This window comes from Neopsephotus bourkii, unplaced genomic scaffold, assembly GCF_033783945.1.
Source record: "Neopsephotus bourkii isolate Nb327-2 ecotype Australia unplaced genomic scaffold, CSIRO-AGI_Nbou_v1 NB_1363, whole genome shotgun sequence".
Classification (NCBI taxonomy): domain Eukaryota; kingdom Metazoa; phylum Chordata; class Aves; order Psittaciformes; family Psittacidae; genus Neopsephotus; species Neopsephotus bourkii.
Genome location: NW_026901842.1, coordinates 553,027 through 605,002, shown reverse-complemented (window position 1 = coordinate 605,002; position 51,976 = coordinate 553,027). Strand labels below are relative to the sequence as shown.

The 51,976-nt window shown below is 50.7% G+C and overlaps 4 protein-coding genes across 5 annotated transcripts; all 4 read left to right on the top strand.

Moving 5' to 3' along the window:
- Positions 1-4,559: 4,559 nt before the first annotated feature.
- FBF1 (Fas binding factor 1) lies at positions 4,560-17,227 on the top strand. Its single transcript, XM_061366944.1, is given in 21 exon segments — positions 4,560-4,695; positions 6,480-6,593; positions 7,691-7,814; positions 8,046-8,119; positions 8,229-8,270; positions 8,273-8,293; positions 8,706-8,808; positions 8,899-9,294; positions 9,809-9,903; positions 10,607-10,665; positions 11,537-11,671; positions 11,868-11,968; positions 12,943-13,050; positions 13,359-13,489; positions 13,773-13,873; positions 14,005-14,127; positions 14,525-14,623; positions 15,303-15,479; positions 15,671-16,034; positions 16,353-16,468; positions 16,988-17,227. Coding segments are annotated over 21 exon segments (2,610 nt in total). The 5' UTR covers positions 4,560-4,637; the 3' UTR covers positions 17,057-17,227.
- Positions 17,228-17,618: 391 nt separating this feature from the next.
- Positions 17,619-22,330, top strand: MRPL38 (mitochondrial ribosomal protein L38). Its single transcript, XM_061366943.1, has 9 exons — positions 17,619-17,870; positions 18,086-18,265; positions 18,807-18,935; positions 19,019-19,227; positions 19,601-19,673; positions 20,222-20,267; positions 20,655-20,813; positions 21,422-21,558; positions 21,940-22,330. The coding sequence occupies exons 1-9, from the start codon at positions 17,813-17,815 to the stop codon at positions 22,074-22,076; spliced, it is 1,128 nt and encodes a 375-aa protein (XP_061222927.1). The 5' UTR covers positions 17,619-17,812; the 3' UTR covers positions 22,077-22,330.
- A 1,965-nt stretch (positions 22,331-24,295) lies between these two features.
- On the top strand, positions 24,296-40,680 carry TRIM47 (tripartite motif containing 47). Its single transcript, XM_061366947.1, has 12 exons — positions 24,296-24,853; positions 25,622-25,717; positions 25,792-26,025; positions 26,658-26,829; positions 27,167-27,247; positions 28,536-29,062; positions 30,900-31,793; positions 33,278-33,373; positions 33,845-34,075; positions 34,659-34,854; positions 35,549-35,623; positions 36,785-40,680. Exons 1-12 carry the CDS (start codon positions 24,407-24,409, stop codon positions 37,408-37,410), a joined length of 3,675 nt encoding a protein of 1,224 aa, XP_061222931.1. The 5' UTR covers positions 24,296-24,406; the 3' UTR covers positions 37,411-40,680.
- Positions 40,681-43,665: 2,985 nt separating this feature from the next.
- On the top strand, positions 43,666-51,602 carry WBP2 (WW domain binding protein 2). Of its 2 annotated transcripts, none has more exons than XM_061366935.1 (8): positions 43,666-43,825; positions 45,533-45,641; positions 46,201-46,336; positions 47,866-47,958; positions 48,272-48,388; positions 48,624-48,746; positions 49,835-49,911; positions 50,110-51,602. In XM_061366935.1, exons 1-8 carry the CDS (start codon positions 43,671-43,673, stop codon positions 50,161-50,163), a joined length of 864 nt encoding a protein of 287 aa, XP_061222919.1. In that variant the 5' UTR covers positions 43,666-43,670; the 3' UTR covers positions 50,164-51,602. The 2 variants fall into 2 exon arrangements, with proteins under 2 accessions (XP_061222919.1, XP_061222920.1); XM_061366936.1 differs by having other exon boundaries at positions 43,675-43,830.
- Positions 51,603-51,976: the final 374 nt, after the last annotated feature.

Here is a 51,976-nt window from a genome sequence, read left to right as displayed (position 1 = left end):
CCGAGGCCGCCGCGGCGTTGGTAGCGTTCCCGCAACCTGTTCGCAGGGCGGTGGGGAGTGCTGTTTACCGAGTTGATCTGTGCTATACTAACCTCCTGCTGTACGTACTGTAGTAGACATACCCATCCTGTGAAATCCTGGGGATTGTCCTCTACTGCTTTCCAGAACTTGTCAAAATCTGGAGGAAAGCCGGCCTCAGTATGTGTTGTCTGTAAACTTTTGATAGCAGGAATTTCACTCTCCTGCATGTTGTCTGCATTCAGGCCAGGGGAACTATCAGATGATTGTTCCATCTCAGTGACACCTATAAAAACCTGTCACAAGTTGCTATGGAGGTATAAAAGTGAACCAACACAGCTTTCCTATGCAAGTTGAACAGTTTATTCCATATAAAGAATTACATTCAAATTTATTCGATTATCCTACTTAATACAAATTAATAATTTCTTTGCAAAAGAAATGTATGTTTAACTGTTCTCTCAAAGCCAAGCTGAACCAGATTACATGGTAACTCTGCAAAGAAAACAATTCTTGCCCTCACTCAGTCCATATGTAAGATGCCTAGATAAGCTAACCAGCAGAGGGCTAACCTCACACAGCGTTCAGGGTAGCAGCCCCTGACACTAGCCACTCACCCCCATGCAACAGTCACTCATCAGGTGCTTCCTCCTGCCCCTCAGGACAGACTCCATCTTCCTCCCACTCTTTATTTTGATCTTCCTGCCAAACGCTGCTGCCCAGCCTTCCCCTCCTCCGCAAACACCAGTCCAGCCTCACTGCCCAAAGCCTGGCCACAAGGCACTCCACTGGACCTTCTCCACATTCGAGCCAGACCATAATGACCTATGGGTTAAAGGTAATGCAGCACCCACATAGAATACAGTAGCTTTGAGCTTTGAGCTGTGTGAATCTATTCTGGATGAAGAACAGCGTGAGACTATCAGCCTCAAACACACTGTAGCAACTGCCACTCCTATTTCCCTTCAGTTTCCAGAGCAGAAGCAGGTTAAGTTTGACATTTAAGAAAGTCCCCACCCCACTCTGCATTGCCAGAAATCTTTCTCACTGAAAGCCTAAAAAGAGAACAAAATGTTTGCTTTCACTTCAGCAAGTACAGTGATAGGTCATCAGTAATGTAACAGGAGCAAAATTCTTGACAGGAAGGAAAAATCTCTCTATCCTATCTTTAGCAGCTTCAGGGCATGAGATAAGAGTTCATGCTTCCCAGCCAAGCTACCTTGGTGTAGTGTTAAAAAGTCCACATGGTCCACTCTGGAAGTTTTCTAATAATTGTTTTTTTTTAAAGTAATTATTTCTGTTCTCCATGGTATGTGTCACCTGGTAATCCTAAACACGTAATTTCTTTCCTTTAACATAAACAGTTCATAAATTTGCAACTTTATGTGGTAACTGCAGATCTGCATCATTGAAAACAGCTGCTACCATTCAGAGCTCATCTGTAAAGATGATAAAATCAGGGTGTCAGAAGCATGTGCTATACAAACAGCAGCCCCAACTCCTGAAAAAATATAAAGGATGTTTACAGCTCTAAATTTTTGAGAAAAACACAATTGTTTTAAAATATGCAATGCTGCACAACCTAAAATTATTCTGGTATTTGACAGATGTTTTCTCCCTCTAGCTGATTCAGATGTAATCCAGCTTAAAAACCTACCCCCCCACACCCCCCACCCCCCAGTCCATCTTGTCTTCACATTAGGGGGAGGGTAAAAAAAAAAAGACAGGATGGTACTAGACTACCTCTGCATATGAGGCTTCAAACAAAGTGTTAACGTCTGCTTTGCAGTTTGCTTCCAGCTCAAGGTGCTCTAAACCCATACCCAGAAACCAAGACATCCCCCAAACTCACTAAGGGTTATAGCCGCCGTGAGCAACTTGTTCCTGGAACCAGACGAATGTCCTTGCTCCAGGCAGTTGCGAAGGCAGCAGGCACAAAGCCAACACACGCCAAACACAGACAACCATGGAGCAGAGTAACTCAATTCCAGTTTTTACATCACTCAGGCTAAATAACTAAATAGGTATATCAGATAACAACATACCTAATTTTAAATCTTTTATGCCAACATATATTATTTAGCCTGTTTCAATCAAACGTTTATTCTTTGCAATACTGGCGTTTATAAACATGAATTAATACAAAAACATCCCGGAAAGCCCACAAACTGGCAACCACAAGGAGTTTCCGGCCTCAGCTTACACCTCCGCCCAGACCAGTGCCACACCACTGATAAGGGAGCCGCCTGGAAGCTGCTGGCGCTGGGCTGCGCTGCACTGGCACTGCTGGCCCGGACCATTCTGCCCAACTGTTATAAAAATTCCATCTTGGCCATGATCTGATTTAATTAATTTTTTATTACAATTGATTAATATCGAGAGGCAATAAGCAAGCAGCGCCGGGTGCGCCGGGTAGTCTCCGCTCCACCCAAGATGCACACCGAGAGTTCTGGGGTACAGTCTCATACTCCTCAGTCTTGGGTTTCAGCCAATCCTGTCGTCTCATTCACCCAAATACCGATGTGGTTCTTTTTCATTGTTATCCTCCTGTTGCTGGGGTCTTATATTTGGGTGATGAAACTTCTTAAAAAGTTATTGAATTCCTTGGCAATATATTAACAGGGGATATCTGTCACAAGCTTAACCACCATCTTAGCCCCCTCAGTTCCATTTCTTATATAGTTACTTATTCAATACACAGGTTTCACCTCATCCCGTAACAGAATGTATCCCTTGATAACCTAACCCCCTTAAGGCATTCAAGCAGTTAAACAAAACACCCTCTGTAATTAGCAAAGCATTTGAGACATTCAAGTAGTTAAACAAAGTACCCCTTAAAGTAACAAAGACTTTGATTAGGAAGGATTATTCCTTTGTTCTTTCTTTTCTTTCATCATTGTATTGACAGGAACTTCTATCTTAATCTGATCATTCCTATACATTCTACAGGATTTTCGATTCCTCCAAAAGTGCAATGATGACAAGGACTCCTAAGTTTCTGACACGAATCATTCCTATATACCTCACACAACCACTAACGTTTCGGTGGCCAAAATCATAGTCACAGCATCACAGAACGGTTTGGGTTGGAAGGGACCTTAAACCTCATCCACTTCCAACCCTCTGCCACGGGCAGGGACACCTTCCACTAGACCTGGTAGCTCCAAGCCCAGTCCAACCTGGTCTTGAACACTGTCAGGGATGAACAAATTGAACAAATCCCCCTTTGTAGTGCCTGGCTCAGGAATATGCCTGTGGCCATCATCCTAATCTCTCCCTGTTGGTTTCTTTTTCCAGTGTCCTGCTTTCAGCTATGTGTCCTAGAGTAGAGGTAATTTTCTTCTTGGTAGCTGGTACAGTGCTGTGTTTTGGCTTTAGGCTGAGAATAATGCTGGTAACACACTGCTGGTTTAGTTGCTCAGTAGCACCCTGATCAAGGACTTTTCAGTCTCATGCTCTGCCAGTGAGAAAGGGCACAGGAAGCCAGAAGGAAGCAGAGACACCAGACCCAAACTAGCCAAAGAAATACTCCATACCACAGCACATCATGCCCAGTATATAAAGTGGGGGGAGTCACCTGGAAGGGCCGGATTGCTGCTTGGGTCAGACTGGGTATTGGTCAGCAGGTGCTAAGCAATTGTGCATCACTGCTGGTTAGTGTTTTTTTCCGTTTCCCCTTTTGTTTTTTTTTTTAACTCTCCCCTTCTTATTTCTCTTATTATTACTATTATTAGTAATATTAATAGTAGAATATCATACTTTAGCTATTGAACTGTTTTTATCTCAACCCATGGGTTTTTACATTGTTCTGATTCCCCTCCCCATCCCGCCCAGGGGTGAGCGAGCAGCTGCCTGGTGCCGAGTTACCAGCTCAGTTCAAACCACAACATTCAGACAGAATTCCTGGTAAATTTTCTGAAGCTTACCAGCCAGCTGATCTCCTGGGAATGCCAAAATCCAGTTCTGGGGCAGGGAAGACAACTGTGCAATGTCCCGGAAAATGTGACTCCTTGGGAGGAGGAGTAAAAATCACAGAAAAGCAGCTAACTCCTGAGAAAGGTAAAAAGGAGATTTTACTCTTCTTTTTGCAGCCTGATTGTAAACGAGCAGAGAATATTTTCATCTAGTATAGGGAACAAAAAAATTATTTGTTCCTGAAAATCCTTTTCCTGTTCCCTTTTTGGGGAAGTGTTTTTCTGGCTACCTGTTGTCCCATAGGTGATCCCTGGCCCCTCTTCAGGGTGTGATTACATTGCTAATAGCAGCAAGAGCAGCCATGCTGCTGCTTCCCACCAAACATCATTTATTTGGCTGTTCCCTCTACAAAGTGTGCCTACTGAGATCTGCTTAATATCTGTGTAAGGAGAACAAGAGTGGTTGCATTTAAGATATGCCGGTCCCCAAAGTGTCCTGCTCTTCCCCTGGCCCTTTTCTTCTCTGCTTGTAAGGAGGCCCTTCCAGAAAGATTCCCATTTGGTAGGGCTTTGGGTGAACCATGTGTCACATCTGATTTCAGGGGGCTGCCACCAGAAAACTGACTTACAGCCAGAGTGGAACAGGGATGTCTCTGCAGTACCTTGTCTTAACAGCTGTGGCCTCTCTTTCCAGAAAAGCCTGCTATGGAAAAGAAGGCACTCTCATCCCCTTCTGCTCGCCAGCTGCACAAGAACTTTGAAGGTAGGATCTCTCTTCACTTCAGCACATAGATACAGGGGGGCAGCTGAGGACTCTGCCCTTGCTCTTTGCCCTTATATCCTGGGTTCAGCAGTAGCAGTCAGTTTTCTCCTTAGTAGCTGGTGCAGTGCTGTGTTCTTGACTTTCAGCTGGGAACAGCGCTGATAACAGCGATGTTTTTAGTTTTGTTTGTACTGTTTACTGAGTAATGTTTACTCTGACCAAGGACTTCCTCAGTCTCATGCTCTGCCAGGGAGGAGGGGAAGCCAGGAGGAAGCAGAGAGAGGACACCTGACCCAAACTAGCCACAGGGGTATTCCATACCAAAGCACGTCATGCCCAGTATAGAAACTGGGGGAGGTTACCCAGAAGGGCTAGATCACTACTTGGATCAGGCTGGGTATCAGTCACAGTATCACAGTATGCTAGAGACTGGAAGGGACCTCAAAAGATCATCCAGTCCAATCCCCCTGCCGGAGCAGGATCACCTAGATAAGGTTACACGGAATGTGTCCAGGTGGGTTTTGAATGTCTCCAGAGAAGGAGACTCCACAGCCTCCCTGGGCAGCCTGTTCCAGTGTTCTGTCACCCTCACTGAGAAGAAGTTTCTTCTCAAGTTTTAGTGGAACCTCTTGTGTTCCAGTTTGTACCCATTACCCCTTGTCCTATCATTGTTTGCCACTGAGTAGAGCCTGGCTCCATCCTCATGACACTCCCCCTTTATATATTTATATACACTAATAAGGTCACCCCTCAGCCTCCTCCAAACTATAGAGACCCAGCTCCCTCAGTCTGTCCTCATAAGGGAGATGCTCCACTCCCTTAATCATCTTAGTTGCCCTGTGCTGGACTCTCTCCAGCAGGTCCCTGTCCTTCTTGAACTGAGGGGCCCAGAACTGGACACAGTATTCCAGATGCGGTCTCACCAGGGCAGAGTAGAGGGGAAGGAGGACCAGTCAGCAGGTGTTGAGCAGTTGTATTCTCTTCCCTTGTTATTTCCCTTATCATTATTAGTGGTAGCAGTAGTGGTTTGTGTTATACCTTAGTTACTGGACTGTTCTTATCTCAACCCGTGGGAGTTACATTCTTTTGATTCTCCTCCCTGTCTCTCTGGGAGCAGGGGGAGGAAGGGGAGGAGCGAGTGAGTGAGCAGCTCTGTGGTTCTGAGTTACTTAAACCGGGACACCATAGTTTGCCTAATGTGTTAACTAAAGGCTTGGCTGGTCAGTGAAATTTGGGTCCTTCACTCCTACGATGCTGATGCAATTCTAATCCTACAGAGGTGACCAAAGGAAAAAAAAACAAGATGCAGCCCTTGTGTCAGGAGGGATTCTGTCCAACTTCCAAACAGGGGCAATAGTTTTCTGGCACTGCTGATATCTGCTTGTCGAAGGCTGTGCTTTAACCAAGATTAGTATCTGTTCAAATTACAGATGGTTTCTAGGTGATTTAGGTGAGCTTTTTTTCTCCCCTTTTTCTTTGCCTAAACAATGTTCAAGCATTAAAGCACCCAAAGTTTGCAGTATTTTTTCCTAGGAGAAAGAAAACGTGGAAAAACTGAACATAAATGTAACTCTTGAGTGCATGAAGTGCAGGGAGACTCCAGGGTGTCCCAGGTCCCTGCAGAACCTCCTTTCATGGCTTTGAGCAGATATGATCTGCTGTCCCCATGCGCACATGGTAGGGGATAGAGCTTGGCTTAGCACAGACCTGTTCTTCTAGGTAACATTGGGTTTATTTGTTTTTCTTCTTATTCTCCTTTCCGATGGGATAATTTCCAAATTTAGATGATCCTTTGGCGGGGCTTTCATCTGATGAGGAGCAGGATGCTCCCAAAAAGCCATCTTCAACTGGCACTAAAAGCAGCTCTGAAAAGATCGCAGAACAGAGCAAAGAAAAAGGTAAGCAGGGTTGCTTGATGCATTTTCTTTGTATTAAGTGAATCAGCAGCTGGCTGAGTTTGCGTGAGGTGCAAACTGATTGAATTGAATTGAAAGCCACCTAGTCCATCTCTTATTAACCATTTATAGAACAACTTGGTAACAGGGTTAACCGTGACCCACCTCATGGAGTGCTTGATATTTTCAGTTTGCCACAGGTTTCAGAAATAACCTTTCCTTTCTGGGAATGGAGGTTCAGATCTCACATTTGACCTCATCCAGCCTTTTCTGCATGTTGCCAGATGAGAACAAGTTCGCTGGGTCAGAATTTGGGTTGCTGAGAGCATCACCTGTCCATGCCGAACCACAGCTGGTGCACCTCTCGGTGGGATCCATCCACATTGTGGCTGTGTTACTGGCACTCATCCCTCTTGTTCCTGCAACAGGGACACTAATCATAAAACAGTTTCAGTTAGGAGGGACCTTAAAACTCATCCAGCTCCAACCCCCTGCCACGCGCAGGGACACCTTCCACTACAGCAGGTTGCTCCAAGCCCTGTCCAACCTGGATGGGGCAGCCACAGCTTCCCAGGGCACCCTGTGCCAGTGCCTCACCGCTCTCATAATGAAGACTTTTTTTTCTAATACTGAAGTTGAATATCCCTTCTTTCAGCTTAAATAGTCTGATAGTCCTCTAAAAATCACCTTTCACCCTGATAAATCCACCCCCTGATAAATCCACCCCCTACACAAGTAGCAGCTAGTAGGTTAGGACAAGGACTAAGGTGCCTTGGTGGAGCAGGACTTTGGGTGATGAGGGACAGGAATTATTTGATTGGAAACTTGCAAAGGTAAAGGAGCTCCTGGTGTTAGCCAGAGCACAAAACTCAGTGATACCCAGCAATGTACCACCAGTGGATGCATGGCCACAAACCAGGCAGTAGCACATTGCCACTTTGTCACAATGAGATGGGGTTACTTGGTAGAGTTATTTAAAAATTACCTTTTAAATGGTCCTGTGTGATAAGAGCAGTCAGGATGCTTTGATCTCTTGTTAAACAAACAAACAAACAAAAAGCTCTGATCAAATCTCCTTCCTTGCGTGATCCCATCCACAGAGCCACCTCAGACGCCCCTGCAGACCATGGCACCGGTCCGGAGGAGGGAGCTCACATTTAAAGATGATGATGATGACTTGATGGACGCACTGGGATTTGGGAGTGGCCCAAAAGGAGGTGAGAAGTAAGGAGAGAAGGCACAAGAGTAAGGGAAATGAAGAGGCAGTGGTAAAGTAGGGGATGTCTTGTGTGTTGAGATGGTGTAGGGGGCGCTGGAGCTTCTGGCTGTGGCTCCCAGCAAGGGACAAGAGCAGCCTTGTCTGGCAGAGGAGAGCCAGAGACCCCTGGCAAGGCTGTGTGCTGAGAATGAGCCCTGCCCCTCAGAGAAACCAATCTGCCACTGTGTCCCTAACAGGGAGGAGCTCTGGCCAGCTCACTCCATGATAGATGAATTGCTGGGACAAGGCTCACCTAAATCACCTAAAACCCATCTGTAATCTCTTGCTGCTATTAGCAATGTAATCACACCCTGAAGAGGGGCCAGGGATCACCTATGGGACAAGAGGTAGCCAGAAAAACACTTCCCCAAAAAGGGAACTGAAACAGCCAGGCAAGGGAGAGCACAGGGAGTTCAAACTGGATAAAAATACCAAAACCAGCCAGGTGAGCACAGCCAGGGATGCTGGGAAGGTCTGCAGAGGTGATAGCATTGGCCTGGGAGAGCGAGATTGATTCCTGATGCCCTTGCAGGGGACATACCCTTTCTTTGCAGGGATGCTAACGGGCTGTCAGGCAGTGCAGGGAAAGGTGGCTAGTGCAAAAGTGTAGTGCTTTGCCCTCGAGGCAGCCTGGAAGCATTTGCGCAGTAGCCATAACTCCATTGCCTTTGGAGATGGTCTGATTTCCAGCAAAGAAGCTTTTCCCAGCCACACTGAGGAGGCACTTGCACATGGGTTCCTGTGGATGATGGTTCCAGCTGTGTTTTCCCAGTGGAAATTACAGGGGAGAAAAGGGCTGGTGCCTTTGCAGATAGCTGTTCCTCTGGGTGCTGACTCAAGGCTGCTTATCTGAACAGAGAAGGAAGATGGATGGGACAAGATGGATTTTGACTTTGGAGCATACCGGCCCACAGTGGCCTCCATGCCCAGTGGCCAGCTAGGGAGGAGGCAATCTGTGAGGTATTGTGCTCTGTGAGTGCATGGCTGCTTCCCCTGTGACAGTCCCTCGGGTCCCCTGGCAGGCAGGTATGCAACTGCTTGTCCTTGCAGCAGGTTTTCTGCTGAGACCAGCAGTGAAGCAAAACCAGAGCCTTGCCACAAACTTCCTCCAGCCAGCCAGAACCCTGTGTGTGGCAGCAGGAATAGAGGAGACTGGCTGGGTTTGAAAGATGAGGCTTTTATGGATTCAGAGCTGTCGTCTCAAGTGAAAGCCAGTCCCACAGTGAGCCACCCCACCCCTGCCACAGCCAGGCGGCACCACTCCACCAGCCAGCTTCCAGCAGCAGAGAAGGCAGCACCTCAACCTGACCCATCAGAGGAGGAGGAGGACTGGCTGATGGCCCTGTTGGCTCGCAAGAAAGCCCAAGCACGGGCAAAGACCCAGGAGAGGAATGCCAAGCCTTCAGAAGCTCCATGCAATGGGCTGGATCCCCAGTCTCCTGTCAGGTAAGGTCATGATATGTGGCCACAGCTCTTGCATCTACGCCATATGTAGCTGCGCCAGCAGGACCTCTCAGAAACCCTTGGCTCCAATTTAAGAAAGTCATTTTAAGCCACCGGATGGCTGGACCCATCTATATTTCTGGAGTGACAGGAGGATCCCAAGAAGGAGAAAAATGAATGCTACTGCTAAACCCAGGACAACTATCTTGGCTTGGCTTGCGGTAATAATGCAGGGCTTTATTCTGCTGATACTGCCTGCGGTCCCATCAAAGCTCTGTGCTCTCCTTCCAGTTGTGGCCAAGATTGCACACACTTTCCGGGGTCCTGCTTTGGTCACTGGGAACTCTGTCACTGGGGGGGAAGGAAGCTGTGAAGGACTGTCAGGCTCTTGCTTGTTTGATTACAGTGGGACAGCCCAGCTTCAAGCTTCTAGAAATGCCAATCAGGATAATATCCATGTGCCTATCCCTGAGCTATGACACTGCTGTGCATCACTGGTGTCTCTGTACCCATGCAGGCAGCTGGTCCCCTGGCTCAGCACCGCAAAACAAGACTCAGCTCAGCCGTTGGAGTCTGTGCAGGGAGATCCCACCAGAGATGACAGCGCCCTGGGTGCGTTTCATGTGGTTGTACAATTTGGGCGGCAGCATGCAGAAAGAGTCACCCTGCCCTGCAAAAAAAAACACCCCAAAACAAGGCAGGAGCCACAGCATCATTGCCCTTGGCCATGTGAATGCTGCCCCGGCTTTGAGCAGCTGTTGTCAGAGAAGGCTGCCAAGCTGCAGGATCCCACCATTCCCATGTAGTGACATGGTGGGGACACGGTGCTGAGGCACACTGAGCTCTGCAGTTCTGCCTTTGGGGTTTTGGAGGGCTGCAAGAGACTTGCTGACTGAGCTGTGGGTGGGCTTCAGTTTGTGCTGTCCCGTGTCTCTCCCCTTTCCCTCCTGCTGTCCTCACGCTCATCCCATTAGTGCTGTGTGCTGGAAGACCCCTTGCTGCTGTGACTGAGGCTGTGCAGCAGTTCGTAGGCCACTGAAAGTGACTTAGGGGAGCCAGCCTTTTCCCTAGGTGATGGAGATGGAGCCGTGCTTTGCCCTCAGACTTACCCTGCAGAGCAGAGTCCCATCACTATTGTGCATGAGGTGGGGTAGGGGTGCAGATGTGGACAAGCCTGTCTGAGCATCCATCCCCATCAGCAACCACTGGAGGGAGGGAGCAGGATCCTTCTTGCTCTGCCCACGAAGCCTTCATCCTTCTGGGAGGGGATGGTTCATTTTGCCACGTCTGAATCACAGACTTGTCCAATTTTCAGTCCCTACAACCACGATCCCACAAGAGCAGAAGATGCCAGGCCCTGCTGTGCTCACTCAGGTAGGTGCTGGGGCTGTGCCCCCGAGAGGTGCAGGATCAGGGCAGTGATCATGAGCCCTGCCCACGGAAGTACTGTGATCCGGCTCTGTCCATGCTCCCTCAGCAGGAGGAAAGATGTGCCCCACTTTGCCTCCATGAACACAGGCTCCCAGAGAGGCAAAGTGTGCAGAGAGCCCTGAGATGCCACAAGTTGTGTTTATGAGGCCAAAGCACGTGTGTTGTGAATGCTTTGTAAATCACAAAGTATTTACAACCCTGTGTTGCCTGAGCAGCATTACATGGTTCCCCAGGCATATATATATGTAGATGATGTTAAGTAGACAACAGAGGCTCCAACTGATAGAAGGCTTTCTTCAGCTGGTTTTCCCAGTATGATGGTGAAGATGCTCTGAGATTGTTTGTAGACAATGGAAGGGAAATTAGAGTTTTGGTCTCTGAAGCCTCCATTTCTCATTTAGCTGGGCCTCTGTGCCTGCCCTGGTGGCAGAACACATGCTTTCTCCTAGAACGCTCATGGTTGTATCCTTGGGTGTCTCCCCAGAGACATGCTTGTGTCTGGGGTAGGGGCTGCTTGCTGGGTGTCAACTGGAGAGAAAGGGCCCAGGGCAGCAATGGGCTTGGGCTGGGGAAGGGTAGAGGAGGGACAGCAGCAGGCTGGGGATAGGTTGCCATTTGCATGCTGGGAGGAGATGCCCAGGGCTTCACCTCCCTGAGAGCATCCCTGTGTCCCTGCATTTTGCTGCATGCAGGGCACATCTGCAGAGTGCCCCACAGTTGCAGGTGAGGCTCGTGCCTTCCTCTGGGGCCTGATGGCCCCACCAGAAAGCCACTGATTCCAAAGAGCCTTAATTTTCTTTCTTCATCTCCTTAGGCAGATTCTGCAGCTCCAGGCTTGCTACAGGAGAGGAGGCTGGGAGTTCCCACAGCCCAGCTCTACAAGGATGCATCAGGCTGTCATGCAGAGCTCCTCAGGGCCCAGGCCCGTGTGGCAGAGCTGGAGAGCCAGGTGAACCCCATAGCCTGCTGGATGCAGACCATGGGAGAGCCAGGGGAAGGAGAAGGGGTTGCGTCTGCTCCAGATAACATCAGGGTGATGGGAGAGAGGAGAAACCTCCCTGTCCAGGGATGTCTATGGTCACTAAGAGCTGCTGTGGATCTCTGTCCCTGCGGCAGCACAAGGATCTTCTCTGGGTGCCCAACAGGTCCAGGTGCTGGAGACGGAGCGGACTCAGTACAAACTGATGCTGGAGAGTCTCCGGCAGCGGCACCAGGCAGACCTGGATCATCTCGAGAGCACGTACAGGTATCGGGCTCTCACCTCTGCTCCCCTTTTCTGTCAGGTCCTTGCCTGCAGCCCCATCCGTCTCCCCAGACTGGGAATGCTGGGGCACTTCCCAGATCTATCCGTGGGACATGCAGGCACAAAACCATGTTGATGTGGACCTGGTAGGGGCAGAGAGCAGCCCATGGGTGAGCCGAGGTGAGGGTCCACTCTTACCAACACTGTCCCAAGTGACAAGAAGGAGGGCTCAGTCCCATTGCCAGCACATTGCCAACTAGGACAGTACACTGGGCAGTAGCAGGGGGGTTCAGGGCTCAGACTGCAGGGTGTCTGCATGTTTCCCCATGCACACAGTGACACTGGTCTGCTCCTAAATCCATGTGTGCACTTTGGGTGGAGGGTGATGGGTATTGCCATGAAAGTAACGCTTGTTCCTTGCTATGACCTCCCTGGGCAGGAGCCGGGTGGAGATGCTGGGTAGGAGCAGCATGAGCAGCACACATGGGGCTGGTAGTCCCAGTCTTACCAAAGGAACCAGGGAGCAGTTTGGGAACACAGTGAATGGAGAAGTCAGAGCCCAGAGGCACTGGGTTATGAGTAGCTTAGTGTCTTTTGGAATGAGGATTTGCTTTGTAGGTAGAAATGGGGAGATCTGTCTGAGCGCATTATTTTAAAGTGAATGCTAACTTTGAAAGATGCTGAATGCAGCGTTTTATCTCCCCTAGGTCCCTTTTATTCTGGTCAGTGAGTCACTGATGACCACATAGTTTGAGTCAATGAGAAATCAGGTTTTGGTAGAGAAGCCCATAACTGCCAGAAGTGGTTCACCAAAATGTGGGTGCCTGTCAATGGGACGCCCCGTAACAGACTGGCATGCCAGCTCAGCTCCTGGGACCTGGTTCTCAGCCCCACAACCAGGCCTCTTCCACAGTGCCTGTCATGGGGAGCACTGGTTTGTAACAGCCCATGGTGGGCTCCTTCCCTGTGTCCTGCAGGACACTGGTCCAGGAGATGCGCAGAGACTACGAAGAGCAGCTCCAGAGGCTGAAACGGCTGAAAGACCTGGAGATCGATGCAGTGACCAGTTCCAGCTCACATACCAGGTGCTGACACCTGGTGCCATATCCCCACATGAGTCCCTGGCCATGGAGTTCCCTGCTCTGCGGGAACCAGCATGGAATCATGGCAGGAGGTGCCATCCCCTCTCCCACCCACTGCTTTTATTGGTGGTGATCTGTTTAATGTTCTCTGGTACTCTAAGCAGCAGCTCTGTCCTCCTAGCACTCTGCCATGACCCAGAGAGGTTCAGGGCAGGGCTGCCCAGCCTTTGGCCCACCACACATCCCCTTCTCCCTCACAGTGAGACCAAGTGTGTCCACAGGGGTGACCCTCCCCTCCCTTCTCTCCGCAGGTCTTTGAACGGTATCATTGAGCAGATGGAGAAGTTCTCCAGCAGCCTGCATCACCTCTCACAGAAGGTGGAGGCCATGCACCACACCACATCCCAGGAACTGGCACAGCGGTGGGACAAGCAGCTCAAAGGTACTTCTGCTTTTCTTATGTGCCAGAATGTCTGCAGGATCCCTGCCAGGGCTGGGGACACCCAGGAAACAGGGAGAAGTTGCCCCACGTCAGCCAGAGAAGCTGGGGGCCAAGGCCTGTTTTGGTCACTGGACACCTCCGGGTGTCCCCTTTCAAAAAGTGTCCTGGGGATGGGCAGAAGATGATGAGCATAAACACATGCAGCTTTTCTGTGAACGTTGTGCAGGCAGAGGAGGGCTTCCCACCTCATGCTGCTCATGGCCCTGCTGCTTCCTCTCACCAGTGCTCGAGGACAGGCTGTCACAACAGAAGAGGGACATGGAGGAGGAGCAGAGCCGATTCCAGGAGGTGATGACTACAATGGAGTCCAGGCTGAGTGAGCAGGTGAGCTCGCACTGTGTCTGTTGCCCAGGCCAGCCCCCCTGTCTGGCGGTCGATGTACAGCGTTGCCCATTGGAGGTCCCTGGCCTGGAGTCTGTGAGTGGCATCTGTCTTTCCTCTGTGTCTGAACCCAGGAGAGATGGAGGCTGGTGGCAGAGCAGTCCAAAGCAGAATTGCTGCAGCACTCACTGGAGGAGCAGCGGCGAGGCATGACCCAGCAGCTCTCCATGGAGCGAGCAGAGCTGGAGAGGGAGAAGGTGAGGTGGGGCAGACATCTCCAGGTGTTTTCTGCATGTCCCTTGAGTCTGACCAGAGCTGCAGTGTATAGTAGAAGAGAGATTTGGGTACTGGGCTGTAGCATCCTTCCTCTGCCCTCTGCCTCCTCAATCCCACACCTGGTCTCACAGTGAATCACAATCAGACCAACCCTCTTGCACACAGATGCAAGAGGCTTCTGTGTGTGCATGATTCACACTGGTTCTCGAGGAGCATGGGGCCAGAGCTCTCTATGCAGGGTTCATGTCAGGTGTCATAGGCTTGAACAAGCTTGTAGACATTGCGTGGTGTTTGGTGGCAGAGATGAGTTAAAGGAGTAAAATACTGTGGCAAATGGGACTTGGTGCTTTTCTCTTCCTCTCTTGCGATGCTCTCCAGAGTGCATTGCTGGAAGAGCGACAGAAGCTGGAGCGCGACATGGACCGAGCTCTGCAGATGGCCTCCCAAAGAGAGAGCACCATCATGAGCCTAGCCAAGGTACCACAGTAGAGCCCCTTCCTGTGGCCTCCAGTGCTTCTTGGCAGGCTCACAGGTGGGTCCTGCCTGTGGGGAGGTGTTCAGCGTTGCCTTCGGGTGTTTAAGACTGAGACTTCACTCGGGGTGCTGAGAATCCAGCTGTTCCAGGAACAGCCTACACCAGCCTGTTTTAGAGATGGACTTAAGCGTCAGTTTCTGTCTCCCCTTTGCCTGTGAGGAGGTTGGGCAGCCAGCCCAGGTGCAGCTGCTTCCGTTGTAAGTCTGGCAAGATGAAGCAAAACCTCCCTGTACCATGGGGATGTGTCCAGTTCCAGTTCTGCTCCCTGCTGGGGCTGTCCAGAGGGGATATGTGGCACAGGCAGCATGGCAAAGCTGCATTTGTAAGGACTACAAGGGTGAAAAATACCACGTTCAGGCTAAATATTTCCACTGCTGACAAAATGCCATGCCTTGAGCATGTTTTAGGGTATGCAACATGGTGGGGGGCTCCGTCCCTTCTGGGGAAAGAGTGTGTTTGTGTATCTGTTACAGTCCAAGCTGTGCCAGCCCTGCCCTCCAACGGTGGGTGTATGAGGACACTGCTTGGGTGCCTGGTGGTGCTGCTCTGCACCCAAAACTGGCACACATGAAAAGCTCAACAGGGCTGGTGATGCACTAGTTTTCCCTGTGCCCACACTAGGAGCAGGCAGAGCTGAAGATCCAGAGCCGTGAGCTGAAAGTGAAGGAGAATCACTTGTTGAGGGACAGGGAGCTGCTGGAAGAAGCATGGCAGGAGCTGAGGCATGAGAAGGAGAAGGTGAACAGGGCCGCACTGCACATCCAGAACCGTGAGGAGGAGATTAAAAGCACGACCAAGGCAAGTGGAGCATCTGCAGTGCAATTCACAGCTGTATGGCAGCCAGCAACAAAGCAGGGGTTTCCCATCCCTCCCAAAGTCATGAACCTGAATCCTGTCCTGGGAGGGGGACGAGGGGATGCACAAAGGAGCCCTGCCTCAGGGCAGCGAGGGTCCCTGTCCCCAGCCTCCCCAGCTGCTCTGTCTTGCAGCTCTCATCCCAGAAGTATGAGGAAGGGGAGCGAGCCCTGCGGGAGGCACGCAGGGTAGAGTCCGAGCACCAGAGCAGGCTGCAGGTCATGCAGCAGCACTTGGAGCAGCTAAAGCAGCAGGAACAGCATCTGCACCAGGCAAATACCCCCAAACCTTCCCTTCTTGTCTTGGGGCTGCCATGCCAGGGGCCTGGACCTTTCCCAACAGCTTCTCTCCTGGGGATGGGGCAGGAGCGGCTGAGCATGGCTCGCCAGAGGAAACAGCTTGAACAGCTACGTAAGGTGCTAGCCAGGAGCCCTGTGATGCTGCGGACTACAGGCAAGGACCTCGGTGCCCCTGTGACAGGCCTTTCCGCCACACTGCGTAAGGCTTCCTGCATGCTGCTGGTGGGAAGGGACATGCTGGGGGCAGCTGCACTTGTATTCCGCTTAGGAGGCTTGAGGTGTTCCTGGGAGCTGTTTTAGTTCCCCTGTATATAAACCTCAGATGTGGCTTGCCCTCCTTGTCCTCTAAAGGAGCTCAGCTGAGCTCTCTGAGTGAGGGCATCGCCTGGAAGGGGAAGGAGGGGTGAGACAGGTGGGTTAAACCTCCTGCTTGCACTGGAAGGCTGGGGAGGATCCTGCTGCAGGGACATACAGGCAGCAGAAAACGAAAAGGGATGCTCTGTTGTCTCCTTAACAGCGCAGGCACTACGCAGTGTTCCAGGCTTTCTGCCTCCCATCCAGGAAGCCCTGTCCATGGCCAGCCCCACTGACCACTACATCAGCCTGCTGCTGCTGAACTACAGGGCCCAGCAGGTGAGGTGATAGGAGACCATGGGTGGAAGGAGCTTCCGTCAGCGGGGTTGGAGCAGGCTGGGTGAAGCCTGGTAGTGATAGGCTGGAGGGTCTCCTGAGATCATTTCTGAGCTGCTGGGCTGGCATCTTGAGGGGCAATACCAGAAGCAGGGATGGGTGGATCCTCACAGCTTGCCTCAGGTTCGTGGAGAATATCCCTGACTTTATGGGGTTGCCCCTCCTCTCACCCCATCCCTGGGTGGAAGGAGCTAGTTCTGCTGGACTCTGGCTTTGTGATAACCGCGTCCTCTCCTGTCAGCTCCTTTATGGGTCCTTCTCCAGGCAGGGATGCTCGTTGAAGCTGCTTCTGTGTGAGGTTATGGGCTTGTGAGGTGGGGCATTACACCCAGGGGTTACCACAGACAGGTACCTGCCCACGTGAAAGAGGATTTGGGACACTTCCCTTACTCATGAGTGACACCTTGAACTGTGACCCCGTTCCTGTGGCACTCTGATACCAATCCTCTCCATCCCGCTCAGGACCACCGTTTCTTAGAAAATGAGCAGATCTTCCTGGACAGCCTGAAGAAAGCGCCCTACACTACTTGAACCCTGTCATGTTGAGGAGGTGGCAGCCCTACACGCTGCTCTGGGAATGGCTGTGTCCATCCTTGCAGGAGGCCACCATGCCCTCTGCATGGGCTGGGAACGACAAACATTAAATAATCCCAGTTTTCATGGAGGAACTGTCCTTTTCTTTAAAAACAGTCTTGGTATGTTCCGAGTGTGAAACCCCTGCCTGAGGCTGCAAGAACACACTTTGTCCGGCCTCCACCCCACACGCCAGTGCCACTGGCAATGCCTGGGAGGCAGTTGCCCTTGGGGGCAGGATTCAGTTGGTGTGCTGCTGGCTCTTGGGCAGGGCTGTAACAGCCAAGCCATTAGAGGGGATGGCGGAGGTTTGCTCTTGCTGCAAGGCTGTGTGGCGGCTCTGCCCCGGGGCTTCGATGACATTCCGCAGCACCCCGAGGCCATTCCACAGCTCACTGGCAGCTCCAGCTTTTCCTCCGGGAGCCTTTTCCTGCAGAAACGTGGCTGCTGGGCTGGGCTTCTGCTTCCCTCCCAGCCGCTCGCTTCGCTTCGCTCCGCTCCGAGCTGCGGAGCGAGGACCAAGGCCGCGGACGGGGAGGGGCGTCCCGGGCGTGGGAGGAGTCCGTCACCCTGAGGCTGTGGGGACGTTTGTAGCCAGGCGCTGGCTGGGACAGCCCCGTTGCTATGGCAGCGGGGGCCCTTCAACGCAGACCCTGCGCGGCAGAGCCCCTGTCGCTATAGTAACGGGGGCCTTCCGCTACCGGAGACTGCATCATGGCGGCGACGTTGCTGATGGCGGCGCGGTGCGGTGCGCGGCCCTTCGGCACGGCCGGTGAGACACGGGTCGGGGAGCCGCGGTTCCGCACGGGTGGGCAGCGGGAGCCGCTCGGGGCTGGAGGGGGAGCAGGAGAGCTCACGGACGCCTGTGTTCCCCAAGCGGGCTTGGGGTGGCACCGGCCCGGCCCGGCCCCTGCTCCTGCTTTCCGTGGGCTCCCTCGGTCTCGTTTCCCGTTCTGTGTGTGAAACGGGTACTCTCTTCGCTTCCAGCCGCCCTCTGGAAGCGGGCAGCCCCGCTGGGACCGATGCCCAACGAACATATCGACGTCAGCAACTTGGAAGCGCTGGAAAAATACCGCAGTTTCACTCGTTACTTCAAATTGGCGGAAAAAGAGAGCAGGAGGCCCCGGTGGTGGAAGACGTACCGGCAGCACACCAGCCCGCAGCCAGGTACTCGTGGAAGGAGCCGCACGTCATGGGTTTGCTGCTAAAGCTCAGGGAAACTGGGGGTGTCTCTGTAAAGAGCTGCTGAGGTGCTCTGGCTCAAGGCTTGTCCTGTTCTGATGCTTTTGTTTTGTTTCAAAGTTTGTAATGCACAAACGTCTTCAGGGGAAAGGGGCTACAGTTTTCTGAATGGAGGGAGGCTGGCCACCTCCCAAATGACGTTGAGCAGGGTAACAAAATGATTCCTGGGAATCCCAGGACCTAGAACTTTAGACCTGCAGCAAGCAACACAGTTCAGCTTCCCTGCTGAGCAGTCCAAGACCAGAGCTGCTCACCAGCTGGGAAACCCACAGGGCTGGGAATGCTGTGAGCTGGGGAAGGAAGGAGCAAAAGTGTAGAGGTGGAGGGGGAAGGTGGTAGAATTGAGTCCCCTATGTCTTGAAGTTTGCATCTCTCTCACACTCTGTAGCATGCTGCAAGGGGTTTGTGTTTGGGTGTTTGAGGTATTCTCATTTTTACATACTGACTTTTTCATCCCTTTCTGAAGAGCCAAAGACTGACATCAGTCTGCCACATGATAAGCTGTTGCGGGCAAAAGAAATCAAGAAAAGAAAAAAGATCCTGAGGGAGAACCACCAGAATACTGAGATGGAAAGAGCAGCCCGGCTCCGGACTGGTCTGTGCCCTACCACCTATCCTCCCTGCCCTGGCTGCTCTGGGTGCCCAGCTGCCTCCTGCAGTGTTTCTCTCTCCTTGCAGTGCTGATTCCCCTCAACGAAGTCAGAGCTGAGTGGGAGAAGAGCAGTGGCCCATTCCACAAGCAGCGCGTAGCAGAGCACTGTGGGATATTTCGTGACTTGTTCAAGGGAGCTACGTTCACCCCTTGGGTTACCTTGAGGGTGGAGTACAGCCAAGAAGATGAGTACCTCGTGCCAGTATACTATGGGAACATCATAACTCCATCAGAGGTGTGTGAGGGGAGCAGGGAGCAACCTCAACCCCATGGGAAGCCTCTGTGTTTCTGTCAGATGCTTCTAACAGGCATTGTTTGTTTTGGGGGGTTTCTTTTAAAAGGGTATTTTCTCTGTAATGAAGGAAATCTGTTTCCTGGACATGAGAAGGACAGAGCTTTGCAACAGTATCACTGTCTACCAGCAGGCTGATGTTCATTAAGGCTCCAGGAGCCTCTCCATGTGAAGCTGGGTGGTATGGCTCTGTCTAGTCTGTGTTGCATCCTGGCCTTGCCCACAAGAAGTCCATGTTCTTTGCCTTGGAAATTGTGCTCTGGTCTTAATGGAACCTGTTTGAGCAATGCATGTTCTTTTTATGTTGTTCTTTTAGGCTTCTGGTCCCCCTGCAGTGGCGTATGAGGCAGATAAAGGCTCTCTCTGGACCTTGTTGCTCACAAATCCAGGTGAGTAGTGAGTTCTTTAATAAAACATGTTTAAACTGGTTATTTCATTCTGCTTTTGGTTAGCTTCTGTTTCCTTTGGGAAATAACCAGAGATGATGTGATACCTGCTAAGCAGGGATATATTACATGTGCAGAAAACGCTGTAGCCTCCCCAGGTCTGTGGCTGAGAGACGGACAGTGACACAACAAAATCTCTGTCACAGTGTATAGGAAACAATTCCCTGGCTCCCATCTTTTGTTTACCCCTAAACTCCTCTCTCCCTTGGCAGGTCTGCCTGGGAGGCAGGTTAACTGACATTATTTGAAACCAAGGCACAGCGAAGTGAAGCAGATGACCGAGAAGTTCTATGAGTCTTGGAATTACATCTGTAGAGTTTTTTTCTCCTCGTTTTAAGCCCAGTTCTTATTAGATTGGGTTACTTTTGTGATAGGAAAGGAATGCTGGGAGGTCTCAAGCTGCACCCTCCATTCAAAGTGTTTACTCTTTGGGATTGATACAAACACCAGGGTGCCCCAAGTCGCCTTTCTCTGTTTTTTTGTGTTTGCAGATGGACATCTAAGAGACACAGACTCAGAGTACCTCCACTGGCTGGTGTGAGTACATCAGAGGGATGTGCTGTTTAGCCCAGGGAAAGCCCTGGCAGAGCAGGTAGAAACTCCTCCAGCAGAGCTGGGGAATAAACATTTACTACAGCAGTTCAGTGGCTTGCTTTGGTGCTCCTGCCATTAGCTTTTTTGCCCCTGTATTCTGGGTTCTGCTAAACCTGCAGTAGTTCCAGGTGTTGTTGCTGTTCGGCATTCAGATCACTGGGTATGAATTTTCGTCCAGTGAAAGCAGTCTCTACTATCTGTTCACTTGTTGAACAGGGCACCAGTCATGTGAAAACACAGCACGGAGTGATTTGCAATTCTGGGTTGAGTCTGCTGATTCTAATGGAGGGAAATGAATGAGTATATTGAAGTAAACTTCTTTGTGTTCAGGACGAATATCCCAGGCAATGACTTTAAGTCAGGTAAGGAGATCTGCCACTACTTACCGCCCTTCCCTGCCATGGGAACTGGCTACCATCGCTTCATCTTCCTCCTCTTCAAGCAAGACCGCCCCATAGATTTCAGTGAGGATGTTCGGCCGATGCCGTGGTAATTCAAGCTTTTGCTGGGTGGTTTTGCACTCCATTGGCTTGGTTATTAGTGCTATGATCACGTGGTTGTTACTGCTGTAAGAGAGCAGTTCTTTTTAATCTGCAGGGTTGTTTGGAGCTGCTTTGAGGTTTTGTGTCACCTGAAGCCACAGTCTCAGCCCTGCAAGCACTGTGGTGTCATGTTGCTTTAAACAGGCTGTTAAGAAAGTGATTTGTTCTGCATGGGGCAGGAATGTGCATGGAACTGGAGAAGCTGTGAGGTTTACTTTTGGTGACTTCCTTTTGATAGAACCCTAGAAAACTTGGGTTGGAAGGGACCTTCAGGTTTACCCAGCTCCAATCCCTGCCATGGGCAGGGACACCTTCTACTAGAGCAGCTTGCTCCAAGCCCCTGTGTCCAACCTGGCCTTGAACATTGCCAGGGATGGGGCAGCCACAGCTTCCCTGGGCACCCTGTGCCAGTGCCTCAACACCCTCACAGGGAAGAAAAGAGGTTATATTCCTCTGTTTTATAGACTCTGGGGTGATGTGGGGAAGTAGTTGCCTACCATGATGCTGCAGGAAAAGAGGTTTACCTGAGATGTTGTGCTTGTGTCTTCTTTCCAGCCACAGCCTCAAGATGCGAACCTTTAGCACATTTGACTTCTACAGAAAGCACGAGGATGCAATGACCCCAGTAGGGCTGGCATTTTTCCAGTGTCAGTGGGATAGCTCCGTTACTGGGGTCTTCCATCAACTTCTCAGTAAGCAATGCAGTGTGCAGAGGTGCTGGAGGGAGGCTGTTGGTGGAGTGGGACATGGTCCTGTGAGTAGTGCAGAGGGTTGCTGAGTCAGCTGTGACTGGAGGGTCGCACTTGTTCTTGGCAGTTGTCTAGGATCTGTTACAGCACAGACTGGGTACTTAAATGAGCCATCATCCCACAAACAAACAAACAGCAATCTAAAACAGCATCTCAAAGAACGTTTTGATTGAGTGTTTTAAAATAACAGTGACACAACCTTCACCAGCACATGCTTGACCAGCCCTGGTCCTGTGTGCACATGGGGGCCCTTGCTGGTGAAACGGGATGTCTGAGGTTTGGGACTGAGCCATCTTGCTGACATTCTGCATTACCCCTTTCCAGATATGAGAGAGCCTGTGTTTGAATTTGTGCGGCCGCCCATTTACCATCCTCCGCAGTTGAAGTTCCCGCGCCACCAGCCTCTGAGGTACCTGGACAGATACCGAAATACTCAGGAGCCCACCTACGGCATTTACTAGGGACCCAGACACTTCCTGCAGCACTCAGGCGTAAGCTGGATGCCAGCCAGGCAGATGGAGCTGCCAGTGTTCCTGCATTCACACAGCTGGGGGCATCTGCACCTCTGGAGGGAGACAACAAAGTCTCAGCCCCTCAGCTACTGGTTCCCCTGTGCTGGCAGCACTGGGAACTGAACAGCCGGGGATGACAGGGCTTGCGCTGCTGGTGGCTGTGTGATTAAAATGCTACTTAAGTAAAGATGGATGAAAGCAAATCCATGGCCAGGCTGAAACCTTGCTACTCGTTGTATAGGAGTTCTGATCAGTATGGGTGTCAGAGTCTCCCCAGAGATGCCTTGCTTTGTTTCTCTGCAAGGATCACAGTTGCACTGCTGCCTGTTCATGGAACAAAAAGAGCCAGGCCAGCCTGGATTTCCTTCTCTTGAAGCACTGCAGTTTAGGACTGTGTTGGCTTTTGTTTGTGCAGTTCTCTTTAGAGACAAGTTTGATTAAACACCCTGAGTGAGGCTGGCAAGAGATGTCTTTATTGGGAAGAGCTTAGTATTTTGACCAGCTGGCATGGAGCTGAGGATCTCAGAGGGGTGGACTAACGATACAATCGCATAACAACCTTAATTTCCTGAGTCAAAACACTTGGCATAGCCAAGGACATGGGTCCTACCAAAAGGTGTCCCTTCTGGGGAGGGTGAGTACAAACCCATCCATCTGTCCCTGCGATGTTGTGTCATATTTTTACCCCCACTTAGGGACAGAGTTGGAATACCTTGTTAACTATTATTGTACAAAGTGCTGGGGGTGGGACTGTGTTCAAACCCTGTGTTCCTTGTTGTGTTGTACGGCTTATTTCTTGGTACCAGGTGTCCCTCTACTTAGTGGCAGGTGTACAAAACATTGATTGGTATCAAAGCAGAAGAACAGGGCTGTGCAGCATCTGCCCTGCTTCGTGTTGCTCCCCAGTGCCACAGCAGCACCAGCCACCAGACCTCATCTGGTTTCCATGCCTGCTGCAGGCACCCTGGGCCTCATCACCCACCTTGAGCTTTTGCATTTTTACTCACTGATTCATGTTTCCAGTGGAGAGACTCTGCTTTCTGCTGGGCTCTTTCTGGATCCTCCGATCGCATGTTCAAACCCCCAGATACCAACATGCTGCTGCAACTGCCTCTTCCCAGCTCTGGTTCACAGTAACTTTTTCTGAAGTTTCCCCCTTCATCAGGAAATAAGATCTTCCATCAAACAACTGAGATTGTGCTGAAAAATTCTTCCCTGTGAGGGTGCTGAGGCGCTGGCACAGGGTGCCCAGAGAAGCTGTGGCTGCCCCGTCCCTGGCAGTGTTCATCCAGGTTGGATACAGGGGCTTGGAGCAACCTGCTGTAGTGGAAGGTGTTGCTGCCTGTGGCAGGGGGTTGGAACTGGATGAGTTTTGAAGGTCCCTTCCAACCCAAACCAGTCTGTGGTTCTATGACTTGCCAGCTCCCTGAAGATCACGTCTGCAAAGGTAAGGAGATAAGGTTTAGATTGTAAGGTTGGGAGCTTTTCTCCTGAATAAAGGGTGAAGGTTTGCAGTGCATGGGCATCACTATCACCTCCAGGCAGAATACTCTACCCGAGCAGAGGCTGGTTGCTCAGGTGATACCTTTCCTATATTCGGAGTACCGACATGTAAGGAACTTAGCAGGAAAAGGAGTGGTGGGTGTGCACAGGGGCATGTGCAAACAGCAGGACCTGTACTTTAAAATGGAAAGATGCAAAGGCAGAATGTAGCCATGTCTGGCTGCTGGCATGTATCATAGCCCTTGTCACTGCAGGAGGTGACATGGCAGCAGCAGCAGTGGGTGCCCCTCTCTGTTGGTTCCGTGGCTGGATGATGTCAGGACCACTGTACTGCAGTCTCTGCCAGGGAGGACTGCTGTGTTCTGCTCAGGAGACATGAGGATACCAGGAAGTTCCCTCAAAGGGCAAAAAAGGAGTGAAATCACACTACATCGTATGTACAGCCATGCAATGAATGCACCAAAATGCACATTGCTCTGGTGCTTGTCAGCCACTTGCATCTGTCTGCCTGTGGTGTTGCTGCAGTGTTTCATTCTCCAGGGCCTCCTGCTGAACTTCACAGCCCTCCCTCTCCCTGAGAGATGCGGCTGCAACCCTCCCCATCATCTTCCAAGCGTGAGACATAAGCCAGTGCGGTGAGGGTGCACCCACTGGGCGTCTCCTTTAAGAGCATGCCTGGCTCGGCGCTTTGACCCGCCTCTCGGCTCCTCCTCTGAACAACTAAGTTTCTGTTTCCCCAGCTTTCGCTTGTCACCGTGACCCGTGGTGGAGGCAGGATGGCATCACCCAGCTCGAAGAAGCTGGAGGAGAAGCTAGTGTGCTCCATCTGCCTGGAGCTTTTCAGGGTGCCTGTGACCTTGCCGTGTGGGCACAACTTCTGCAAGCTCTGCATCAGCAACCACTGGCAAAAGCAAGCGCAGGAGCCCGCCTGGGCAGAGAGCGGCTACACGTGCCCCGAGTGCCGCAGGGGCTTCAACCAGCGGCCAGAGCTGGAGAAGAACGTCACCCTGTGCAGCGTGGTGGAGCTGGCACGGGATGGCGTGGCGTGGGTCTTGGGCACAGAGAGGTGTGAGGTGGCCCGCGGCGAGCTGTGCCCACAGCATGGGCGCCTGCTGGAGCTGTATTGCAAGGATGAGCAGCGGTGTATCTGCTGTGTCTGCACGGTGTGGCAGTGCCAGCGGCACCAGCGGGTGCTCTTTGAGGAGGAGCGCTCAAAACAGCAGGTGAGAACGATGGGTGGCAAGACTGTGGCAATGAGGAGGGTGAAGCAGGGCAAGTTGTGGCAGCTCTGGCATGGCACATCCATCTGCGCTGTCCTGTGCCCTGCTGTGGGGACATGGTGTGTCTCCATGTACTGCCCTGTGCCTATCCTCAGCTGAAAGGGGGACTGGCATGTGCTTTGATCAGAGAGATGTGACAGGCCAAGGGAATGGCTTGAACCTGCCCGAGGGGAGACCGAGCTGAGCTCTTAGGCAGAAGCTCTTCCCTGTGAGGGTGCTGAGGCGCTGGCACAGGGTGCCCAGAGAAGCTGTGGCTGCCCCATCCCTGGCAGTGTTCAAGGCCAGGTTGGACACAGGGGCTTGGAGCAAGCTGCTCCAGTGGAAGGGGTCCCTGCCCGTGGCAGGGGTTGGAGCTGGAGGAGCTTTAAGGTCTCTTCCAACCTAAGCCATTCTATGATTCTGTGTCAACAGCACCCAGCTGCTCCCTGAGAAATCTGAGGCTGTCAAGAGCAACAGAGAGCTAAATAAATCCAGCAGCACCAGATGAACAGTGCCATAGGTAGTTGTGACCCACTGATCCAGAAGGAAAAGTTTAAAAAGGGGTGAAAAACAGCCTAGGATTTCACTTCTCTCTGACTCTAGATGCAGCCTCTCCCCTTCTCAAGCCTTCTCCTTCCCAGTGGGCCTTGTCATGCAGCCTGAAGAGGGTTCCCAGGCGCTGGGTGGGGGGCAGCATGCTGCACCATGGTACATTGGTGCTTCATTTCACAGGCTCTTTTGAAAGAGTCCATGGAAAAAGCCCAGAAGGAATCAGAGAAGATCAAGGAGGTGATGAAGGAGCTGGAGGAGCAAACACTCAGCATCAAGGTAACGCTGTGGCTGCCTCTGTGCCAGGTGCAGGGGTGGGAGTGTGCCAGCTCTAATGCCTCCTCTCCACTCAGGACTCTTCCGAGGGTCTCAAATTGGTGATTCTGAGCAAATTTGCCCTCCTGAAGAAAGCCCTGGAGAATTGCCAGTGGCAGACAGTGGCCAAGATCGAGCAAGAGCAGGCCGTGGCACTGGGACGTATGAGGGAGGACTGGAACCGCCTGAAGGACCGCCTGGACACTCTCAGCCAGCACAGGGAGAGGGCTCAGCAACTCCTGGGCTGCCCTGACAACAGGACCTTCCTCCAGGTACCATCCCACAGAACTGCACACACACAGAACCACAGAATGCTTTGGGTTGGAAGGGACCTTAAAGCTCCTCCAGTTCCAACCCCTGTCATGGGCAGGGACACCTTCCCCTAGAGCAGCTTGCTCCAAGCCCTTGTGTCCAACCTGGCCTTGAACACTGCCAGGGATGGGGCAGCCACAGCTTCTCTGGGCACCCTGTGATGCCCTTTTGGTGAGGGCAGACACTTGGTCGACCCCGTTCCCCAGGAGAAACACATCCTCAGCTTGGCTCTGGGATGCGATGGGGCTGAAGGGAAGTGCTGCTTTTGAGAGGGGTCCCTGAAAATTTGGGGCACAGTGCTGGATTGGAACGGATGGTGCGTGCCGCAGGGCCATGGGCAGCATCTCCCACCCCCAAACCACTCCGCAAGGCTCTTCCACCCCCCCAGCAAAACAGTCTTGTGCCACAGCTCCTCTGCTCCTCACAGCTTCACACTCACCTTGCAACTGACCCCTGACCGCTGTGCACCAGCCACAGCTGACAGCAGATGTTTTGGGGATGCCCCCATCACCCACTGGAGAGTGTGTGGTTGAGAGTCGGAGCTTCTCATCCTCCTTAGGCCTGTGCGTGCATATTGTGTGTCTGTCCACAGGAGTTCCCCCTGCTCTCATCTCTGGAGAGCCCAGAGGCGCTGCTCCCAATGGAGTTTGATGTGGCTGGCATGGTCAAGCCCATCACTGAGATCCTCAACAACATCTCCAGGCTTCTGCTGGAGGACCTGCCCAGCTCTGTGGCCCCCGAAGCCCTTGACCCTGTTGTCCAAGGTAACCCGTCTGATCAGAGAGCCACCCAAAGGGCTCCAAGTCATCCTGAATCACTGCCTGGCCCATGTCACCATTCTGGGGACAGGGCTGCTGGGCACAGAGGGTTGGGATGGGGAAACACATCATGTTCAGCAGATGGATGTCAAGAGATGGGGGAAAGAGCTGGGTGGCTTCCCTGTGGCTTTCTTCCTTGCTGGCAGTGTCAAACTGCAGTGGCATGTGACCACTCCCAGAATTGTATACAATGGGCTTCCTCCTCCTCCTCCTCCCATCAAAGCCATGGAGAAACAGGTTTTTGGGTGGCATCACTCAAAATACTTGTCCCCATCCTACACAGGCCCAGTGCATCCCCAGGAAATGGTGGTGAAGGTGGCAGCCCACCTCCCTGATTGCCAGTTCCGAGCTGAGCTTCTGAAGGGTGAGGAGAACGTGGGATTCCTAAGGGACAGCACTCCCCTGGGGTCCCAGCAGGCAAGGGAGGTTGGTTGTGGCTGCAGGGGCAGGCTCCTTCCCTTGTTCTTCCAATCCCTCTCCCTAAACTTGGAGAATGGTGATGGGCTGGGGGATACTGCACAGCTGGGCAAGGGCCATGAGGAGGATTAGGTGCACCAGGGAACACTTTCCCATGAAAATGGAGGCTGCCAGTGCCTGGCATTGGGTCTGCCACTGACCTGGATCTTACCTCATCCCCATCCTCTCTCCTTTCACCTTCCTTAAGTGTCTCTGCTGTCTGTTCCTTATGATCCATATGTAAACATGGTGCTTTTCTGCATGCAGTGCAGCAGCTGGCAAGTGATTACCCCAGGCTGGGCCATGAGCTGCCCTGCATAGCACAGCACCAGTCCAGAGCCCTGCCTGCAGTCAGTCCTCTATCCAGGGATATGGCCTCAGTGCTGCCAGCCACAGTCCTTCAAGTCTTCTTTGGGCACATCCCACTCTAATTCCTTAGGGATTTCCTCTTTTCCCATTTCCCCCCTGCTGGGAAGAGGGCTGGATAATGTTGAGGGTATGTTGGTCATGTCACTCTTGCCAGGAAGATGATCGATGTCCTGGGACCTGTGAAGATTCCTTCCATCAAGGCCCCCAAAACACTCTCAGGGTTATTAATTGAAAAAAAAACCCAAACAAACAAACAAAAAAAAAACCCAAAAAAACAAAACCCAAAGTTATCTCTGGGCAGCAGCCTCAGCCCAGCATAGCTGCCAGGCTGGGGTACTGCAGGAGGAAGATAAGGTGCTTGCGGCCAGTGAATACCCATGGCTCAAGAACTTACTGCAGCCAGTGCAGAGAAAAGTGACTCCCCACAGTACCGTATTTGCTCACTTAATGCCTGGGTTTCTCCCCCTCTCCCCACCCACACCCATCTCTTTTGGTCTTAAAACCAGGCACATCTCTTCCAAAACAACCACAGGGCCATGGCTGCTCACTGGCTTTGAGCCAGGCTGTGCAAGAAAAGCAGGAAGAGCTGCATCTTCGTTCCTCACCAGCTATTTCTGGGCTGTTTCATTCCCTCTGGGAGGTGGGTGGGCAGGTATTGCGTCTCACCCTGCTTCCCCTCCCCTCCAAACACACTACAGATTGTTCCCTTCTATTTTGGGAGCCAGCCCTATGCAGTTTAAACCACAGCACTGCTGGGGGAGATCATGCCAAGGGCATAAAGGTCTGATGAAGCGTTTCAGCCCCATTCATGCTGTTGCTCTTCCCAGACCACCGCAACCTGACCTTTGATCCCAAGACGGCCAACAAGTACCTGGAGCTGTCAAAAGGTAACCGGAAAGCCAAGCACAGCCCCGGCACCATCTGTAGGCGGCAGGAGCAGGGACCCTGCTTCGAGCCCTGGCAGGTGCTGTGCATGCAGGGCTACAGCCATGGCCACCACTACTGGGAGGTGAAGATCTCCAACCACTCCGTTGTCCTGGGGGTGACCTATCGCAGCCTCCCCCAGGAGCGGAAGCAGGGACACAAGTTCAACATTGGTCTGGATGGGGGCTCCTGGGGGCTGCAGGTGCGGGAGGACTGCTACCTGGCCTGGCACAAGGGCCGGCCGGAGAAAATCCAGGAACAGCTGTGTAGGAACCTGGGGGTCAGCCTGGATTATGATAAGGGGCTCCTCTCCTTTTACGGGCTTGGGGAAAGGACATGGCTTATCCACTCCTTCCATGATGTCTTCACCGAGCCCCTCTATCCCGTGTTTTGGCTGTGCGAGGGGCGAGCAGTGGAGCTGTGCTGGAGGGATTAAGCCAGCACAACCGTGTGGCTCTGCGAACCAGACCACAAGCCATAGACTGGTGCCATAGCCAAGCTGCAGCCAGTGGCTGTCACAGTGCGAGTGGGACCCCAGTGCCGAGTGGGGTGCAGTGTTTTAACAAGAGCTTATGAGGACACACATACAAATGAACCCTCTGATCTGCATGTGCAAGTATCATGCAGATAGCACAGGGCAGGGGAAAGCTTGCAAGGGCCAGTTGCTGGGTGAGGTGTAAATGGGGTGAGGTGGGGAGATAGGGAGGGTGAAAGAATGAGTTTTTTCCTCTTTCTTCCATCCTTGCCCAGTCTCCCAAGCCTAGATTTGAGGTGAGGGGAACTCTAGAGAAGGGTGCTGTGGAGAAGGGTGCTGTTGGAGGGAACCCTGTGCTCATCCGAATCCTATTTCCCTCTTGCCACTCTTGGACATGGCAGAGCAACTTTTTTTGGGTGCCATGCTGCATTTGTTCAATGTATGAAGCTGTTTTCCCCAGTAAAGCCCTATTTTACTACTGGTTTAACCTTTGTGATGGTGGAAGCTGTGGGACTAAGCAGTGGGGGGGGGGGGGGGGTGAGCTGGGTGCCCTGGGTATCTCTGCTCCACACTAGATGCTTTATTTATGGTAGCACTGCAATGAGGAAACCTGGTTCCCTACAGCTCTGCTCCAAGGTTGATCCAGCACACAATAAAATCTGAAGCTTTGATTGAAGCTTTTCCAAGGGCGAGACTGCAGGTCTGGGATCTCCTCCTCTCCCCCAGAATGCTGGGGAGGACTAACAGGGTGAAACTGGGCACTGGGTTCAAAGGTGCTGGGGACATGGAGGGCAATGCCTGAGGAATGAATCACATCAGCTTGTTTCCTTTGGGGAAAAGAAAGGGTTTAAAAGGCACAGTCTCCTTCATGGACAGATGTGTTTTGTTGTGCTATGTTTCCTCCTTCACTCCGCGCTCCTCCCAGCCGTGTCCTCAGGTGGGACCTTGGCCCAGCATGGACCTGGGAACTTATCCAAGCCAAAAGAATGTATATTGTATCCTCTACACAGGATGTGTCTGAAGATGCCATGTTTATCAGACAGATCCTCATGTTGGGAGCACTTTGGTGCCTTCCCATCCCAGCCTGGTGCCTGCCGGATGCAGAGAAGGAAGGGACAGGGACAGAGGCAGGACCTGAGTGCTGCAGCTTTTCCTAGACATGGGAATGGCTGATGTGGGGCCGTAATCATGAGGGTGGTAGGAAAGCACCTGCATCTATTGTCCTGGTTTAAGCCCAGCTGGTAGAACCCCGCAGCCGCTCCCTCACTCCTCCTTTTTTCCCCTTTCGCCCCCCCAGAGCAATGGAGAGGAGAATCAAAAGAATGTAAACTGAGGTAACAGCAGTCCAGTAACTAAGGTATAAGACAAACCCACTACTGCTACCACCAGTAATAATAATGATAAGGGAAATAACAAGGGGACAGAATATGACACTAAAAGGGGAAAACAATAAACAAAAGTGATACCCAGTACAATTGCTCACCACTTGCCAATCGATGCCCAGCCCTACCTGACCAGCGATCTGGGCAGCAGATCTTGGAAGGGGGATTGGGATGGGCTGGCAACAGCTTCCCTGCACAGGAAGATTTTGCAGGTGTGCAGCAGGTTCTCCTAGGGGCACCAGAACCCCGGGGACGGTCCGGATTCCAGCAGGATGCATCCTTTAGGACACAGCAGGCCCTGGTTGGGGGGCAGTGTATCCCTCTGGGGAAGTGGATCTCCAGAAGGCAACAGATGCCGGGGAAAGGGTCCTCGGGGGAGGGGGGGTGGGGTGGTGGTGATTGGGGACCAGGTCCCGGGGGTAGGGGGGTCAGGATCCCCGGGAGGCAGCCGACCCCCGGCAACTGCGGAGAGCGGAGCGGCGGCAGCGGGTAGGCGGAGCGGGCGGGCGGGCGGGGCGCGGCAGCCACCCGCCTTCCTCCGGGCCCGGGGGCTGGGGCGGGCGGCGGGGCTGCCTGGTGTTGGGCGCTCAGAGATGGAGACCGCGGCCGGGAGCGCCCCGCCGTTCTCCGCTGCGGCGCTGCGGCTGGCGCTGGGGGCTCCGGGGCTGCCCGACGGCCCGTTCGGCTGCCCCATCTGCCTCGATCTTCTGAAGGACCCGGTGACTGTGCCGTGTGGGCACAACTTCTGCCAGCGCTGTCTGGGGGCGCTCCGCCAGCGGGCGGGCCCCCCCGACGGCAGCGGCGGGGCGGGCGGGGCTGTCCGCTGCCCGCTCTGCCAGGAGCCCGTCCCCGCAGCCTTGCGGCTCCGCAAGAACCGCGCCCTCTGTGAGGTACTGCCGCTGCTGGCGGCCGCTGCAGGCGGCTCGTCCCCGCCGTCGCCAGCCGCCGGGTCCTCGATGGCACCGGGAGCCGAGGAGCAGGATGCGGCGGCGGAGGAAGGAGCGGCAGTGCTGTGCGACGTGTGCCCAGCGGGGTCGCGGGCTGCGGCGGCGCGGTCCTGCCTGGTCTGCCTGGCCTCCTTCTGTGAGGTCCACCTCGAGCCCCACCGGCGCGCCGGCGCCTTCCGCGCACATCGCCTGGTGGCCCCGCTGCGGCGGCTGGAGGAGGGGCTCTGCCCCCGCCACCTCCAGCCCCTCGACGGCTTCTGCCGCGCCGAGCAGGCCTGCGTGTGCGCTCGCTGCCGCGCCCACGATCACCGCGGCCACGAAGTGGTGCCCCTCGAGCGGGAGCGCGAGCACAAGGAGGTGCGTGCGGGGCGGGGGCGGGTGCGGGACGTCCCCCTGCTGCGGGGCGTGCGTGCGGGGCAGCTCTGGGGTGGGCTCATGCAGCACCCACGGGAAAGCTGTGGGGTGCTGACAGGGCAGGAGATGGGGACAAGCACTGGGGCAGAGCAGCTGCCAGCCAGCCCCGGGGGGCGGGAGGTGTCGCACTGCGGGGCTAAGTTTGCAGTCATGGGTGTGGGGCTGGGGGTGAGGGTGCCTGGGACACCCCACTGCAGCCACCCCCACAGTCACAGGGTGCTTGCCTTCTCCGTCTTGTTCCCACAGCCCTGTCAAGGCAGTTTTTGTTGGCGTGCTGGCCGCCTGCCCAGCTGCCGCTCCCCCAGCCCTTTGTGTCCTGGCGTTTTGGCAGCAGGATTTTTCCACCATTCCCATTCCCAGATGGGGCTGAGTCACCTAGAAAATTTGCATCCACGAGCTGGGGCTCCAAATCCAACCCAATATTGCCTTCATGGGCGGTGCTGCCTCGGGCACACAGGGCCTTTGCGGGTCACAGCCTGTGAAGTTCGCAGCATGGTGGCACCTCTGCATTGCTGTGGGGCATTTGGAGAAGGTTTGCTTTTTCCAGGGGGCTGTGGACATGCTGGCAGGGAGCACAGTGCCAGCCCCGAGCCAGCTCCCACTCCCTCATGAGCTCATGGGACTGCAGGAAAACCCTTTTACTGACATTATTAGTCATCAGGTGCCTTAAAATAGAAAGCTCCTGTGATCCCAGACCTGAGGAGCTGTCGGGCCTCAGCAAATGCTGCTTAGCATCACCTACACAGGCTGGGAAGGATGGACAGGGGAAGCACCTGTCTGGCCTCACTGGGCACAAGTGCTGCAGGGAGCTGGGGTGGGCAGTTGAGCATGGTGGCGAGCTGCTGGTTGCCCTGCAGGGTCTTGAGGGACCTGTCCTCATGCTGGCACTAACAATAGCACGGCAGGAAGCACTGCATTTGGACAGTATTTCCTTCACAGCCACACAGCACCCATGCTCCTGAGCTGGTTTGCTTTGCTCCCAATGAAAAACCTCCAGGGGAGGTTGGAGAAAAGTTGAAGAAAACTCGAGCGCTGCATTTGTGCATGCTCTGGGTCTGCCTTTCAGCTTCCACGCCAGTCTCTGGTGGATTTTTCCAGCCTTGGAATACGCACTAGGAACATGCTTCACTTGCTGCCTGATGGTTTTGCTTTCATATTCCCATTTTCTTTGGTTTCGGCTGGGACCAGGGTGTGGAGCATGGAGCTGGGCATCACCCTTTGCAGCCCAGCTGAGAAGGAGTATTTGTAGGTTGGATGTTACAGGGGAGGAAACCAGGAAAACAACTTGCACTCTTCACCTGAAGCCTAGTAGCAATATCAGTCAGAGAGGGGGCTGAGGGTTGAGTCTAGGGAGAGCTTGAGTCCCATGTACCTCCCTGCCACCGGGTTGGGGAACAGAGCTCAGTGTTTGTGCTTTGTGCCTGCAGGCCCAACAAGCCAAAGTCCTCAGCGATGCTGAGAACGAGCTGGAGGAGCTGGCAGTCACCATTGCACAGGCCAAGAAGATGGTGGAGCTCATTAAGGTGACTGCAATGGGTTTGCTCTCTTAGCACAGCTCTGCTGGGCTGGAGAGCAGCTTTTGGGGTGCATGGCATGTAGAGGTGGTGTTCACAAGGGAGCAAACAGATGGTGACCCTGGCCAGGATCCCTGAGGATTCTTGATCCTCATCTCTGCTAACCCTCACGACATTTCTGGTTGCTTTCATTTGCAACCTGGTGCAAGGACTGTGCAGCTTCTTTCCCCAGACCCATGGGGGTTTTGTTACCCTTTGCCCCTTGTGCAAACACATCATGGCCTGGGGACACAAGACATGGTGGAGCAGTCTGTGCCTATCCAGGTCCCTTGACACGTGCGCTGAGCTCTTGGGTGAAAGGTGTTACACGGTGTCAGCAGGACCCCACAGAGCTGAGAATTGGGTGCTGGGCAGGGAACAAGGGGGCTCTGCGCCCTTGCCTGTGGGAGGTGACTCCGAACCCTCTCTCCCTGTGCTCAGGGTGCTGCCATGAAGGAGAGGGAGAGAGTTGAGAAGCTCTTTGCAGAAGCCTCTGAGGTCCTGGCAGCCTTCCAGAAGGAAGTGACCAGTTTCATCGAGGAAGGGGAGCGCTCCATGCTGGGGGAAGCTGAGGCTGATCTGCGCTGGAAGGAGGAGAGACGAGCCAAGCTGGTCCAGTGCAAGCAAAACCTGGAGAATGTCCCCAGCACTGACACCATCTACTTCCTCCAGGTGCCTGGGTAGATATAGCAGAGAGAAGGAGCTGATAACCTGGTCTTTTGGGGGGTTTGTCCCATCTCACGTGGACCCAGATGCCAGGAGCCCTGGGATGTGAGAGCTACAGAGTCTCACTCCTGTTGACACAGTCCTATCACCCCCTCTTTGCTCTTGGGGGGGGCCAGGCAGCCAAGACCCTCTTCCATCGCCCCCATCTCCGTCCTGGCTGTGACTCAGGAGCAGCTGGTGTGCTGCCCAGGCTGGGGGCACAAGGCTGGGGCAGAGAGCAAGAGGTTGGGGTGTCCCACTGCTCCCGTCCAGCATCCTCCCCTCCCTGGCAGTCCAGCAAGAGGAGACTGGTTTGTGGGGGAGTGTTGCTCTGTGCGAGCTGGGCATGGGTCTGGGTTTGAGAGGGAGTGAAGAGAAGGCGCCAGGAATGTGTGGCTGGGAAAGTACTCTCCTCCCTTTCATAAGGCTGTCCTTGTGCCAGGTCCTGAGAGCTGCCAGTTCCCAAATCCTCTGGGGTAGGGTGGGGTTGTGGAACAAGAGACAACTTTGGTTTGCTTGAAACCTCCTGAAACTTGTCCTTTCTGCTCAGGAATTTCAGGCCTTAAAAGTTGCCATGGAAGAAAACCTCTCACCAGCTCTGAGCATCCCGAACGAGCTGAACTTCACCAAATGCACCCAAGCCGTGAGTGCTGTGAAGGATGTGCTGTCTGCTACCTGCAAAAAACAGTGGGACCACTTGCAGGGGAAAGGGATTGATGAGCAGAGTTACCAGGAGATAGAGGAAGGTTTGTGTTCATCCAGCCCTCTGCCCGGAGGTCACCCCAGCATGTTCTGTCCTCCCCGCATCGGTGGGAGGTGCCTGCAGACACCATGCACCCCCGTGAGCACTGGCCCCTGTCCCTCCAGCCCTGGAAGCTGCAGGGCACGGTTGCGCTGTGTTGCGCAGTTCCTGTCTGGGCTTATTCCTTGTCTTTGAGGTTTTATGATTTTTTCCACAGAGACTGGAGAGGCAACAAACAGCCTGGGAGTTAGGGAGGGCCCTGTGGGAGGGGGCAAGTGGCCAAAGAGGCCTCCCATGGAAGGGGACTCTCTTCACAGGACAGATGATTCTCTTCATGGGGGAGGCCATGGTCTCCCAAACCTACCAGGGTTAAAAAGATGAATGGTAGCTTTCTCCTGCACTCTCATTTAGCCTGATCTCTCTCCTCTCTCTTGTTTCTCAGATGGCCATAGGAACTGTAGCCAGTCTGTTGCTTCCCCTGCTCATTTCCCTGAGGTGGCAAAGATGGCATCTGTCCTTGCCTGTACCTGAGCCAGCAGGGATATGCAGGGGGAGCTATGGGTGCTGGCCTGGGCTCGCGGCCCACAGCAGCTGGGTACCATCAGGGTATCAGGCAGGCGGTGATGCCCCAGGGACACCCTTGCTTGTGGCATCGGTTTCTTTGCTAATGACAAACCCTTCTGTCCCTGTCTCTGCAGTGTTGGCTGTGTCCAGATTACCAGAGAAGTTGAACAGGCCTGCCTGCCAGGAGAGCCGTGATTACTTCCTGAAATGTAAGCAAGGGACTTTTGCTTTGACAGTTGTTACTAAGGTCCATCTTCCCTCTCCTTTCTCCCAGCCAGCAAGCTCCTTCCCTCCCACATGCCTGGTGCTGGCAGGAGCGCTGCCACCACTGGGGGGAATACTGCTCAGCTGACAAGGAAGCTTCCTTGCTTTCCTGACAACAGTCATAATCTGTTTAGGTGATGTTTTCCCCCTTTGCCCATAGTTCTGATGGACCAGCTGACAAGGGGCTGTAGGTGCACTGTGTAATTTCTGCTGCTTTCCAATCCTCGACAAATTGGATCCTCCATTAAATTAAATTAAATCAGAGTTTGTGCATTTGCCCTGTGCACTCTGATGAGGGTCAGCTTCAGCAGCAGCAAGCAGAGGGGTAATTCTGTGGCCACACAGGGACAGTGGAGCAGAAGGGGCTGAGGCTGGAGAGTGCAGGGCTGGGCTTGGGCTTCAACACCCTGTGCATCCCCCCCCAGCTTTTACAGGGAAAATGGGGTCATCTACTGAGACAGGGAGCTGGGCAGCAAGGCCTGGGCTCAAGCAGACTCTGCTGTGCCACTTCTATAGGCTTTGGATGTGCCATGGTTCAGGCCTGCAATACAGCTGGCAGCAATACGTGTCCAGAGCTGTTCCCGCTGGATATCCCCTCTGCCTGGGATCCAGTGGCAGTTCTCATGTGGCTCTGCATGTTGGGGGCTGTCTGTGCTCCAACAGGAGCCATAGGGCAGCGAGAGCCATCTGCAAGGAGCAGCTGTTTTGTGGTTGTTATGTGATTGGCTTTCCCCTGTCTTCTTGGGGTCCCACCTTGTGTTTGTCTGTGGTTGCCAGAAATCTGTTTTTGTATGGGATGTTAGTGCTGCCACTCTTGTCAGGTAGATCCTCCAGTGCCCAGTATCATGGTTGAACTCATTGAGTAGCTTCCCTGCTTTCTCCTCTGCCTGGTTACCTGTATTCATGCTGCTTATAGGGGTATCAACTGTTCCAGACCCTCATCCTCAAAGGCTGAAATTGGCCAAGGGAACAGAGTGATGGTAGAAGTCAGAAAGGATTGTGCTAATGACTGAAGGCTGAAGCAGGGGATCAGAGTGGGACGGGAGGGGGGTATTTCCTCCTCTTTCCCTCCTCATCCTCATGTCTTTTTTTTTTGACCCACACAGTTGCCTTCATCATTGACCTGGACAGTGACACAGCTGACAAGTTTATCCATCTGTTTGGCACCAAAGGGGCCAAGCGGGTGCTGTGCCCCATCCCTTACCCGGAAAGCCCGACCCGATTCATCAACTGTGAGCAGGTGCTGGGTTTGAATCTCATGAATCGGGGCAACTACTACTGGGAGGTGGAGCTCATCGATGGCTGGGTCAGCATTGGTGTCATTGCTGAGGACTTTGACCCCCGTGAGTCCTACACCCGTGGCCGCCTGGGGCGAAATGAGAAGTCCTGCTGCCTACAGTGGAACGGACAGAATTATGTGGTCTGGTTTGGGGGCTTTGAGTCCGTCATTCAGCAGCCATTTTTCCAGACAATTGGGGTCTTCCTGGAGTATTCAGAGAAGGCCCTCACCTTCTATGGAGTCAAGGACTCCAAGATGACCTGCCTGCAGCAGCTCAAGGTCTCCCCTTTTGCCAAGGGTATATTTGACCCATTCCAGAACAAGATCAATCACCAATTTGCCTCTCTTTTCTTGTGCAAGCTGAAGCCAGCCTTCTTCCTGGAGAGCGTCGATGCCCACCTGCAGATTGGGCCACTGAAGAAAGACTGTGTTTCAGTGCTAAAGCGTAGGTAACTGCTCAGAGAGTGGGAGCATGGGAGGACTCAGAAAAGTCTCTCTTGCATTGTATTGCCACCATCACGGCTTCTCTTTGGTAGTGTTGTATATCTCTGTCACAGCCATCCTTGTTCTGTGCTGCCTGTGTCCCAGGATGCATGCAGCTATCTGGTGGGCAGAGCCATGGGCTAGGAGCCAGGGGGGAGCTAGATCCAAGTGCCAGCTGTGCCCCTGGGCTGCTGAGCAAACTTGGACGAGTCTCTGCTACTCCCTGCCCCTCAGTTTCCCTTTCAGGGACTGCGATACAGCCTTTCTTAGTAAAGTGCATTGCTTAGGGGAAGTGCCACATCGGTTTGAAGCTGTGTGTTGTCCAGCTTCCAGGCTGTCCAGTCCCTCTCCTTTAATATCTGCTAACACTGCTCTGATGACTTGTATAGTTGCTCCGTACTGTGCCTTACTTTGGTCACTGTGTTGCTGCTGGTTTTTTGAAGGACTGGCTCATCAACACCTTCCACATGTTCCTTATAAAGTGCCTTTGAAGTAGCAAGCCCTGCATGGACCGGGCGAGCCCCCAGAGCAGATGCAGTCACTCCCCTGGTGCCTGCATCACTGTTGTGCCTTGGTGTGGGTGACCAGGGTGCTCCTGGCGGGTGGGATGCAGAGGAGGATGGCTGGGACTACGCTGCAGTGATGCAGTACCTCTCCTTGCAGGGCTGGGCACCCATTAGTGCTGCAGACATGAAACTAGGATCTTTGCCTTCCCTCACACCAGAGCCAGGGGGTACTTTGGTCTATAGCCAGGTTAATTTGGGAAAAGCTGTGGGCCTGCATGTATTGGAGCCCCATGGCTGTGGGGCTGTTCCCCACAGCAGCCAAAAATCCCAGCTGGGAATTGGGAGAAACATTTTGCCAAGGAGCAGCAGCACTGTTGCTTGCCTTGAGATGGTGAAGTGAGCAGCATGGAACACTTTTGAGGATGTGCTTTTAGTAAACATGTTCCTTGGGAACTGCTTACCAAAGCTTCACAGCCTAATTTTCCCCCAACATTTCTGATAACACTACTATTTTAAGGGATTTTTACACTGTTTAACCCCCAACTCTTAAAGTACCCTGGGCATTTTTTTACAGCTGCATTTACTTGAGCTGTAAATGCACCTCTTAGCTTAGGGAGTTTTTTAAGTGGCAAAGAGGTCCTCTATGGCCTGTTCTAGGAATGGCTGTGAGCACATGGATTAAAGATACAGCATCAATCAGTTATTAAATGATACTTTAGACTCTGGTAATAAGTAACAATTAACAAAAACTACTCTCAAGCAAGTTTCCTCTCTGGGAAGGGTGGAAACTCAAGGCTGAGAGCCAAAAATGCCAGTTCACATGTCCTGAGGTAGCTTTTGCAGACGGAAAATACAGAAATACTGCCTCTGAGGGCAGCACACTGCAGCCCCTGTCTCAGCACAGTGCGCCCTTCCACAAGCTTATCTTTTCTAGGATTAGTTTGCTACCTACCTCCTTGCTTTACAGAATCATACTGCTGTTTAATAGGCACCTAGAGAGAGAATATTTTGGGTCAGGTTCTTTGATGGTATGAGTGGGTTGGTGATGGCACATCAATGGTCAAAAGGGATAAAAAATGGCCCATTTAGCTAAATATATGAAATATATATATATTCTGTAAAAGATAAGCTGGAAATCGTAGTAGTGTATTCAAGAAGAGCCAAGGGAAAAAAGTGAACACGAATAAAAAGGCAACCACAAAGCTGAGAGGTTTAAAATTAAAGCCATGTAGATAAACACTAAGGCTTAAAGAGCTGCTTAATTGTAACTTGTTTGCCAGTGCTGCCAATTCCTGTTGGCACAGGAAGAGGTGCTGGTTGCCTGCATATGGCCACTGCTGTGGGCTCTTCTTCTGGGGACCGAAGGGTCTAAATGCAGCTGCCCCCGACTTGGGGCAGGGCAGGTGAGCTGGTCTGGGAGGGGGGCTGCTGGGATATGTCTGCAAATCCCTCCTCTTTGTTCTCCGCATGTGGCATCTCCTAAAATGCTGCAGATGGTGAGAAAAGGAGAGGAAGGGCTTCCAGAGTGTGATCTTGGCCTTTCTTGGTCAGTGGGAATGCTGCCCAGGCTTCTGTCCCGATGGGAATTCACTCTGTGTGTCCTGAGCTCCTACCTCAAAACCGCTTTGTTTGGCTTATGCCAGGCACTCTCCTGCAAATCTCAGCCTTTGCATGAGATGTCAGCAGTGATACTGTGCAGGTGGCACTGCTGTTATTGGCAATACTGGAGAGGACTTGGTATCAGAAATGCCTTACCAGGTAAGAAGGGTGGAGGCATGCAACTCCCAAGAGGAGGAAGAAGAAGGTAATCTTGATCTCTGCTGCATGTCTGCAGGAAGAGATTTCGCATGGAGGCTAACATCTAGACCCTAAATCTTCTTCATTCAGGCAAAACTCCCACCATTTGCAGAGAGGAGTTTTGCCAGAGTAAATACAGCAGTTCTGGGCCTTTGCCCCGTTTCGTTTTGCCTTAGGCAGATTGACAGCTCTGTGGGGAAATCCATGCATAAGTCACGCATCCCTCCCTTCTCTGTGTTGCCCAATGCACAGACACGAGTCTCTGAACTCCTTCAGGGTATGGGATGGTTTGGAGGGATCCCATGTCTTTTCCTTTCCACCCTGTAACCACATGGGAGCAGGTCAGGAGGACACATTTGGTGTTTGGGCTTTGCTTCTGATTGTGATGCTGCTTTTACTTAATTCACCTCTGCCCCAAGAGCTGGGATGCTGATATGCAGCTTGGGGAGGGGGCTCTGAGTGCTCCTGCAGATAGAGTGCAGTTGGGAAGTGCTACCCAACCGTCTCCTTCCTGCTGCTTGCTTTTACCCTGGTTGGAAGCACTGTAAATCCTCGTGGTTTAACACATAAAGCAAATCCTGCCTGATGTAAGACAGGGGCAACACCCCAGGGTGTTGGACCAGAGTTTGCTGTGTTGCCTATAATATGGGGTGTAAACTGGAATGATTAGGAAATGTAAGCTATCCCAGCTCTGGGTCCATGATTTTGCTGCAAACAAAGGGCTAAATGTGGTGTATGATTACTTCAGATGATATGATAACACTTGGCAATTGAAACAGTCTTTCCGTGTTCCCTTGAGTTATTTCTGCTGTCACAGAGTGTTCCTCTTTTACTTAGGATTTTTCAAATACTGTATTTTACAGTGTGTGAAAGAACTGTAACAGAATAATGTAATGATGTTAGAGACTATGATTTGCCATTAAATATTATACAGACATCTCTCTGGGTTGTCTTTCCTGTAAATACCAAACCATTAGAGTTGTCCCATTATCTTGCGTTTATTTTGCCGTGTCCTGTACATCTGGCATAAAATAATACAGATTTTATTTTCCAACTGTGTCTAAGGGAATTGTGCCAAATACATGCTTTTATTGCTTGACTGTAAAAGGAGCAGAATAATCTTAAAATCCAGTAACAGTATTGTCATTCCTGGGCAATTAAAACCAGTGAATTTTCTCAGTTCTCTCTCCTGTCTTGGTCCTCAGACTAGAAAGAATAAAGATGAATAGATTAGGCACTTTTCTCTCAGTGTTTTCGGTTTTTAGAGTATAAATTCCCAAGGTTTTCTATGTGATGAGGAGGTCTGTATCTTCCCATGTATACTGGCATTTATACCAGCACCTTTTCTAAATGAAGGTTGTGTTTCTTAATACCAGTGTTGGTTGGAGTGAGGAGAGAAACATTATTCAGGGAGTCTTGGCTCATAGGAGGTGGCAATGCTTCGCAGCTGGGTGCTTCAGTGGAAGCTGAGCCAATGTCTGTTGCTGACTTTAATAGGAGAGGAATCAGAACATTTGTTATAACCATTTCTTAAAAGGGAAACTGGCAGCTTATTGAAAACGTGGATATGAAAAGCAGAAGTGTGCTCTTTTCTGCCAAGAACCATACAGATTATGTCACTGCATTTATTTAAACCTGGTTTCCATTATATAGTTTTTCTCCTGTTGCTTGCACACCCCATCTGGTTCTCAGGCACTCAAACAGGGCTGAGCTGCAAACCCTGCAGGGAAAAGCTCAAATCTATGTAAGAAGGTAAAATTTAAGGTAATATATGCTCTTAATAAATATTTGTGTATTACTGATATACAGTTGACAGTTATTGCTATGAGAAGTCCTTCAAAACTGTTGATTGGTTTTGTAGGGCTCCTATTTTTAATGAAATCATGCAAACATTAATTTTTTAAGAGCTTCTCCTGCTTGTGCACCTGGAGGCAGGCGATTAGACCCTCACTGTAATTCTGCAAACAAATTTTCACAGGGATTTTCCTGCTCCCAGATTCCCTCCAGACAGACAGACACGCTCCTGACTTGTTCACAGGGCAACTAGTTGGCCCTTCCAGTTCAACACTTTCCAATATAAAGGGGTAATTTTAGGATGCGATTGATTCCAGCATGGAAAGCAGCCAACATTGGTCTCAAAAATATGTTTGCAAGTGTGTGAAACATGAATTGTGGGTCGAAAGTGAATTAAAAAATGGTTGAAAATGGAGCAAACATCTTTGCTGTTTAAGGGGCTAAGCTTCATTTTATGTGCAGTACCACCAAGTATGTGGGATGATTTTTATTCTACTCTACCAAACGTCTGGATTCCGCCCAGCCAAGCTCTGGAAGTCCATTTTTTTTTGTCTCTATTTAACTTAATCTGGGGCTTTTCCCCGGGGAGATGCTGCCAGTGTTAAAATCAGTTGTGGTTGCATGAGATGTGTGAACAGCTCCCTCCTACAAACAAAACTGGTGTGAAATACAAATTCACTCCTCTAAACAAGATAACAAGGTTTTATTGAGGGACAAAGTCAGCAAAGCAAAAACAACAGCGCTGGGGGCATGACCGTAGCCAGAGGCGCCAGTGATTAGCGTTAGTTACAGGTTTATATACTTTCACTATTACATTAGTTACACACATAGTCATAATTCCCGCATATAGGCGGGGGGATATTATAACTAGCTCCAAGAATTTATTATCATAAGTCTCCTCCTCTTGGCGTCTGCGCACTGCTCTGCGGTGATTGTGGGCAGGGGTCTCCAGGATGAAGTAAGCAGTCTTCCTCTTGTGAGTAGGGGTCTTCAGGATGAAGTAAGCAGTCTTCCTCACAGTGCACTTTTCACCTTTGGCACAGTTGGACGCCTCAGTAATCACACAACCAGCAATATCTGCAATTATTCTGATAACTAGCAAAGATTTAAAACAGTGTGTCCTTCCTGCAAAATGTACTGCAGGATGGGCAGACAAGGAGTACCCCAAGCTAGCAGATGTCTGGGAGGCTCTGTCTCTAAATTAACTGATAAGTAGGATGGTGTGAAATAACTCATTCATGTTTAGTGGGGCCACTAAATCCTGTTATCTCACCACAGACTTACAACATGAACATTGTTCTCTTTCTACAACCTAAGTTAAGCTAAAAAGTACTTTATGTTTTCCAGGATTCCTTTGCTATGTGACTCCATTTTGATCAAGAATCTGAACCGTTTTAACTTGTTGTCTAGTCTTGTGTCTTTAGCGAGTTTTGTTTCTGTTATTGTAAATACGTACAGTTATAGCCACATAACCACACCTATGATTTGCGAAAGCCAATGCATTTATGTGTTTATCACACTGGACAGCCTCCTAGGGAAAAGGTTTTATTTATTCTCTGGTGAGCTGGCCAGGAAATGTATTCAGGATAAAAAATGAGGTGCAAACAGCAGCAAAGGACAGCGGTTTAAAACATAATGTCGGTGTGATCACTGCCTCGATGCTCTGCGAACTCCCACCGGCAAAGCGCTGCCGTGCCAGAGCGCCTGGATGGCAGAAATCCCGGGAAAACTGCGAGCTTCCAAGTTCAGGCGAGTTCCAAGTAACGGAAATCACTTTGTTATATATGGTCAGGAGGACACATACTCGATGATTAATGGGATTTATAAATATGTTAGAGAGCTCTTCCAAAAGGGAGACTGGCTCTTCGGATCACCCCTCCTCTTCTGTATTAGAAAACCGAGGTAGTTTAAAACCTAAAACGGACTGCGCTCGGTAAATTTTGGTCATAAATCGCGGCGGGAGCAGGCACCGAAGGCTCCGTGAGCCCTTGGGGGTGGCCACGCTGCCGAGGGAGGCGCTCCCCTTGCTGCGCCGGGCTCGGGGCCGAGAGCGGGCGCTGATGGGGCAGCAGCGGAGCAAACGCGCGCTCCGCCATGGCGGCCTCTGGCCGCTGCCGGACTACAGTTCCCAGCATGTATCGCGCGGCCTGGCCCGGCCGGCCCTCCCGCCGCGTTCGGCGCCGGTGCAGAGCGAGCTGGGAGCCGGGGAGGGAGGAAGAGGAGGAGGACATGGCGCTGAACAGGAACCACTCGGAGGGCGGTGGCGTCATCGTTAACAACAGCGAGAAGTGAGGTGCCATCCCCTGCTCCCCGCCTCCGGCCGGGGGATAGCAGGGTGCTGCTTGCTGTCTTCAGGGGGCGCGGTTGTGTGGGGAGAGGAGAGGAAGGGGGGGATATAAGGAAGGGGTTAGTTTAACCCCCTCGGTGCCGGCGTGAGTCGTCCGTCCTTCTCCCTGCGAGGGAGGGGCTGTACGTATCCCCCTGCCCCTGCGACTCTCCGGGGGAGACTGTGCTGGCCCTCTGTCGTGGGCTTTTCTCTCTTACACTGCTCCCTTCTGCGGCCTGCCTGCTGCTCCTGCCTCCTCCTGCTATTGTCCCAGCCTCTCTCCGCGTTCTCGGACAGAGCTGGCAGAGCTCATCCCCCCAGCCCGGTGATTCTGGCCAGGGCCCAGTCTTCTGTCTCTCGGCGCAGTGTGCCGCTGTTCAAGAGCTGCCCGCTTGGGAAGCGCAGCGCTGCCTGCCCGGCTGATTCTTCTGGTTTCTTTGCACACACGCCCCCTCCGTGTGTGCAGGAAGGAGCAGCAGTGTTGAGAAAAGGCACTAGGATATAACCATGGAAACAGCCTCCACAGAGCTGCCTTTATCTGCCTGGCTGGCCTCACCGTTTGTGTCTGCCGGAGTGCTCTGGTTCTGACGTGGCACTCACCTGCTTCTTAGGCAGAGGAGTACTTTAGTTTTCACGGTGACTTTCCATAGGGCCACTTAAACATTGGTACAGGAATTCGGGATGTGACCGTTCCTCGAAGAATTTAGTAAGATCAACTTTGGGGCTTAAATTTGTATTCACTAAAACAAACAACTGTGTATTACTGTTCCTAGTTGTCAGCCTGCCTTAGATCAGGGTTACCTCTCGTGTGACAGCCTATGCTGCTTGTGGTGGTTGATTCAGGTGATGTGCTGTAGCCCAAACAATGCTGCTGGCCCCTGTGCCTTTCCAGAGCTTTTTCTGGAGGGACAGCTACTGGCTGGCAGAAGGAAAGGGCAGGTGACTGAGGATGGTAGCACCTAAGCTGCCAAAGGTGAAGGTGGTGGAGGTTTCTCTGGTTTTAGGGATTAGAGTCCCTAATGTGGATGCTGTTATGTTAATACAAGTTACCAGCTGTATCTGTGCAAGGGTATTGCAGTGGTTTTAATAAGATCAGTTTTGAATTGAGAATGAAGGAGTCAGTGCAGACGGCATGGGTTAATAAAGGCTAGTGGCATAAAGGTGGACTTCCTCTCCATCCTGTGACAGATGCTTAAGCTGTGGTTAGACCTTTTGACAGCTGTGTTGCGCAAGCCATCCCAAGGAGCTCCTGCTTCAGCAGTCCTTCCTCTGTTGTGTTACTTGTGGTGAACCAAATTAGAGAACTGATCCAGCAGAAATGCAGTGCAACTTAAAATTATATATATGTCTTGAGATTTTGATCAGTTCGTTTGGTTGGGTTCACTGCCCGGCTATGCAGACAATGGTAGCTGTGCCAGCACACTGAGGAGGGAGCACAAGGCTTGAGAACAAGCAGCAAGTACTGCATAAGTTGCTACTGCCAAAAAAAAACAAAACAAAACCACAAGAAAGAAAATGCAAGCCAGAGTGATTTCTGATTTTTGTCTGCTGAGCGCTAGGCTGAGGTTAAAGGCAGTTTTGGTAGGTCAGTAAACCTACAGGTGTGTTGTACTTCTGACTTGAGCTGTAACACTGTAACACTGTCTCGCTTCTCTTATCTTGTTTGCAGTGTTTTGATGACCTATGATCATGTAGAAATTACCTTCAGTGATATCGAACCTATGCCAGATGCATTCAAAGGGACCAAGAAAGGGAGTGTTTTCTTGACGCCCTACCGAGTAAGTAGTAAAAGACTTTGTCTTGCGTAAGGAAACAGGGGCTCTTTGCAATTCTGTATTTAAATGTCCTCAGTGCATGAAAGTCAGGACAGTCTACTACCCCTTGAATTATGGCTCGTCCTCTCCCCCTGGGGAGCATTATGAATTCATTGTACAGCCTATCTATTTGTCAAAAGGTAATAAATCTGGTTAGATAATAATGATCAATAATCTGCCCTTATAAAGGCAGCTGTTTAGTCCATCAGGTGTCTTTGAGATTGGAAATTAGCAGTGGTCTGGAAATGCTGAGTGCAGCAGCACAGCTACTAGATCATAGCTGTGTGCAGCAGCAAGTTCTCTGAAAGCTGGGAAGAGTATTATCTAAGGAAGTGTAGCTTTCCTGGAGTGCTTTTTGCCTGGAGGCTGCAGTTCACCCTTGTGACTGTTCGGTGTAGCTTTTGGTTTGCACAACTACAGATGTAGGAGGGAGCTTCAGTCCAGCAAAAAGTCACTTCACATAATGAATCAGGCCTATGTTTCCTGTTTGTTTTAAATACCCTTTGTAATGTTTTCTTTTTAGGTTATTTTTGTGTCGAAGGGAAAGGATGCTATGCAGTCTTTTATGATGCCCTTTTATTTGCTGAAAGATTGTGAAATTAAGCAGCCTGTCTTTGGAGCAAATTATATCAAGGGCACAGTGAAAGCAGAGGCAGGAGGTATGTACAACACAGATGTAAGTTATGTTTAGTTCAGCTGCACAGTCCATGACAAAGTATCAGTGTAACTGAAGCTGGATACTGGCCAAATAGGTTTTTACAGTGCTACTAGAATGTGTCTTGTCTTTGAAATTAGCAGCCAAAAATATTCCCCTTGTCTGCTCCCTGTACAATTACAGTGACCAGATGTGTTCTGCAACTGATCTCACTCCTGTCCTCTGTGCAAAATACTGACTTTAGTCAGCCAGGTGATCTCACTGAATAAACATCAGAGCAGAGTCAGCAGGAGTGAGGATGTCATTCCGCATTGCTCAGTCAAGTTACCTGGTAATTCTGAATCCAGGTCCCCTTGTGCCCTTGTCCCTTTGTGTTTGGGTTTTCAGGAGCACTGTTCCCCATCATCAGTTTTTTGTGCAATTTAGGAAAAGGCACGCAATCGCTATAGGGTATCTTAGCAGTAAAATGATACTTGGAAGAGAATGGACTCTCTTGAAACCAAGGAATCTTCCAGGGGTGGTTTCATAGTATGTTCAATGAGAAGTTTGTGGTAGATGTTTTCAACAAGATTTTTTTTAATCACTGCTTTATGCTCCCCCTTTTACCAAAGACACACAGTGCAGTAAATTCTTTTTATCTCCAGCTTGATTTAGTCTATAGTTGAGCACTGAAATCGGAGTTCTTAGGAGCCTTCAGTCTGTAATCCTGAAATCAGCATTGTAGCTTCTGTAGAGGAGCAAAGTGGGACCATACAGCATGAGGGGAAGCCTGAGCAGTAATGACAAACTCTGCAAGCTGTGTGAAAGGCAAATGGCTTTAGCTAAACCTTTGTGAATTTTCCCAGAAGGCTGTCTTTTTTTAATGAGGATGTTGCTTTAACAGCCATAAGAGTCTGGTTTACTTCAAAAGGCTCTTTAATCTACATGTCCCTGCTTCAGCCCTGACACAGCTTCTGCTTTCATGCTTTGTTGGGACTCTGGGCTGTGCTTGATTTTCTTTTTTAGTCTGTAATATGAGATGTTATTACTTATTTTTTATTGTTATTATTATCCTGACTTGAAATTGAGGACTCTAATGGATTTATGTGGAGCATGTTTTTCATTAATCTGTTTTCTGCATTGGGCACTCAAAGACCCAAACTAATTTATAGCTGACAGTTAGGTGTAGTTGCAAAGGCTTTTAGCAAACAGGATTAAGAAAATCCCTGTCTTCTGCACTAATCTTCTACAAAGCTAGAGCAAATCCAGCACTCCTGATAGCTTTGTCTGTTGACAGCTGGTGTGGTAACAGCCACAACTTTAGAAAGCTTCTGAAGATCTCCCTCCTTGATGTGTCTTCTTCAGGTGTCTCTTGACCTGAAAATACCCCAGTGTGGTATTAGGGTAATTCTACCATTTTATCTGCATCTTTTCCTTCAATTTTTGGATAAACTCTTTAAAGAATTGCATACAGGGCATCTGTAGGTAAAGCTTAGAAGCTAAATAGCATCAAAATGGCTTCTTGCTTCTGAATTCTGTCTTTCTTCCCTGCAGGTGGCTGGGAAGGATCTGCTACGTTCAAGATGACTTTCTCAGCTGGAGGTGCAATTGAGTTTGGCCAGCGGATGCTGCAGGTGGCATCACAAGGTACAGGAGCCTGGCAGTATTGCCAGAGAGTTCAGTGGTTTCAGGAGGCCTTGCCTTCATTCTATAGCAAGGGTGATTTCGGGTTGGATTCAAATTGATGCAGTTTTCAAGATGTATCTGGAACCTGCTTGCTTTAAAAAATAATTACATAATAGATTAAAATACCTTTTTTTTTTTTTTTAACAATGAGCAGCGGAGTTATTGGGATGGCGCTTGTTTTTCAGATAGGGACTCTAATTTTCTTGGAGTTCTTGGCCTGTGTTTGTTGCAGGCTTGATGTTTTGATGAGGTCAGCTTATCTTTACTTTTCCAGTCTCCAGAGGTGAAATACCCAATGGAGCTTATGGCTATTCCTGTATGCCGAATGGATCCTACGCTTTTGCACCAGCTGCAGCTAATGGGGGCTATCCATACCCCCCACCTCCTCCTGGTAAGTCTGGGAACTGAAGATAGGGATTATTCTAGTTAGCAAGATTTAAAATAGGTAAAAAAGAGAAGAAACACTGATTTTACATAATCAAATTGGATTTGCTTTTGTTTGATCTGATGCTTTGTGCCACTTTTGTTTCTGAGCTTAACTGTATTTTCCTCTGACTTGTTTTGGCTGTGTGCTGTGAGCTTCCCAAAGGAGTGAAGTGTTTGCTGTGTTACTTCTTTCCTGACAGAGTTTTATCCTGGCCCTCCTGTGGTGGATGGAGACATGGGTTACATGCAGTTTCCACCTCCGCCATACCCGGGGCCCATGGAACCTCCTGTGAGTGGACCAGACCTGCCCACCACTCCCGCAGGTAAGAAGCGTGTTCAGGTGAATTAGCTCACAACATTCTGTTACCCATGAAGTAGATGTTCTTCCTTGTCTGTTATCTCTTGGGGAACATAGAATGTAGAATCTGCACTTAGAAGTTAAAAATATTTCGGAGAGGGATTAAGGAGCTCCCCTAATCTCCAGCTCAGTCTGGAGACTAGACTGATTCTCTCCAGGGTAGATGCCATTAGCAGATATTTTGCAGCTGTTTTTTTCTTGTTGAAACAGAAAAAAAATCAGTTTATGATTATCCTGCTGTGGTTATCTTGCTGATGAAACATGTTTGTAGTCCATTTTAGTTAGCAAAGGGGCTTTGGTGATACTCTGCCTTCTCCCATTTCACTCTATTACTTCTGTTTAAACAATATGGAACAGCAGAATAGATGGTGGAGAGAAGCTGGGGAAATATCAGTCTCATTTTCACTCTTTGTAGTTTATCAGAATGACTTCAAGTGTGGTCTTAAAAGGTTTGTGGGGGAGGGGGGAAGAGAGCTTTTTGTGGTTGGACACAGTCATAGATCTCTTACAGGTAATGGTATTTGTCTCTCTTCGGTTTGAGTAAACAACCAATCACCTGTGAACTATTATTTGGGAAGTGGCACTGATAAAGATGGTTGTACCGGTTTTCTGTATTCTGCAGAAATAGACTACCTGGATTACCTTCATAAATCACCTTTAAAAATGAGTCCCTGAGCTGCTATAAACTGCTGATTTTTGTTTTCTCTTGTGTTTTTACTTCCAAGAAGGAGGTTTATTAACTGCCTTTTTAAGAGGTATTGTCTGTATTCAGGCAAAACTGCTGTTAGCATTTATTTGTTGACTACAAGGCTACTCCCAGGTGACATTTCCAAATGAAATCTTGGTCTGCTTCATTTTGCACTTGAAAATCCTGTGGCAACTGGAAGAGATAATGCTCAGTCATTGTGTTTGTTGTAGCTATTTTGCAGCTCAAGTGTTGGTCAAATAATGCTTTGTTAGTAACACTTGCTGGCGAGGAATATGTGGAGGGTTTTTTTCAGTGTAGAAGTTCTGTTTGTGTCACTAAATCTGTAACTTCTCTTTCTGTGACAGCTGAAGCGAAGGCTGCAGAAGCCGCTGCCAGTGCTTACTACAGCCCAGTCAACCCACATAATGCCTGCATGCCTCCGGTGAGTTCCTGTGTCATCCTGGGTTTGCAGTGTGAGGTAAATGTGTGCTTAGCTGTTCTTTTTCTCAGTGACACAGCAAAGTTTGTCTGAATTAATTTTTCAGTGTTTTGGGTTGTTTGTTTTTTTTTGCAGGGTGGTTGGGGTTGCTTTTGTTTCTCTTAGTCATGAATTGGTGTTCTTTTATTGTCTTTATTTCAGGACCAGCCACCCCCTCCTCCGTACTATCCACCAGAGGACAAGAAAAACCAATAAGCTAACACAGAACTTCTCCGAAACTCATTGCTTTCATTTTGGCAGAATCTTGGGGCATAGTCCTTAGCACTGAGGAGCCTCCACCAAGGCACTTAATTTTCATGGACTTTAGTGGTAGATACATGCAGAGGAAGGGGAGAGATTTCGGCAGCCTGGGTTCTCTTGTAGAGCTCTGAGGGTTTGCTGTTCTACTGCAGTATTCCCTTCTCCCTGTGCACCGCATCACTAGAACTGGAGGTTCTTTTTATCTGTTTCCCTTATGTCTGTTTCTTTTTATTCTTAAATTATACCTCTTTAGAGTGAGCAGCTGCTCCAAACTGACAAAGTGCCCATAACATGGAAATGAAGTTTGGGGGTGGGGGTGTCTTGAATTTACCTTAGTATGCAGCCAAGAGCATATGTGGACATTCCTCTCAAGAGTATCATATCCATCTTTCCCCTCTACTACTGAGAATGGGTTTCAAACGGAACCTTTGGCATCTCAAAGGAAATGGACACCTATTGCATTTTTCAGATAACTATTAAACTTCCTTGGGTTCTTTACAATTGTAGCAGATAATCTGGTAGCCCTCTAAATTCCTGTGCTGTGCACTGTGTGTGATGATGCTGACAAGCTTCCATTCTTACGAAACATAATACTCCTTAGGGGGTTGTTGAGTAGCTAACTAGTTATAGATCATATGGGAACACTAATTTTCTCATGTCTTTATTTATCCATTTAGATTTGTGGGCTTGAGATCAAGTCCTGAATATTCTCTTTTTCTTTTATGTAATACACGTTACACGTTTTGGCCAGTGAAGTACCTTACAGCTGTGATTTAACTGGTGAATTAATACCTAATGGGGAGAAAATAGTTTCTTCTGCCTTGGAAGGTCTTGAGAGAATACACAGAACACTGGGACAAGCTATTGGGTAGAGCCGAGCTGCTTTTTTGAATGCTCTTTAGTGCTGTTAGTGTTCCTGCATCAGCTTTGAAAATTCTGTCTGGAAACTTGAAAATGGGCTCATTAGACTGAGGGTTCAGGCCTTTCCTTTCTGTAGCATTGATTCTTCAGTCGCATTAGCAACGACTCCAGTGTGCAGAACCTCTGCAAGACTGATCAGAATCCAGGTTGTGAAACTTTGCATTATGCAAAGCTTTGCACAAACCAGACTTCACTGTCTTCTGACAGCTAAGAGAGAAAATCCTTCCCAGCAAGTGTGAAGAAAGACTGTGCGCTAAGGGAGCTGCTGAGACCTGCTGCATGCAACCTGCTTGGAGAGAAAAAAAGGTCCACCCCTCATTTTGTTTGAGTCTAGCTGATTAATCAAATTGCTACTATCTGTACACTGACTTTTCTAGAATTGCTATTGCAGTGATGTAAAGAAATGGTTATTTAAAAAAAAAAATAATTATTTTGAAAATGTTCGATTAATATATTGTGAAATGAGTCTTGAATGCAGATTTGTTTTGCTGAGACTGAACTAAAGAGAAATCTGCTCAAAACTTAATGTGTTTGTGCACTTTCATGTGAATGGGCAAACTTAATGGTGATTTAGTAGCTTTGGATGGAGAGAGGGAGAATTAAACAGCAAAATTGGATTTTGTTCTTGGCTACTCATTGCTGACATTAGTCACTTGGTTTCTCTTGACTGACTTTGTGAAATGAAAAATAAGATGTTAAAGTCTTTTATCAAACACCATTTTGCTACTCCTGTTGTAAACTGGTAAGGCAACAGCTTAACACTTTACGCAGACGGTTGCAACCTGATAGAAATAGTTAAGGGATGCAGTGTAGTTACTGCCTCTAAAGTGTTTTTCTAATTAGAAGC

Bases quoted from the DNA above. Each gene is read 5' to 3' on its own strand.
- MRPL38 (XM_061366943.1), top strand. From the start codon at position 17,813: ATGGCGGCGACGTTGCTGATGGCGGCGCGGTGCGGTGCGCGGCCCTTC. The intron at 20,268-20,654 runs GTGAGTACATCA...CTTTGTGTTCAG, and splicing joins GAGTACCTCCACTGGCTGGT to GACGAATATCCCAGGCAATG. The intron at 20,814-21,421 runs GTAATTCAAGCT...TCTTCTTTCCAG, and splicing joins GATGTTCGGCCGATGCCGTG to CCACAGCCTCAAGATGCGAA.
- WBP2 (XM_061366935.1), top strand. From the start codon at position 43,671: ATGTATCGCGCGGCCTGGCCCGGCCGGCCCTCCCGCCGCGTTCGGCGC. The intron at 43,826-45,532 runs GTGAGGTGCCAT...TCTTGTTTGCAG, and splicing joins ATCGTTAACAACAGCGAGAA to TGTTTTGATGACCTATGATC. The intron at 49,912-50,109 runs GTGAGTTCCTGT...TCTTTATTTCAG, and splicing joins ATAATGCCTGCATGCCTCCG to GACCAGCCACCCCCTCCTCC.
- TRIM47 (XM_061366947.1), top strand. From the start codon at position 24,407: ATGGCATCACCCAGCTCGAAGAAGCTGGAGGAGAAGCTAGTGTGCTCC. The intron at 25,718-25,791 runs GTAACGCTGTGG...CTCTCCACTCAG, and splicing joins AGCAAACACTCAGCATCAAG to GACTCTTCCGAGGGTCTCAA. The intron at 34,855-35,548 runs GTTTGTGTTCAT...CTGTCTCTGCAG, and splicing joins TTACCAGGAGATAGAGGAAG to TGTTGGCTGTGTCCAGATTA.